Source organism: Budorcas taxicolor, chromosome X (assembly GCF_023091745.1).
Source record: "Budorcas taxicolor isolate Tak-1 chromosome X, Takin1.1, whole genome shotgun sequence".
Taxonomy (NCBI): domain Eukaryota; kingdom Metazoa; phylum Chordata; class Mammalia; order Artiodactyla; family Bovidae; genus Budorcas; species Budorcas taxicolor.
In genome coordinates, this window is record NC_068935.1 from 48852101 (window position 1) to 48924189 (window position 72089).

Here is a 72089-nt window from a genome sequence, read left to right on the forward strand (position 1 = left end):
AGTCTTTGTGAAATTTGTATTAATATATGTCATGGAAAATTAAGTGCTAAAATTTAAATACATTATAATAATTTTTGCATTAATGAAAATTTGTCCAATGCACTGTTGGAACATGGTGAGTAAAATCTGTGGTTCATTTATGAATTTAAATATTCCTTTAATAATTTTATATGCAATTTCAACTGCTGCTGCCTCACAAAGCTTCACCAAATTGAACTTATTTAAAAATCTATAAATACTACAATGACTTAAGAAGGGATATCTAATCTGGTATTGTCATGCAAAGAATATGCATTATGCAAAAACTTGATTATAATAATAATTTCACTCAAATAAAGGCAAGAAAAGAATTATAGAACAGATATATAGGAAACTGTAAATTATATATTTTATGTTATTAATCATGCCTATATTGTCATTCCACCAACAGAACATCCAGAAACATAGAATAATATATCAATTCAGTCATATTTGATAGTTTTTCCAACTTTTAGTAATACAAAAAGCATATATATTTATACATTTAAAAATTTCTCAAAATGAAGGTAAGATATAGAGGTAGACTATATCATATTTATCATTTGTGGGCTTCTATTAGGGGCTTCCCTGGTAGCTCAGTTGGTAAAGAATCCACCTGCAATGCAGGAGACTCCAGTTTGATTTCTGGGTCAGGCAGACCCACTGGAGAAGGGATAGGCTACCCACTCCAGTATTCTTGGGCTTCCCCTGTCGCTCAGCTGGTAAAGAATCTGCCCGCAAATGCAGGAGACCTGAGTTCGATCCCTGGGTTGGGAGGATCCCCAGGAGAAGGGAAAGGCTACCCACTCCAGTGGCGTTCCATCTACACTCTTTCCCTGAACCCCGCACATTTTAGGGGTGGACCTGTCTAATACTGCTTCCATCCAGCTCCAAGCTAACCTCACCTCTCATCTGAATTATTGCAGTTGTCTTCTCACTGGTTTCCCTGCTACAGGTCATTACACCGTCTATTCATAACACAGTAGACAGAATGAGTCTGCTGAAATGTAGTCAGATTGAATCATTCCTATATTCAAAACCCTTCAAAGATTCCTCCTGTCTTCAAAGCATATTTCCAAGGCATTACAAAGGCCTACAAATACCCACATCCTCTTGTTATCACTGGGCTTCATCTCCTACTACTCTTCTAGATTATTGTGTTCTCTTTTCCTTAGCTTTCATACAATTATACAAGGTACATTTCTGCCTCAGGGCTTTTTCACTGGCTCCAATGGCACTTATGAAAAGTGATTCCTCTGATAGTGTGTTAGCTCCCCTTCATAGGGGTTCCCATACCCCCCTGAGTTTTCAAGTCCAACATTTGTCATAATTTATTGTTCGGCTTTCAAGGTCTACGAGAACAGGTGCTCTGACAGCCAAATCCTCAGTGATTAACAGTGTCTGGCAATAATAAGCAGTGTTTTAGCATCTGTATGCTTTTCTAAGCACAGACTGTGTATTAAGTGATTAATCCTAACAACTCGAAGAGGTATAGTTACTCTCCAATTTAGAGGTGAAAAGAGCAAGGCACAAAGATTAAGTAAATTGCCCAAGGTCACAAGGCAATAATTGCCTCAATCAGGATTTGAACCTAGCCTGACTGCCCAGTTTCAGAGCTCTTGCTCCAAACCAAAACACTGTACTGATTCTGAAGCAAGGTAAGTGTTAACACTGCAACACAGGTTTTCTAAATGAATACACAAAGGATAGAGCACATGTAGGCTCAGTGGATGACACTTATGGAAGACAACCTGCCAAGAGAGGCTAGAAAGACCCCTGTGCTAGTAGGCAATGATGCTGTACCCATTGACAACACAAAGGTGACCCACAGACACCTGATCCTTCTCCATGATTGTCACAACAAGCTAAGTGTGCCGTGTTCTTTTCTGGAAGAGCTGCTTACATTACCAGCAGAGTATTCCTAAGGAAACCTTCCTGTACCTGACACAGTGTCTTTATCTGAAAGTAACAAAGCCATCACTCTAATTAAAAAAAAAATTGCATTGTTCATGAACCTTAAAAATAATGATGGGTTAAATAAGGATGAGAGATTGGAAAGGGTATTATTCTTCTCAGAACATTGCAAAAAATCATCACACTACTCTTAGTTGAATCAACAGAATGTGATTTATATATTATAATGTTATAAGTAGCCTGCTTACTAATTATTAATATCTTACCAATCTCTTGTCTTATTCACTGTTTATATGAAGCTCATTTACTCAAAAGAACCTTGTCCAAAGGCAGTAGAAAAATTTTCTTGAAATGTTTGGCAGGCCACAAGTGCAGAATACTTGAAAGAAAATGTCGTATTGTGCTCACCTGGGTATATTTTTATATATCTTTTTCCTTTCGAGTCGACCAGTGTTGACTCCACCTGTCTTCAGTAGCTGTTTGAAGAGACTAAAACAGTATACACCACTAGATCTCTGTGCCATCAGATAACCTAGGGAATTGGTTGAGAAAGGCAAACCTTAGTGTGTGCTGAAAGGTATTCACTAGAGGATAGATGGGTGTTTCAGAAAACAGACTGATCTCGACAAAGCCTGTCTCCTACAGAAATCATTCATTGTGGATTACTTAGGGAAGACAGTAAGTTTTCTACAAGGATGAGATTTTATTTTAGGTCTTAGAATAATTTAATGGGAGGGAGAACTCTTATACCATGTTAACTCACTGATGGATGGTGTTAATTGTCCATACAGGCAATTGATTTAGTGACACAATATGCCAAAATAGCTATGCAGTTTAGTTGAAAGCCTCCAAAATAGAGAGTATTGTTCCCAGAAGCAAACATATAACCTTTTTTCTGACTTAGGCTGTCTTGAGGATTTCATTATTTTGTTCATTTTAAACTTCAGTTTCTTTTCATGCAGTTGGGAAGATATGATTCATAGGGGCTTGATGTAGTTGGGGTGAGGCTATGGAATAGTATGTGCGTGCATGCATGCTAAGTCACATCAGTCATGTCCAACTCTTTGTGACCCTATGGACCATAGCCCAACAGGCTCCTTTGTCCATAGGATTCTCCAAGCAAGAATACAGGAGTGGGTTGCCATTTCCTCCTCCAGGGGATCTTCCCAACCCAGGGATCAAACCTGTGTCTCTTACGTCTACCTGTGTTCTTTACCACTAGCGCCACTTGGGAAGCCCATGGATTAGTACATTGTTTGTCAAATCAATTAGGCAGTTAATTAATGACTTACTGAGCACATAAACATTCGAAGATTTATTTAAAGTTTGGGGGAACTTGTGGTATATGTGTGCACAATACATTTCTATGAAGTACTTTTTCTACTCTCTGGAAACCTAGAGATCAAACTGTACCACTGAAAAATAAGCTGATTTTAAAAATTCACTCTTTTCCTGTGGTGGTAATCTCATTGGTCTCTCTACATCCACCTTTTCTCACGCTCAGTCCAGCCCCAGAGAAACTGAAGTGGTCATCTTGTAACACAAATAAATGATAATATTCCACAGTTTAAATCTCTTTAATGGCCTCAAGTTTATTGGTAGATAAATCCAAATTCTTTATTGTGGAATGAAATGAACATCATCTTTGTCACCTGTCATAGCTTCTTACGTCGATCCTCACAAAACCAAAATATAAACCACCCTGGACTATTCTCAGAAAACAGCTTACATTTTTAAATTTCATGCCGTTGAACATTCTGTTATCATTCTGTTGAATGCCTCTGACACAGATTCCATGAAGTCCTGACTCTAGTTGTAGCTGGGAGAAGCTGTCAGTCTACTGTGAAAGATAGACAAGCAAAAGAAACAATTATACTTCTGATTGCAGCAGAACAGTAAAGAGAAATGAAAATACTTCTGTAATGAACTCCTAATAAAGTTTAATAGAATATAACAGAGTTCTTTCATGTACATAATTGAGATCATAGTTCCAGGTGTCAGAAACGAAGATAAACCTGAATACCAGAGTGGAAAGTACATGACTTAATGCTGTAACTACAATTGAGCTAGGAATGGTAAGGGGTTATGACTGTCAATAATCTAAGGGTTAGTTTTTTTAAACATATATCTAAGGAGAGTAGATTAGACCTTAGACTCACACAAGGGAAACAATTTGGAGTTAAGATGTTGATCTAAAGCTAGGGCCATTGAAAAGCTTCAGTGGGCTAAACAATGAATTATGGGGAAGAAGATGCAAAAAAAATCAAGACTCCCAAAGCCCAGGGATATGATAAGGAATAATTTTTATCTCTATGTCTTTCGATAGAAACATTTCAAAATATCTCTCTTAACAATTCAAAATGTTGGGTCTGCACCACATGTGGATTTGGGTTAAAAGGTACACTCCACCTGTGTGATGCAAGAAACTCCAAGCCAAGAAATGAGTATAAGATTGTGGGGAGCTGCTACTGTCCCTCAGTTCAGTTCATTTCAGTTGCTCAATCGTGTCCGACTCTTTGCGACCCCATGAATAGCAGCACGCCAGGCCTCCCTGTCCATCACCAACCCCCGGAGTTCACTCAGACTCATGTCCATCGAGTCTGTGATGCCATCCAGCCATCTCATCCTCTGTCATCCCCTTCTCCTCCTGCCCCCAATCCCTCCCAGCATCACAGTCTTTTCCAATGAGTCAACTCTTCACATGAGGTGGCCAAAGTAATGGAGCTTCAGCTTTAGCATCATTCCTTCCAAAGAAATCCCAGGGTTGATCTCCTTCAGAATGGACTGGTTGGATGTCCTTGCAGTCCAAGGGACTCTCAAGAGTCTTCTCCAACACCACAGTTCAAAAGAATCAATTCTTCGGCGCTCAGCTTTCTTCACAGTCCAACTCTCACATCCATACATGACCACAGGAAAAACCATAGCCTTGACCAGACGGAACTTTGTTGGCAAAGTAATGTCTCTGCTTTTGAATATGCTATCTAGGTTGGTCATAACTTTCCTTCCAAGGAGTAAGCGTTGTTTAATTTCATGGCTGCAGTCACCATCTGCAGTGATTTTGGAGCCCCCCAAAAATAAAGTCTGACACTGTTTCCACTGTTTCCCCACCTATTTCCCAGGACATGATGGGACCAGATGCCATGATCTTTGTCTTCTGAATGTTGAGCTTTAAGCCAACTTATTCACTCTCCTCTTTCACTTTCATCAAGAGGCTTTTTAGTCCCTCTTCACTTTCTGCCACAAGGATGGTGTCATCTGCATATCTGAGGTTATTGATATTTCTCCTGGCAATCTTGATTCCAGCTTGTGATTCTTCCAGCTCAGCATTTCTCATGATGTACTCTGCATATAAGTGAAATAAGCAGGGTGACAATATACAGCCTTGACGTACTCCTTTTCCTATTTGGAACCAGTGTGTTGTTCCATGTCCAGTTCTAACTCTTGCTTCCTGACCTGTCCCTGGACATTGGCAAACATGAAATCATCCAGAACAGATATACCCCCAGGCCAGATGACCCACAATTCCTCCATACACAGTTGTACAAAAATAACTCACGGGCTTCCTGGTGGCTCAGTGGTAAAGAATCCACCTGCCAATGCAGGAGACATGGGTTTGATCTCTGATCTGGGAAGATCCCACATGTTGCAGAGCAACTAAGTCTGTGTGCCACGACTGAGTCTGTGCTCTAGAGTCTGTGCTGCACAACAAGAGAAGCCACCACACTGAGAAGCCTGTGCACCAGTACTGGAGAATAGCCCCTACTTGCCACAACTAAAGAAAGCCCACATGCAGCAACAAAGACTCAGTGTAGCCAAAAATAAATTCATTATAAAAAAGGAATAACTCACAATCCAGAATTTAAGAACACAGAAGGAAATGATCCATCATGAATGAGAACTGCAGACACAGAAAATGGACGCTTCATACCCTACCCACATTCTACTCAGTAGATCTTAAAATAACCTGATAGACCATAAAATAAATGTTTGTGATAATTAAAGGTCTAGTGGGAATAAAACCCATGAGATAACAAGACAAATGAAAAAGAAAAGGAATGAGTATATCTGAAAAAGAACCAACTAACACTTCCAAAAATGAATACTATGGTCTTTGAGCTTAAAATCGCAATATTGGGCACAGCTGTATGTAATCTATTTAGAACATGTGAACTAGAAAATAGATTTGAAAGTATTATCCAGAGTTCATTTCAGAGAGATAAAGAAATAGAAAATATGAATGATATATCAGGAGACATAGCAGATAGAATGAGACAGTCCAGAAAAAGAAATTAGTCTAGGAATGAGGCAATAGTCAAAGTTTTTTCTAGAATTTATAAATATGAATTCTCAGTCACTGGAAGGATAATGAACCACAAGAAGATAAATAAAACTGAGACTTTTTGTAGACATATAATAGTGTAACTGCAGACTAACAACAAAGGAAATGTCTTGTAACCAGAGAGGGAAGATTACTTGTAAAGAAATCACAGAATATTAGACAGGCTAAAGCTCCTCAAAAGCAGTGACGGAGGCCAGAACAAAATAAAATCATTAGTTCAGGTAATGGAAGAACACAATCATCAATCTAGAATTCTATAGCTACTTTGTAAGGTAAAGATGAATATATCTTTCAAATAAATAAAGAATGAGAGTTCACCAGTCATAGAAATTTGCTGAAATAACTATTAATGTAATTACTTCAAAATGATAGAATCTGAACTCAGAAGAAAGGAGTGAGATTTGGAGGGAGGTGGGAGGGGGGTTCATGTTTGGGAACACATGTAAGAATTAAAGATTTTAAAATTAAAAAAAAAAAAGCAATGGTAACTAACAAAGTGATAAATATGTGAGTCATTCAGGTATGGATGGCATAAAATGATAATTGTGGCTGATTTCAGAAGGGATAAGACCAAATGGAATTATAACATTAGATGTAAGATGAAAGAAAATGATCTCTGCAAAAATGTTTTAAGGTTTTGAATTATTCAAAAAGAGAGTAGAGATACTGCTAAATTTTAGATTTTAAGTCAATTATTTAAAATCTTAAGGCTAATAACTAAAATAATAGAAATAAAATTCCTGATGGCTCAGATGATAAACAATCTGCCTGCAATGCAGGAGACCCAGGTTTGATTCCCTGGGTCATGAAGATCCCCTGGAGAAGGAAATGGCAAACCACTCCAGTATACTCACCTGGAGAATTCTGTGGACAGATGCGCCTGATGGGCTTGCATGGGGTTGCAAAGAGTTGAGCACAACAGAGTGACTAACACTTTATACCAAAAGGAAGAAAGAGATTAAAAAAGAAGAGTGGATTAGTGAATAGAATGCGAGAGAGGAGAAAAAGGTAAATTAAAACAAAGAAGGGGTATAGAAAAGAACTAAAAGAAAATAATAGAAATATATTCAAATATATCATAACCACAATTGTCATTTAAAATCAAGGTTCTTATATTGCACATACAACAAAATTAGCCATATATGGTTTATAAGATATATGCCTAAAATGCAAAGACATAGAGAGACTAAAGATAAAGGAATGGAAGAAAACACATCAGGATTAATGTGCTATAAAAGTGAAAAATTGAAAGTGTTAGTCGCTCAGTTGTGTCCAACTCTTTGTGTAGCCCACCCGGCTCCTCTGTCCATGGAATTCTCCAGGCAAGAGTAACGGAGTGTGTTGCCATTTCCTTCTCCAGGGCATCTTCCTGACACAGGGATTGAATCCAGGTCTCCTGCTTGATAGGCAGATTCTTTACTGTCTAAGCCACCAAGGATAATGTGCTATGGATACATGAATATCAAAATAAATACATGTTAAGGCAAAAACAGATTATTAGGGATAAAGGTTATGCTAAAAGTTACTTTAAATATATATTATTGATGATTTATAATCACCTGACACATAGAATCAAGATACATAACACCAAAAATATCACAAAATGTACAAAGAAAAATCACAAATTTATGATCATGGTACAATATTTTCAAATTTATCTCTCAGAAACTAATGGATTAAACTGTAAAAATGTTGACTATAGGATATTTGTACAGGAAAAGTAGGAATCCTATTCTAATGGATGGGCTTAGCTGGTGGCTCAGACAGTAAAGAATCCCCCTCCAATGCAGGAGACTTGGATTTGATCTCTGGATTGGGAAGATCCCCTGGAGAATGGAATGGCTACCCACTCCAGTATTCTTACCTAGAGAATATCTGAGACAGAGAAGCCTGTGGGCTACAGTTCATAGTGTTGCAAAAAGTCAGACATGACTAGGTCACTAAGCACACACACAAGCACTCTAATGGACATATATAGAATTTCACACCTAGAGAAGGGGGCAACAGAGGGTGAGATGGTTGCATGGCATCACTGACTCAAAGGACATGAGTTTGAGAAAACTCTGGGTGATGGTGAAGGACAGGGAAGCCTGGCGTGTTGCAGTTTATGAAATCACAAGGAGTTGGACACGACTTAGCAACTGAACAACAAACAACTTTAATATTAGAGGATAAATTTTTTTCAGAAAACATAGAGTACATTAAATAAAATAGATATGTAACACATAAGATCCATTCTCTTAACAAATTTCAAATAAATATGTACAGTATTGTTAACTATAATCACCATGTCATTAGATTATGTATGCTAAAAAAATAAGTAAAAAAAAGAGACAAGTTTATGAGGTTGTGGATATGTTAACTGGCCTGATTGTAGAGATTATTTCACAATGTATATGTATATCAAATCATCACGTTGTACACCTTAAGTACATACAATGTTTGTCAACTATAACTCGGTAAAAATGGAAAAAAAAACATAGTGTATAAAAGTAAATACTGAGATTCTGTCAAGAAAAAAGAGAGAAAGTAGAAATAAGAAAGCCTTCTTAAGTGAACAATGCAAAGATATAGAGGAAAACATAGAATGGGAAAGACTAGAGATCTCTTCAAGAAAATTAAAGATACCAAGGGAATACTTCATGCAAAGATGGGCTCAATAAAAGAGAGAAATGATAAGGACCTAACAGAAGCAGAAGATATTAAGAAGAGGTGTCAGAAGAACTGTACAAAAAAAGGGGTTATTAACCCAGATAACCATGATGGTGTGATCACTCACCTAGAGCCAGACATCCTGGAATGCGAAGTCAAGTGGGCCTTAGGAAGAATCACTATGAACAAAGCTAGTGGAGATGATGGAATTCCAGCTGAGCTATTTCAAATCCTAAAGGATGATGCTGTTAAAGTGTTACACTCAATATGCCAGCCAATTTGGAAAATTCAGCAGTGGCCACAGGACTGGAAAAGGTCAGTTTCATTCCAATTCCAAATAAGGGTGATGACAAAGAATGTTTAAACTACCATACAATTGCACTCATTTCACATGCTAGCAAGGTAATGCTTAAAATCCTTCAAGCTAGGCTTCAACTTGCTTGGAATCAAGAACTTCCAGATGTACAAGCTGGATTTAGAAAAGGTCGAGGAACCAGAGATCAAATTGCCAACATCCGTTGGATCATAGAAAAAGAAAGGGAATTCCAGAAAAACTTTTGCTTCATTGACTATGCTAAAGACTTTGACTGTGCAGATCACAGCAAACTCTGGAAAATTCTTAAAGGGGTGAGAATACCAGATCTCTTTACCTGCCTCCTGAGACATCTGTATGCAGATCAAGTAGTAACAGTTAGAACTGGACATGAACAATGGACTGGTTCCAAATTGGGAAAGGGAGTACATCAAGGCTGTATATTGCCACCCTGCTTACTTAATTTATATGCTGAGTACATCATGAGAAATGCTGGGCTGGATGACTCACAAACTGGAATCAAGATTTCTGGGAGAAATATCAACCTCATACATGCAGATGATACCACACTAATGTCAGAAAGTGAAGAGGAACCAGAGAGTCTCTTGATGAATATGAAAGAGGAGAGTGAAAAAGCTGGCTTAAAATTCAACATTTTAAAAACTAAGATCATGGCATCCAGTTCCATCACTTCATGGCAAATAGATGGGGAAACAAAGGAAACAGAGACAAACTTTATGTTCTTGTGCTCCAAAATCATTGCAGACAGGGATTGCAGCCGTGAAATTAAAAGATGCTTGCTCCTTGGACGGAAATCTGTGACAAATCAAGACAGTGTATAAAAAAACAGAGATATCACTTTGCTGACAAATATCCATCTAGTCAAAGCTATGGTTTTTCCAATGGTCATGTATGGATGTGAGAGTTGGACCATAAAGAAGACTGAGCATCAAGAATTGATGCTTTTGAACTGTGATGCTGGAGTAGACTCTTGAGAGTCTAGTGGTCAGCAAAGAGATCAAACCAGTCAATCCTAAAGGAAATCAATCCTGAATATTCAAAGGAAGGACAGATACTGAAGCTGAATTTCCAATACTTTGGCCACCTAATATGAATAATTGACTTATTGGAAAAGACCCTGATGCTGTGAAAGATTGACGGCAAGAGAAGAAGGAGAAGACAGAGGACAAGATGACTGGATGGCATCACTGACTCAGTGGACATGAGTTTTAGCAAACTCTGGGAGATAGTAAAGGACAGGGAAGCCTGCAGTCTATGGGGTCACAAAGAGTCAGCCAGTACTTAGCAACTGAACAGCAACAACAGTTTAGTCCAGAACAAGTATCAAACAATATCATATAGATCAGACAATATTTTTTAATATGAAATGATACATCAGAAATAACAAAAAATAACTAAATCCCAATATATTTAGAAATATTAGAATATATTTCTCATAATGCCTGAAGTATATTCAGAACTGTAATAGAATCAAATCTTATTTTTAACTGAATTACAATGAAAGTATTTCATATCAAAGTTCAGTTCAGTTCAGTTCAGTCACTCAGTCGTGTCCAACTCTTTGTGACCCCATGAATCGCAGCACTCCAGGCCTCCCTGTCCATCACCAGCTCCAGGAGTTCACTCAGACTCACGTCCATCGAGTCCGTGATGCCATCCAGCCATCTCATCCTCTGTCATCCCCTTCTCCTCCTGCCCCCAATCCCTCCCAGCATCACAGTCTTTTCCAATGAGTCAACTCTTCGCATGAGGTGGCCAAAGTACTGGAGTTTCAGCTTGAGCATCATTCCTTCCAAAGAAATCCCAGGGCTGATCTCCTTCAGAATGGACTGGTTGGATCTCCTTGCAGTCCAAGAGACTCTCAAGAGTCTTCTCCAACACCACAGTTCAAAAGCATCAATTCTTTGGTGCTCAGCCTTCTTCACAGTCCAATTCTCACATCCATACATGACCACTGGAAAAACCATAGCCTTGACTAGACAGACCTTAGTCGGCAAAGTAATGTCTCTGCTTTTGAATATACTATCTAGGTTGGTCATAACTTTTCTTCCAAGGAGTAAGCGTTGTTTAATTTCATGGCTGCAGTCACCATCTGCAGTGATTTTGGAGCCCCCAAAAATAAAGTCTGACACTGTTTCCACTGTTTTCCCATCTATTTCCCTTGAAGTGATGGGACCAGATGCCATGATCTTCGTTTTCTGAATGTTGAGCTTTAAGCCAACTTTTTCACTCTCCTCTTTCACTTTCATCAAGAGGCTTTTTAGCTCCTTTTCACTTTCTGCCATAAGGATGGTGTCATCTGCATATCTGAGGTTATTGATCTTTCTCCCGGCAATCTTGATTCTAGCTTGTGTTTCTTCCAACCCAGAGTTTCTCATGATGTACTCTGCATATAAGTGAAATAAGCAGGGTGACAATATACAGCCTTGACGTACTCCTTTTCCTATTTGGAACCAGTGTGTTGTTCCAAGTCCAGTTCTAACTGTTGCTTCCTGACCTGCATACAGGTTTCTCAAGAGGCAGGTCAGGTGGTCTGGTATTCCCATCTCTTTCAGAATTTTCCACAGTTTATTGTGATCCACGCAGTCAAAGGCTTTGGCATAGTCAATAAAGCAGAAATATATGTTTTTCTGGAACTCTCTTGCTTTTTCCATGATCCAGCGGAAGTTGGCAATTTGATCTCTGGTTCCTCTAAAGTGCTGAGATATAGCCAAAGCAGTAATGAGAGAGAAATTTGTAGACTGAAAGAGATATACAAGAAAAGCTCAAAGGCTTAAAATTAGTAAGCAAAATGTACAACCCAAGAAATTAGAAAAATGACAGCAGAATAAAGCACAAAGAAGTTTAAAAAGGAGGAAATAAATATAAAAGCAGAAGTAAAGGAGCAAGAAAACAAAGAAGAGAAACAAAAATTCTGTTTGCAAGTAAAATGTAATAGATAAAAGTGGAAATATGGAACCAAAAGAAAAATAGGTGTTAAATAAACAATATTAAGTGTTAAAATCTGAACATAACTGCAGCTAGAAAAGATTTAAAAAACAAAAGGGAACACTGTGAATGACTTTATCATTTAAACATGTATGAAAGGGATAATTTCCTAGAAAAACAAGACTTCTCAAAAGTGTTTCACAAAAGCATTGCAAATCTGAATAAATCTATAACCACTAAAAGAGAAGGAAATGGCAAGACACTCCAGTATTCTTGCCTGGAGAATCCCATGGACTGAAAGAGCCTGGAGGGTTATGGTCCATGGGGTCACAGAGTCAGACATGACTGAGCACACAGCACATACATAACCACTAAAGAAATGTATTCTGTAAGGTAAAATGTGCCTGGGTAAACTACACACACACATAAACCCATATACACACATCCCATCCAGTTGTTTTATGGTCAAATTCTGCCAGCTCTTTAAGGACAAGATCATTCTTATATTATACAAACTATTCTTGAGACCTGGCATCAGTAAGATTGTAAAGCCTCTCAGAAGGTTACAGTATGCAGCAGCCAACATTAAGAACCACTTAGCTGGTCCCACTTCTTCATTTTGCAGCTAAGGAAAGTGGGACAGTTAGCCAAGTAAACTGACTTTTTCAGCTCACAGAGCCAGTTATGTACCCTGAAATGAGGCTAGTGTTTTTATTGGCACAGGAAGATTGCACAAAAATCTCTCTTGGATATTTTTCTATTCAGAACTGGAAATCCTACGTTTTTTCCCCCTTTTTCTTTGTAAATGGTTATCAGTAGTAGAAAGTTTTTGATGAGCTCATAATAGGAATAAATATATGACTGTTGAATAACATTTCATTTGTAGCAGATTTGTTATTAAAATTGAATTCTTCAGGAGTGAAAGGAGCAGAAAGTAAATTTCTCACCTGAAATGTGTCAACAAGTTTTCATAGCACAGAAAAATGGGAGGGAAGTAGTCTCTGCTTAATTTTTCTGAAAATCTAAAACTGCTCTAAAATATAAAATCTATTAATTTTACAAAGTGATAGACAATATCCTTTTTCCTCTTATGAGAGAATTTTCTCTCATGGTTTACACACACCAAAAAAATATAAGTACCATAGCCTAGAGCTTTCTTGGCATTTAGTCCCTCATTCTTGCTCAATATCAGAAGACTTGATGGAGTGGGGGTATCTATCATATGCTAACTAGTTGGGAGAGAGTCCAGTTAGATGGAAATATTTCAATAAATGTATCAGCCACAATTGCAAGCATAATGAACAGCAGTCAAAGTGTATTAGTGAGGATTATGATTCACTTTTGGAAAAGTTGATTTAGTTCCAGCTCAACTGGGTAGTTCAAAGTGTGTTTCTCTTGGGTAATAAGCATATCATTTACACCATGAATATTTCTAGAGTAGCCACAAATTATAATGAACACAGAGCATTACAATTTCTTATGGAAAGGAACTTCTGTTACAAAAAAATCAGATGGAAGGCCAATGTCCAAAACTGATATTGAAAAAAATATGAAGCCCCCAAACATCCAAACATTTGTGTCAGGAGTGGTCTGCACAAGAAACTACACAATGTATTTGGAAGAAACATTCTTAATAATAAACATCCACTGAATGCCTATCATCTATGAATTACTTTCAATTAATATCCATTTTCTGATTTGAGCTTCCCTGGTGGCTCAGTGGTAGAGTCCCCATGCAGTGTAAGAGAGGCAAGTTAGATTCCTGGGTCGGGAAGATCCCCTGCAGAATGAAACGGCAACCCACTCCAGTATTCTTGCCTGGGAAATCCCAAGGACAGAGGAGCCTGGTGGACTATAGTTCATGGGATTGCAAAGAGTAACTAAACAATTATATGTTTTAATATACATGATAATTTTTCAAATTTGGCAGTACATTTTTCTGAAGGGGAAGCCATAGTTGCGAGGTCAGGTCACTTACCTAAAATCACATGGCATAGCCAGTGCTCTTAATTCTGCCTATTATTATTCCCAGTGTTCTTATCATTACTGTATTGTTGCAAGTGAACTGCTCCTGAAACATTTTCTCCAAGCCCATGGGAGACGTTAGGCAGGTGCACTCCTCTCTTTCACTATGAGTTTTTGCCTTCTCCTTGGCATTTCTCTCTTACAATTTTTCTTATTAAACCTCATGTCAAGAGAAATCTATAGCCACTTCCTTTGTGGCTAAAGAAAAAACAACAACAATTTTAAAAAAATCTTTCTTTTTTGTTCCTTATTGCCAAGGTATGACAAACTGGGATTTTCAAAATAAAAATTTTTACTAAAACTAGAGGGAAAGAAAAACTAAAACAAACTGAGTCAGAAAAATAATCATATCTCAAGTAGTTTTCTGATCTGAATAGGTAAGGATAGGGTGAGAAGGTCCACATGTAAAATAAGAACCTTGCATAGAAAGTCCTCCATTTCATTCTGAAAATCCTTTCACACAGATCTTGAGCAGATTGGAAAAGGAGTGATCATAACGTTGATGGCCTAGCTCCAAGTGCATAAGGCAACCCTGTACTTTTCCTGATATGTGGCAGCAAGGACAGAAAGTATTGAAACTCAAAGCCATCCTCAAATCATCTTCACTTGGCCCTGTGTTTATCTCCTCAACTATCAACATCTCGTTACTCTGTTAGGAATTTTCATCCTCTGCATTTGTTAATGGAACAAGTTTAAAAACTCTAGACCTTGGACTGAGTGACCTCCAAGGTTCATTCTAGATCTAAAACTATAGACTTTCAGAGTTGTCTTCCTTTGTCTGACATTTCATTTGACATAATATCTCAGAGATCTATTTGTCTCAAATGGCAGGATTTCGTTCTTTCTCACCGTTGAAATATTTGTATATTTTTATCCATTCATCCATTGGTGGGCACTTAGATAGTGTGATCTCACTTATGTGTGGAATCTGAATAAGCTCAACTCATGAAAACAGAGAGTAGGGGCTTCCAGAATTAGAGGGATAGGGAAATAGGAGAGATTAAGTTTAAGGATACAAATTTGCAACTAGCTGAAAAATAAGTCCTGGGGCACAGTTTAGTGAATATAAACAACAATATTGTATTATAATCAACCAACTTACTAAGAGACTAAATGTTAATTATGCCCACTACAAAAAATGGTAATTATGTTATGGAGGTGCTAATGATAACTACAAAGGGTAATCATATTATAATATATAAATATATTAAATTAATATTTTGCATACCTGAAATTTATACAATGTTATGTGTCAAATATAATAACTACAGGCTTCCATGAGATAATGAGGCAATGCATTTCCAAACTATTTGAATGCCCAAGAGAGTTCTAATGAAAGACATAAGAACCCTGGTGAAACACAGGCTACCTTCAATTCCTTTGTCCTCAGTTCTCACAAGTGTTCTAGTTCAGTCACGAAGCTCCTTTGGCTGTTGAGCTGCTGTAAGGAGATAACAGGTCTCATCACAACAGAAGTAACACAGAGGTTTTGTCTTGAAACTGTCCATCAAAAATGGGCTTCCAGAGAGTGCTATTGTGTTTTCAGAGGTAGGTACAGAGTTGATTAATTAAAAGTTAATGGTAACGCAAACTTTAATTTTATCTTTAGTGCATCAATCTTATTTTCTTATAAGCCTAGGGACCTACTGTTGCAAAGCTATGATTTATCACTGTTTGCAGTAGTTTCTTTTGAAAGTCTGATAAAATTTGGTGCTATTTTGAGAAGTCAGTTTCTACTAGTTTCATATTTTATCACTTTGTAATGAACAGTTCTCTGAAGCATCACTTAAGGCAATTGTTCACTGAAACAATGTGTATACCTTGTTTAATTTGTTATTTGAACAAGTCGTGCTATATTATCAACATTGCAGTTTTGTTTCACTTTGGTCACAAAATGAGGCCAACTATCTCAAAGGTTTATTGGCCATTCTTTTTGGAAAAGTAAGACCAGGCTTTTTAATACAAAGGAACTAAGTGCCTTTGGGCTTGTTTTGGTCATATTTCTTTAAACTATGATTTTTCTATTATCTTTAGGCCAGGCAAAATCAGTCAGTTCAGTCGCTCAGTCGTGTCTGACTCTTTGTGACCCCATGGACTGCAGCACGCCAGGCTTTCTTGTCCGTTACCAACTGCCGGAGCTTGCTCAAACCCATATCCATTGAGTTGGTGATGCCATCCAACCATCTCATCCTCTGTCATCCCCTTCTCCTCCTGCCTTCAATCTTTCCCACCATTAGGGTCTTTTCCAGTGAGTCAGTTCTTCGCATCAGGTAGCCAAAGTATTGGAGTTTCAGCTTCAGACTCAGCCCCTCCAATGAATATTTAGGACTTATTTCCTTTAGGACTGACTGGTTGGATCTCCTTGCAGTCCAAGGGACTCTTAAGAGTCTTCTCCAGGCAAAACAGCAGAACTTAAATGAAAAGAGAAACCGTATCTCACAGGATATTAGCTTAAATCACAGGGAATTGTCTCTACTTTCTTCCATGTCCATGTCCAAGGTTTGTGTTGATTATAGGCTGCCAAAATAAATATATTCAAACCTAGCAGAGAAATTTTAGGTTTTCACTGGTGTGAAAGTCTATCAGTGTGGACATTAATATTCCACCACCTCTACCCTGACTCAGAACATAGCCTAGTGTCTTTTAATGAAAATCAATAAGTATCAAAAATTCCCACTTCAGATGAAAAAGCTCACAGATTGGGAGATCTTATAAGATAAAGCATAGGATAACTAGCATACAAAAATGATCTCCAATGATGTACACTTATATCAATAAAATAATGGTATTTTTTTCATATTGTTTACTTGTGATGGAGACTGGAAATGGCAAAATGTGGCTTTAAGGGAGCAGCTAAAGCACAGTCTGTTACTTTTGTCATAAGATAAAAGCTGAAATAATTCGTATCTGGGAGAAATGCTATGTAGTTTGGAAATGTGGGGAAGCAAAGTGGGCAATCATATTGTCCAAGCAGATAGATGGAGATAGTATGGAAACTAGACCTATATGGCCACTGCATCAGAACCACTACAAATGATAAAGAATACAATGTCTGTTATTGGAATTACTTGATCATGTGCTATTGTGGGAACTGTTAAAAGGATCTCTGTACAACTGTTGCTTCTGAGTTTGTGTTTGCTCTGAAGAGAGCAGGGCAGGAAGTTAGGAGATAAAGCATGTGTAAGATGGAGAAACCAGAAAAGTACTAGAATAAGCTAATATCCCCATCAGTCTCCCACCACCTCTTTGGTGATGCAGATGAACTTCAAGAGATGCCAATGTTTTTTTATTAGGAAGCAAACATGTCTCATCCATAAGTTAGAGGAATTGAAGCTGAAGCTGAAGGTCCAGCAGGACCAAGGAGCCTACAGCCCTGATTCTAATACCTGCATCAGTAAGACAAGGCAGTAGATCAGCAACAGAGTGCATGGAACACAATACTGCATAACCTTACACTACACTTCTTAGCGTAAGCATGAGTGCTTCTTCATATATATGCATACTTTATTGAGATGATTTGTGTATGTGTGTGTGTGTGTGTGTGTTCTCAGTCATGTCCTACTCTTTGTGACACTATGGACTGTAGCCCGCCAGGATTTCTCTGTGGAATCCTCCAGGCAAGAATACTGGAGTGGGTAACTATTCCCTTCTCCAGGGGATCTTCCCAACCCAGGAATCGAACCTGTGTCTTTTGAGTCTTCTGCATTGGCAGGCAGATTCTCTACCACTGTGCCACCTGGAAAGCCCCAGGTGTATACTTTATTAAATATATATTTATTGAGATGATTTGAATGTATACTTTATTGAGATTTTTTACATACAGTACAATTCAGCTTTTAAAAATGTGCAATTTTATCTGCAGAGTTCCTTTTCACTTGTAAGGTAACATTCACAGGTTCCAGGGATTGGACATCTTTCAGTGGCCATTATTCTCCCTACTACAACCATCAAAGGATTTTAAGCTTTTTGTTGTTGTTGTTGCTGTTGTTGTTTGTTTTGTTTTTGCATCACAGAAGAGAAGCTGGAGAATAATTTCTCCGAATCCCCTGTCCTAAATGGTCCCAGATTGAAGTCTGCCAATAAGAGGCACTTGCATGAGATTTAGAAGGTTGAACAGATCGGTCTATTACACTCCAGCAGCAGTTGCAGCCAGATGCATAGGCAGAAGTAAGATTCCCGGGAGATTCCCAGTAAGCTCTTAGGGACATCTGCTTTGTAACCACACACAGGGATAGACCTTCTGAGCTTCCTTGAGATCCTAGAAAATCATAACCGCTTCCCAGCACATAGGGGCCAAATGATAGCGAATAAGCATCTTTTCTACACCTTGGCAAATGATCATACTTGTTTCTAGATGTAGATCATCCCCCTTTCATTTTTAATACTGTGAAATTTCTTTATGGGTCCTTTAATGTGTTTTTGAACATGTTACTTCTGTGACTTTTTCATTCTCTCCATTATGACCACATCATGCTTAGTTTTATTTTCTTGTTTCGTTGCTATACCTTCATTTGTTGACCAGTACCATCTTTCTATTATCCATTTTTATAAAATGTCACGTGGCTTTTTCCCTGGGGGGAAAGTATATAACACATTTAGCATGTGTGCTTTGCAGTCTGTGTCTGAACTAAATATCAGCTGTTTAGTGACCAATCACTGACACACTGGGTAAAAAATGATATGATTGGTCATTTATCATGATGTGTATTTGTTATTTATACAGTAACACGTGGATTGAAGAGTTAGTTGAAAACATCTGTACCTTATGCCCTGAAGAAGGAAATGGCAACCCACTCCAGTATTCTTGTCTGAAAAATCCCATGGACAGAGGAGCCTAGTGGTCTGTAATCCATGGGGTTACAAAGAGTTGGACAAGACTGAATGACTAACACACTATGCAATTATTCAAGTGGTAATTATTCAAGTGGTAACTATTTTTGGGAAGTGGTGTGAGTTAACTTAACCATGGTGTACTAGTGTGCTAAGGCTGCCATAACAAAGTACCACAGATTTGTAGCTTAAATAACAGAAATTTATTTTCTCATAGTTCTGGAGGCTGGAAATCCAAAATCAAGATATCTGTAGGGTTGGTTCCTTCTGAGAACCATGAGGGAAAGATACGATCCAGGCTTCTGTCCTTGGCTTGTAGATGGCTCCCTCTTTCATGTGTCTTTACAACATCTTCTGTGGGGTCTCAAAGAGGAAGACATGACTGAGAGACTGAACTGAAGTGAACTGAACTGAACTGATATCATTGTCCATTTGTATACGTCTGTGACTAAATATCCTCATCATATAAAGACACTAGACATATTGGATTAAGGCTCATCTTAATTCATTTTAACTAATCACCTCTGTAAATTCCCTGTCTCTGAATACGGTCACACTCTGACATAATGATGATTGTGTGCACACACTTAGTCATGTCCAACTCTTTGCAACCCTATGGACTGTAGCCCGCCAAGCTTCTCTGTCCATGGAATTTTCCAGGCAAGAATACTGAAGTTGGTTGCCATTTCCTTCTCCAGGGGATCTTCCAGACCCAGAGTTAAACTTCAGATTAATTTTGGGGTGAGGACACAATTCAGGCGACAACACATGGTAACTGAAATTTGTACACATACACGTTATACAAAAAAAGTGCCTTCTGAATGGACCCAGAGAGATAGATAATAAAAATTTGGAAATTAGCAGTATCTTCCAGAATGAGTCATGGGTGTTATGCTTCATTAGTTTTTCCCAAATGCTAAAAGTACTCTGTATCTTTATTATCAAATGTCAGATTTGTTATATTGAGAATTTTGCATCAGCTTTTCTTTTGTTAAGGTCTTTGAAGATAATACTCCACAGTCCTTTTTTTTTTTTTTAAAAAAAATCAAGTATATTTATATAAATTAGAAGGCATGGATCTTAAGTTTTCAGTTGGATGAGCTTTAAGATTGAACAGTACCATGTAACCATCACTTCAGTTAAGATATAGAACCCTTTCATCACCCTCAAAATTTCTCTTGTCTCTCTTTGTAATCAATCCCCCTTGCACATACATCCAGCCTCAGGCAACCTTTGTTCTGATTTCTACTGCCAATATGTAATTGCGACTGTTATGGGATTACACACAAATTGAGCCATACAGGTATAGCTGGCTTCTTTCACTCAGAATGATGCTTTTGGGATTCATCTTTGAGTTGTGTGTATTAGTAATTTGCTGAATGGTACTGATTATATGGATGTGCCACAATTTGTTTTATTCATTCTTTTGCTGATAGATATTTGGGTTGTTTCCAATGCTTTATGAACATTCTAGGAGTGAACTTTCGTGAACATACGTTTTCATTCTAGGAGCAGTATCACTGGGTCATAGTGCTGATATATGTTTAACTGTATAAGAAATTGCCTGTTAGCTCTATAGAATGGCTACACCATTTTACTTCCTAACACCAGAGTATGAGTGTTCCAGCCATTTCACATTCTCAACATCATGTTAGTTCTTTAAAAAATTTGGCCATTCTAAATGAGAATAAAGTAGTTTCTTATTGTATTTCCTTTATACTAGTGATGTTTATCACCTTTTCATATACCTATTCGTCATTCCTATGTCTTATTTTGCAGACTAGTTTATTCAAGACTTTTGCCCATTAAAAAAATTGAGTCATTTGTCTTTTGTTTTTAATGCACAAGTTTTATTTTTAGAGCAGTTTTAGGTATACAGGAAAATTGAGCAGAAAGTACAGAGTGCCCATATTCTACCTCTTTCTCCCTCATAAATTCTTCCTATTATTCACATCTTTCCTTACTGAAAGATATATTTGGTATATTTTTCACAGTTGAAGAGCCAATAGTGATACATTATTATTAATTAAAGTCTGTAGTTAACATTAGAGTTCACTCTTTCAATTGTACATTCCGTGGGTATTGAGAAATGTATAATGGCATTATATTATTATACAGGATAGTTTCATTCCCAACAAAGCTTCTCTTCGCCTATTCATTCCTACCCCTCAACCTGCCACTGGAAACCACTAAACTTTTTACTGTCTGCATAGTCTTGCTTTTGCCAGAATGTCATATAGTTGGAATTACATAGTATGTAGTCTTTTCAGATTGGTTCTTTCACTTCAGTTCAGTTCAGTCACTCAGTCGTGGCCAACTCTTTGTGACCCCCATGGACACAGCATGCCATGCCTCCCTGTCCATCACCAATTCCTGGAGTTTACCCAAACTCATGTCAATTGGGTCGGTGATGCCATCCAACCATCTCATCCTCTGTTATCCCCTTCTCCTCTTGCCCTCAATCTTTCCCAGCATCCGGGTCTTTTCAAATGAGTCAGCTTTTTACATCAGGTGGCCAAAGTATTGGAGTTTCAGCTTCAGCATCAGTCCTTCCAATGAACACCCAGGACTGATCTTTAGGAAGGACTGGTTGGATCTCCTTGCAGTCCAAGGGACTCTCAAGAGTCTTCTCCAACACCACAGTTCAAAAGCATCAATTCGTTCACTTAGCAATGTACATTTAAAGTCTACAATGTCTTTTTTGTCCTGGTAGCTCATTTTTTTAAATTGCTGAGTTATTCCATTGTCTGGATATGCCACATTTTATTTATCTACTGACCTGTTGAAAGACATGTTGTTTGCTTCCAAGTTTTGGCGATTGTGAATAAAGCTGCTATAAACATTCATGTGCAGACTTTTGTTTGGATATAAATTTTCAACTTATTTCAGTAAATACAAAGCAATGCAACTGCTGGATTGTATGTTCAGCTTTGTAAAAAACTGAAAAGACTGTCTTCTAAGAGTTTTTTATATTTATTGTTCATTTTTAGGAGTGATTTATATATTCTTGAAACACATGTTCTATTTAAATATTCTAAAATCTATTTATCTATTTTGTATATTAGTTCTTGATGTGTATATTTGTGTATATATATTCAGTGGCTTGTCTCTTCATAATTGCTAGAGCATCTTTTGGTAAACAATATATTTTTCATTTTTATGAAGTGCAATTTATAGTGTTTTTCTTTTCTGGATAGAGGCTTCATAGTTTTAACTTTTGTCTACCCTAGAATGAAGTAGGGTATGAGGTTGAAGTGAAAAATCTGTAATACCAATAACAAGTTGTATTCCTAACCATGACATCTTTATTTCTGAAAACCATTCTCTACTGCAGGTAATGAAGTTCCCTCAGAGAAATGGCTATTTCCAGATTGGGGGCCAGAAAAGTACAAGATGACCCTGGAATAGTTTATTATCCATGAAAAAAAGAAAGTTCTCAAAGAGTAAGGTAAGTACATCCAAAGGACACAGGAGGTGTTTTAAAACAGTTCTCACTTGGGAAATTTTAAAAATTCGAGCTTTGACATGAGTATAGACAGTAATGGGTTACAACCTTTGAATAAAATAGGAATCCAAGGGGCTTTACTGATAAAAAACATGAATAATAGGATGGAAAAATCTCTTTTTTAGTAGAATGCAAGCCGCCGCTGCTGCTGCTGCTGCTAAATCGCTTCAGTCGTGTCCAACTCTGTGCGACCCCATAGACAGCAGCCCACCAGGCTCCCCTGTCCCTGGGATTCTCCAGGCAAGAACACTGGAGTGGGTTGCCATTTCCTTCTCCAATTCATGAAAGTGAAAAGTGAAAGTGAAGTCACTCAGTCATGTCTGACTCTTCGTGACCCCACGGACTGCAGCCCATCACGCTCCTCCGTCCATGGGACAAATACTTCTTAACGAGTACAAGATAATTGTCATAACTTTGGAGTGGGAAACTTGACAGAAACCATCTTAACCAACTGCTAAAAGTTACCATCACACATGATGGAATAAAAGGGTATTGTGTGCTTTCTGATATGATGCACTGAGAAAAACTCCCCAGAGGCATAGTATGAATCTAATAACAGAGAACTATCAGGAGTGGAAGAACAGTTTGTTACTAGAAAGCCTGCAATCTCCAAAGCTAAGGTCACATCAAGGAAAGACTTGAAGTGACATGACAGCTAAATGTAACACATGATCCAGGACTGAATTCTGGACCTAAACATTTCATTGGGGGGGACAATTGAAGAAAATCTTAATAAGATAAGTGGATTAAATAATAGCATTATATCCTTAATTTGGGGGTGTCCCAGGTGGCTCAGTGGTAAAGAACCCATCTACCAATGCAGGAGACACAGGCAGGAGACCCAGGTTTGGATCCCTGGATTGAGAAGATCGCCTAGAGAGTCCCATGGACAGAAGAGTCTGGTGGGCTATAGTCTATAGGATCGCAAAGAGTTGGATAGGGCTGAAGCAACTGAGAATGAGCATCCTTAATTTTGATAGTTAGGCTAAGGTTTTATAGGACAGTGTACTTGTTTATAGCAAATACACACTGAAATACCATGTAGAAATAAGCCTTCATGCTTGCAGCTCTCAAGTAGTTTAAGAAAAAAAATACAATACAGAAATGTACTGATAAGCATACAAATACTGACTATGAGAAAAAGCTACACCTAATATGCTAAAGGGGGAAGGACATGTAGGGATTTAAAAAAATCATACAGGTTTCTTGTATGTTTGAAATTATTTCAAAACAAATTTTAAAAGAATGAATATTCAGAATTAATGTGTAAACCACTTTACACTTTAAAACTTACTTTCATATCCATTTTCTCACTTGAGACTCACACTGGCTCCGGGAGGAGGCATTTTTTATTCATTTTTATAAATAGGGAAATTGGATCTGAGAGGTGCTCAAGGGCTTGTCTGAAAGAGAACACGACAGATGTAAAAGCTGTACCAGGTATTTGCACCCCTAGTCCAGTCTTCTTTGCACAATTCCACGCTGCCTTTAAAGATAATGTCCTATGTTTGCCCAAGGCATGTTACTCTTCTTCCATGGCCCTTCATGTCCCCATTTGAAATCTGAAGTACTTTCATTAGTGGAGCACTCTGCAGGTTCTTCTCTCATTTAACAACTTTGGAGCCCATAGAGTAAGAAATTGGCTCCCTCCCCTCCAACACTGTGACATCCATTGCCAATTTGCATAGCAACTGGTATACTTGAAGGAACCAGTATGGGGTTTGAGAAAGGTACTGAGGATACTCTTTTACATCACATGCTTCCTCTTTTCTAGGGAGGACTTTTTAACTCATTTTTAATGAACTCATTTTTCTGTGTAGAGAGAAATAGACCTGAGTGGATAAGGAGGAAACAAGGGACTTGAAGGGAAACCCTAGGGAGCCTGAGAGGAGAGGATCATGGGACTCAGCTGAAGGGTGACCAGTGATGCTGCAAGGACTGAGAGAAACCTTGCTTCCGGTCTCTCAGATGTCCCAAGTCTGCTGGCCTCTCCCAGGTGACCACCATGGTGGCGCAATGATGAAAGAAAGTTTCTGGAAGTACAATTGCCTCTTTACTCAGGGAAAGCATCATGTGTCCGCATCACAGATGTGGCACAGATTCTCCCAAGATGGAAGGAGGAAATAGAAAATGTTACAGGTTGGCCTTCAGAAGGTCATAATGGACACTGGTTTTCCCTAAAAACAAAACCAGAAACCTTACGTCTCGTATCTATGAGAGCAGCGTGTTTTGAACTGACAGAAAACAAGACCAAAATGAAACCTTATGTTATGCTTCCAACAACTTCTTATTCAAGAGTAAACATTTTTAAAAAGTTAAACATCATAGCTAGATTTATGGATACCATGATAAGAGAAGTGAATTACCTACACATTAAACTTAAAATACAAGTAGTAGAGTCACTGTAAGACTAATAAATCACAATTCTCTGGTGAAAAATAATATGCAATCTGCATGCAGTGCTTTATTTTTGACAAACACCTTTGTATTTTATCATTTGATCTTCACTGCAACCTTATGATTTGGATCCTATTACTAGGAATATTGGGCTTCCTTTGTAGCTCAGTTGGTAAAGAATCTGCCTGCAATGCAGAAGACTTGGGTTCAATTCCTGGGTTGGGAAGATGCCCTGGAGAAGGAAATGGCAACCCATTCCAGTATTCTTGGCTGGAGAATCCTATGGACAGAGGATCCTGGAAGGCTACAGTCCATGGGTTCCCAAGAGTCGGACATGGCTTAGCGACTAAACTACCATTAGGAATATTTATTGCAAAGGAGTCTGAGACTCAGAAAAATTAAGAGACTTGCTCAAGTCACAGTAAGTAAGAATACGAGAATTTTGAAATTTCAAAAATTCTTTTCTTTTCCTAATGCTTCTCTAAAATGTGCTTCACTGTTTTTATGTAGGCACACATATTCATTGGAAAACATGGTTAGCCCTGAGTCTACCTTTGTCATATGTGACACTGCCAGTTCTAACTATAAGTAGCACCATGATGGTACATGAGTGGTGGTAGATCATAGTGGTAGATGGTACATGGTGTTAGAGGGCAGCAGTATGTGTATATCCATGTGGATACAGACACAGAAAGAGACAGATGTGAACATACACATACACACTCCTGAGCAGTTCCTCACAGGAGATGGTTACTTTGGACTTGTCTCAATTGTACCAACAGAATTTTAATTTTAATTTATGGACTGAAAGAGGATATGGAGAGGTCAATGCCATTGACAAGAGGGAGCATGCCATGCCAAGCAGGGACATCTGGGAAACACCAGGTTTTAGTCAAAATGAAGAAAGGAGTGAGGGTGAAGACTTAGGCCAGAGAGACTTTACTGGAGTTTTCATGGGAAAGGCTAGGCAAGGCTAGGTAAACAGTTGAAGATTAGCTAGTTTAAATAATTCTAGTGAGCACTGAGGAATAGGGACTGTCCCTAATGTTTGGTACCTGGCCCTGAGTTGATTTAGGTCAGAGGAAATACTGACTTGGTGTCTGTGACTTAGATACAGGAGACAGTTTCAGAATCTGAGATCTGGACTGCAGGGGAGACATAAACAACTTTGGCTGTTAGTTTGGCCCTGTAATTAATGAATATCAAATAGACAAATATAAAATTAAGAAAATAGGACAGGACTCTAGATTCTTAGGGCTTCCCAGGTGGCACTAGTGGTAAAGAACCTGCCTGCCAATGCAGGAGATGTTAGAGATGCAGTTTTGATCCCTGGGTGGGGAAGATCCCTTGGAGGAGGGAATGGCAACCCACTCCAGTATTCCTGACTAGAGAATCCCAATGGACAGAGGAACCTGGTGGGCTACATACAGTCCATAGGGTCGCACAGAGTCAAACATGACTGAGGAGACTTAGCACGCATGCACGGATTCCTAGCATAATATCAATTCTTTGATATGAGGTTCATGCTTTTATTAATATCTGCAGCCTATCCTGAGTTTTTCCATGTTTCAGTTCTCTGCTGCCATGAAACAAACCATGCCAAAACTTCATGGTTTAAAACAACTGCCATTTTATTTGCTTATGATTCTGTCAACTTGGAGTTCATGTAGTTTTGGAATTCATGAGGCTCTCTTTGAGGTCAGCTGGTGTCATCCACTCAGCTACATTAAGGTGATGGCTCTGTTGAGCTGGAGTGTCCAAGGGGGAGCTTCATTCTCAAGTTTGTCTGCTGCCTTGTGGCTCCTCCACATGACCTCCTTTTCTCCATGGGGGTACAGTGAGCTTCTCTGTAGCATGACGGTCTCTGGGTAGTTAGACTTCTTATATGGTGGCTGGCTCCCGCCCAGTAGGGAGCATTCCAAGTGACAGGCAGATACCTCAGGTCTTTAAGACTTTGCCTCATAAGTTAAAAATTGCTTCTACCACAATTTATTTGTCAAATCAAGTCACAATGCCAGCCCAGATTAAAGGAGCAGATGAAATTGTTTCTACCTTTTGATGGGCCAAAGGTAAAGAACTGTGGCTTGTGGCTCAGCTGGTCATGAATCTGCCTGTAATGTGGGAGACCTGGGTTTGATCCCTGGGTTGGGAAGATCCCCTGGAGAAGGGAAAGGCTACACACTCCGGTATTCTGGCCTGGAGAATTCCATGGACTGTATAGTCCATGGGGTTGCAAAGAGTCAGACGTGACTGAGCGATTTCACATTTGATAGGTTAAATGGCAAAGAATTTATGGTTATTTTCAACTCACCACATCCATTATCCCTCATGAAAAATTTAGTCTAGATCAAAGTAACTAGCCAATTTGAAAGAGAGGTCTAAAGTATACTTAAATAAACACAAATTATGCCAAGTCACAGTCTTAACACTTACAAGAAAAAATTTATGATGATGCCAGATACTTTCTAAAATGTATGAAAATGTCAGAAACAAACCAACTATATAAACTCTTGCATGTTCAACATACTAACTATATTAAAATAAGTAAGAATGAAAAACCATGAGAAGAAAAATCTAGTGCAATATACTGTGGGCAATAAATGCTATATTACAGCCATCTAAAAACATACATGAAGAATACTGATTACTTAATAATAAGATATTAACTCATAGAAATCATAATTCGGTTATAGAAATCTGATTTTTCCAGTTCTACATCTTTGAAACTGTGAGTGTATTTGTTGCCATCCTTCTCCCACATCATCTGAGAAACTGAGCTATGTTGGATCTCTTTGGTTCTGAGGCAGGAATGTACCTAAGAAATTCAGAAGTACTATGCAGTTATGAAGAAGACAGCTCTGTGCATCATATCTCTGTGCCTCCTGATACGTGAGGGAGTTTGACATACATTTGTTAGCAGAACTATAGGTATTAGGATTCTGTAAACACTATGTATGTGTGTGTGTATACATATATATTATATCTATATACACATATCTTCCACACACATACACACACACACACACACACACACACACACACACACAATGGAAGGAGGCAAACCAAAGTTTGGATTTTCAATAATCCTCTTAAGTGAGATTTTGCAGGAAGAAGAAAAGGTATTGGGAATGTTTCCTTTTTATTTCAGCATGCCAGTATTAGTTAATTTCTTTTGACATAAGAATATGTTTCTTCAGTACTTGAATAAACACGTAAAAATGTTTCAGTGCACTTTAGTGAGCTGGAGAGGATGAAGACAGGAGGAAGAAAGCTGCACTGTCCTATTCCTCTCTTTAGGCTGAAGATCTCCACAGCCCCGCAGGTGTGGTTACTGTAAAAACACAGCCCCAGGTGGACCAGATTAAGAAAAGTGAGGGGGAGGTGTGTATGGGTAGAGGCCCATATCTTAGTAGCATCCATTTGACCCTCTGGCAAATATTCCCTTCAAAGCTGTTTTCTGCTCCTGTCTGCATATTTAAGTGTCAGCTTGAGTTTCTCAATCTGTACACATTCCTCTGGAAGATGAAAAATCTAGGAATGTTTTCATGTTTATTTCAAGGGAATCTTACAGTCTGACTGCTAGGTATATACCAGGGCAGTGTTTGGAGCTTGGAAGGAGGTAGAAATGATCAGCACCTGGGATCACTCACTCCCTTGGCCTTGGGCCCGTGCTCATGCCAAAGCATGGGGTTTGAACTCCCCTTGGAACGTTCTGGGCCAGAGCTGTTCTGATAAAGTTTCTGAGTCTGAGATAAGTCATATGGTGTACTTACTGCCGCCAGCATCTTCACATAGCCATAAAGGAAGTCACTTTAGAGGAAAAAGGGGAAGAAGGAAGGGGCCATGCAGTCATAAGCGGGATAAATGGGCAAGGAGGGTCTTGTAGGCCTTGACCTTGGTTGGGACAGCCTCACAGGCACCAGGAAGCTGGTTAACATGAGCATTACAATTCTATATAATTTATCTAGTGATACTACCCGCCTCTTCCCAACTGCTTCCCTGATGAACTGCCTGTCTCTTTTTTTCTCCTTCCAAGTTGGGAAGTGAAGTGAAGTTGCTCAGTTGTGTCTGACTCTTTGCAACCCCATGGACTATAGCCTACCAGGCTCCTTGGTCCATGGGATTTTCCAGGCAAGAGTACTGGAGTGGGTTGCCATTGCACCTCACAAAATCCCTGCTCAGCTCTGTGGTCAGTTCTGGCCTGGGCATTTCTTGTTCTCTAGGTACCCAGAGCCCTCTCAGAGGTAATACTAGTGGTTGATTCCTCTGGTTTCCTCCCTGACCTCCTCTGTCATGGGTTTGTAGGAATGGGAGTAGGACAGCAAGGGTCTAATCATCTCTGGGTCAACAGACCTTCCTAATCCACAGAATTCCAGTGCAGAAATAATTTTCAGTGGAAGCACATGGGCACAACAATCAGAGAAGCTGAGACAGTGGTATCTGTCGTACCACCAAAATACTGCTCTCCTGGGTTTAGGCAAGTCTATAACTCCTGGGTCTCAGGCTTCCAGAGGGCCCATCCCCACATATGGTCTTTGTGCAAAGGTCAACAAGACAACCCATGTCAATCGCCAGATCCAGTGCCTGCGGCAGGATGTGTGCTTCTGGGACTAAAGCCCTGGGCCTCTCCTCCAGGATTAGGGTCTAGAGCTGGAAAGTAGAGATGGATACTCACTGTGGCCCCAGGCAGGTTCACCTTCCACCCTGAGCTGTGAATGAACAGGAGGCCCAGAAACCTACCTCTAACACTTCTTGTCCCTTCATTCTAGCCACTGAACACTTACGGAGCAACTAGTTAATGCTTTCAGATGCAGAAGATGAAAGGATGAATGAGAGAGGGTCCCTGCTTGGTTTCAAGGGCCTTCTGATCCACTGGGGGAGCTCACATCCCAGGAGTGTTCAAGGGTTCATATTCCCACCTTCCTGTCCTTTTCCCTGCCCACGCTCACTGCAGTGGGATCCTCCTCCTCTCCCTTGGAACTTTGTCTTGTTTCACTCCTCTTTCTCAGCTTCTCACTTCCATGGATGTCCATCAAATCTATTGTAAAAGGACTGAATAGGGTTTAAAAATTTTATTTTGCCACTTTTATTACATCAGCCATAATTTCACAATGGAAACTATTCATGATCAGACAACTTGAGCATTTCTGAACACTCTGTGCTGCCACCACTTGTAAATTCTATCTTAACATCTGAACCCTGTGATTTTTTCATCCACCAAATATTTATGGAGTTTTGCTGTCGGCCAGGCACTTTTCTTGCATTATGGATAGAGCAACCAACAAAGCAAAGCCTCTGTCCACACAGACTTCCATATTAAAGTGGAGGCCGACAAATACACAAAGTGCTGTATGATATGATGGCTACTGGTGTGATAAATGCTGTGCAGAGAAATGAAGTGAGGCAAGGGGTTAGAGATTACTGGCAGAGAATGGGGTGCTCTGATAGGTGAAGTGGTTAGGAAAGTCCTCTTTGAAACCCGAGGGAGAAAGAGTCAGGCAATCAAATGAGGAGAGAGCCTTCCAAGGCAGGAAAAATAGAAAGTACAAAGGTCCTGGGGCCAGAGCTACTTGTGTGCAAGAATCAGCAGGGAGAACAATGTGGTTAGAGCACAGCAGGAACTGAGAGGAGGCACAGATGAGGTAGGGCCTGGTAGGCCATTACCAAGACTTTGGTTTTTCTTTTGACTGAGAAGGGAAAACTATTGGAGGGTTTACAGCAAGGAGGGGAAGTGATCTAACTTTTGTTCTAAAGGAGTCCTGTCCTTACTCTGGGGAATACATACACTATAGGAAGAGAAGAATGGAAGTTAAGTGGTTAGTTTCAACAGCCTGTGTGAGAAAGGAGGGCTGGGACCAGGGTGGTATTGATAGAAGTAACAAGAAGTGATTCGACTGGGAATATATTTTAAAGGCGTTCCAACAGAATGTGGTGGCCCAGAGGCTGTCTCCCCAACTCATTTGTCAACTATTTGAATAATCGCATTCAAAGTAGAAAAGCAAAGCCATTTTTAAAACACAAGTGTTTATTGTTAAGCAGGGGATAAATACCCAGTAGTCAAGGGACACTAACATTAGGACAGAAGTAGAGTCAAAGATAGGCAGGACTCCTGCAAATGGTGATTGGATGCTAAATTTTGCAGAACTTTTTACACTTTGCTATTTACAAAAATAATTTTAAACAAAGGGATAGAAGTACACAATACTATTTTCCAACCAAAGAAAAATCCCTTTTAAATATCGTTTTGTCATGAAAGACAGGACCCCTGAGGGTCTTTCATAACTCTTACAGGGTGTGACGCTGGCGTGCAGCCAGCACTGCTAACGGTTCTTTGGGTGAGGGAGATTTCATAAGCCAAGAAATGTGTTAAAACCACTCAGAGGGAACCCAGGGGCTACTGGCCCTCCAAGGAACACCGAGATGTATGAGTCGGCTTGGCTGAAGGGTGGTGAGTCCTTTAAACCTGAGCAGGTTGAACCTCTCTGAGAGATGGGTCTTTCGCGCTTGCACGGTCCAGGCTACGGCCCGACCCACATCCAAGGTTGGGTCTTCGCCTTTATCCAGCGGCCCCGGGATCTGCGAGCGCGGACCCCGAGCCCCCGTCCGGGCCACCCCGGCCCCGCCCCTTGCCTTCCCCGGCCCCGCCCCCTCCAGCCGGGCGGTGCCTGAGCGGGGCCGTCAGCTCGGCTGTGTGGGCGGAGCTTGCGCCGCCGCCGGGACCCCTGCGCGCACCGCCCCTCGCCCCTAGCCACCGCGCGTCTCCTCCGACACGCACTTCCTGCGAGGCCTCCGAGAGCACCTTAGCCTAGCCGAATCGAACTGCGCCCTGCCCTGCCTTTCCAAGCTGTTCGCAATGGTGGATGAGCTGGTCCTGCTGCTGCACGCACTTCTGATGCGGCACCGCGCCCTTAGCATCGAGAACAGCCAGCTCATGGAACAGCTTCGGCTGCTGGTGTGCGAGAGGGCCACCCTGCTGCGCCAGGTACGTCCGCCGAGCTGCCCTGTGCCCTTCCCCGAAACGTTTGACGGCGAGAGCTCCCGGCTCCCCGAGTTTATCGTGCAGACGGCGTCTTACATGCTCGTCAACGAGAACCGATTCTGCAACGACGCCATGAAGGTGGCATTCCTGATCAGCCTGCTCACCGGGGAAGCCGAGGAGTGGGTGGTGCCCTACATTGAGATGGATAGCCCCATCCTGGGCGATTACCGGGCCTTCCTCGATGAGATGAAACAGTGTTTTGGCTGGGATGACGACGAAGACGAAGACGAAGATGAAGAAGATGATTATTAGGCCCGGAGACCCTCGGTCCTAGAGGGGGAAGGGCACTGCCCGCCGCCACCCCCGCTGCCTCCCCGCCTCGCCCCGCCCGGAGCCACCGCGCTCCCCTAACGCTGTGATCCCCTGGCCTTTCCCTCCCCTCTGGTTGTCTTCCTCACCCTACACTCTCTGCCGTAGTGCATTGTCTTTGTTCCAGGCATAGTGCTCTCCAGTCACCTGCTGCTGAGGCTGGGGCGTCTCTGAAGTGCACTCTGCTGCCCACTCTGGCCAGCCCCAGGACCCTCACTGCTCATTAGAACTGTGTTCTGAGCCCCAGCTCTAGGGCAAGCCCCTCTTACAAACCGGTCAGCCTATACTCTGCCCTGCCGACTGTCAGGCCTGCACCTCTGCCCAGCGACCTGCGCTGCCACCCAAGCACCCTCCACCAGATTCCAGCGATAGACCCGGCCTTTGGAGATCAGGAGCAATCTAGAAGATGCCTTTGTGGGCTACACCTCCTGGGACACTGATTTGGACTGCTCACCAACAACTCCACCCCCCTCCCCAGGGGCTAATCTTTAAACTTGATTAATTGTTCCCTACTAACTCCAGGTCTTCCTCCTGGCCCACCAGATTGCTGCAGGGGCCCATTGTGCCTGGCAACCCAATTGTTGACATTTCTCCTATGCACCAGTTTTGCACACCCGTCATCTTCGTTTCAAAATTGCAGCAGTCCCATCGAGGTGTGCATTTGGACAAAAATACTAAAAACCAAACAATACAAACAAAAGCGAGTACTCAGCCCAGCTCCTCAATGCTACCTGGAAAAAGCATTTGCATTCTTTTCAATAAATTTCAAGCACTACCGAAAAAAAAAAAAAAAAACCAACAACAGCAAGTGTCTTTTCATGGTTAAGGGCTATCATTGGCCTTTGCCACTTTCACCCTGACTCTCATTATTCCCACTGGTATCAGGGAATCTAATTCAACTTTCAATCTCTGTACTCCCCACTGTCACGACTAAGCTCCAGAGGACAGTTACTACAGGGCTTTATGGGGAAACTGGTACTACCCCCACTGATGCCTTTCTTATAGCCCCGGTGAAGGGAGTGTTCTCTGGTGCTTCTGAGGTGGCATGGGTAAGGGGTGGCTGGGCAGGCAGGTGGCACACCATCCCAAACTGGGACAATTTTGAGAGAGCTTCAAGGGGACACTATTAATAATTAGACTGGAACAAGTACAAGTCAGGACACAATATTTCTATTTTCATGAACTTTGGGGTTCTTTCTCAACATGGTCAGAGATGTTCTGCCTGTTAACTCTTAGTGCCTGTGGGGTGCTATTGATTTTAGGCTTCAATACATAGTGTAGCACATTGTTTTAAAACCCCTTTTAGGTGCTTGAGCTAACATTAAATCCCAGATCCTGGATAAATGTGTGCATACTAAATGGAGCCCGATTTGAACATTTCATCTTCCTCAGGCAGATCCCCTTAGATTTCCCACCCATCCATGTGCCCCAGATTCCTACCTGAAGAAACTGACAAGATACCTAGATCTTGTACTGCTGCTATCTGAGCTATGCTGAGATCTCTTTGTGGGCCCGGAAGGCTCAGAGGCACTGAGGTAGTGGGGTGAGTGTTGAGAAGAAACTGCATACCTTTGTGAGGCAATTACCCAGTTAAGTCGCTGCAGTGTTAAGTCAGGGAACCTTGGTCCAGGGGTTTGTGGGGGCTGCCTATGCCAGCCAGGACCTGTCATGGAGGATTTGAGCTGTTCTGAGTTCTTATCTGTATCTGCCCCAATGTCTTCATTGTACCATATCCAGAGCCAGCCCTACCTTAGAGCTTCTAATTTAGGTAATGAATTTCCTTGTTGTTTAAGACCTTTCAATGCTAAGTGTTCTTTTATTTGTACTGGTAAACCTCACAGTGTGGGTTAAATGAGATCCTAATCATTCTCCTGGGTAGTTTATGGGTGTGGCTTCAGTGAGATCACACACATGAGATAGTTTGAACTGTCCCTGCTACAGGATGAGCACTCAGTAAACTTGGGCTCTTACTCTTAGGCCTGGGAACCGAAGCATCATTCCAGAAACACATCTCTTGCTATGACCTTGGCTTCAGTAGGAAAATGTCAGGAGTCCATAGGAGCAGGGTAGGCTCAGGGATAGTGGAAATGGGAGCAGCACGAGACTTTGTTTACTCTTTTGGATCTGGCATGAAGTCAGATGAAAAGTCAGTTTACAGTTACTTTGGTGAAGAGGCAAAGTCCAGAGCAGGAGTCATTTTTCCAGCCTAAGCAGGTTGTTTCTGGAGGGTGTGACAGGGGTAGATAACCATATAGCAGAGGAGGTTGAGGTCCATCCTGGGGGTGGATGTGGGAAAGTGCTGGTCAAGAGCTGAGAGCTGAATGAAACCCAGTGAAACCAAAAATCAGTCATCTGAAGTAATCAGTGGCCTGGGTAGATTTAGAAGAGAAAGAGATATGATGGTCAAAGAAATGTAGATCTTGGCCTTATGGTGAAATCAATTTGTTGGTTTTATGGTGCCTTGGGCCAAAATTAGGATGCTACCTTGATACAAGGTAAGGTCCAGAAAGAGAATCTAAACTGATTAGATATGAGGGTGACGTTTTCAGGGTGGAAGTTGAAGGCATGAATAGATGAGATCTCCCTACCACCAAACCAAGTGAGTCCTTTCTTCTCATGGGGAAGTAAAGGGTCTCTGGTCAGTGAAGATGCCAACACAGTGCCTGAGTAGCACTCATGACAGCTAGGCCAGGAGCTTCTGGAATCTGAAATGCACACATCCTGGGCATGTATGCATGGGTGTGAGCTGACTGTGTGTGTGTGTGTGTGTGTGTGTTAGTGTCCTTCATGTGTCATGGAGGAGCAGGTTATGCTGTGAGCTGCAGAGAGGGGCAGTGTTAAGAATCTGGCTCCTTAGGGGCAGATTCTGCAATAAAAGCATCAATACTAGCAAGGGCATGACTCCCATGGGAGGAATTCATGATAGTTTGATTGTAGCATAAGCACAGCAGAAAAGAATGGAGAAGCAGATAACCACATCTGAACAGAGTGTCACCACTCAGATAGAAACTATTAAAAGTAGGTGAAAATGTTGAAATAGCAAGTATGAACTTCAGACTCCTGAATTCCCATCACACTGGACTTGAAAAGGTCACTGAAATTATGCTGTTAATGAAATCAATCATATTGTAGATCATACTCATGGAATCATATTAAATCTTCCAAAGTATGATTGAATTTCTCTAATCACTTGAGTAGGTAAGCAGTGCCATCCATTAATCCTGTCTTATTGTGTTTTGCAGGATGGTATGTAAAGCTAAAGGTACATTATGTACATTGTGTTTGGTTATGTTCTGTTATTATAACAGTGATTTGGAAGTAGAGGGAGATGTCTTCTTGAAATTAGTGGAATATTTATTTTTTTAATAAATAAATTTAAATAATTTTTTAACTTCTTAAAGCAATTAAAATGAAGCTAATAAAGGGGTATCTGAATTTAGAACATTCCTGAGAATGTTTTCCTTGATGGATGATCAATGTGGGATAATTGTATGAAGTATATATATTATTTGCTTTGAAATATGAATTTTGCTGGGCTTTATGGTAAAGAACCTGCTTGCCGATGCAGGAGACTCAGGTTTGATCCCTGGGTCTGGAAGATCCTCTGGAGGAGGGCGTGGCAACCCACTCCAGTACTCTTGCCTGGGAAATCCCATGGACAGAGGATCCTGGTGGGCTACAGTCCATAGGGTTGTGAAGAGTTAGACATGACTGAAGCTACTTAGTGTGCATGCCTGGATGAATTTTGCTAAAGTAGCATTAGAAGTGTCTGGTAGTTTGCATTACTCAGTAGTTCAAGTATATTTCCTGCAGTCTTATGTCCACTTATTCCTAAAATTAAATACAAGGAAATATGACCTGTTTGGTGTCCTTCGACAGTGCTGGAACCCCTACTTCTGATCATTCCCCTTGCATTTTTTCCCTTCTTGTCTGAAATGCTTCTGTTATTATTTATCTTCAAATATTGTATTGTCCAGAGAGTTTACAAAAAACAACAACAACGCAGTTAGCCCGTGATGGATAATAGCTTGTTTGAAATAATTATGAACTGCATAGAAATATTTGTTAAAGGAGCAGAAGCCCTCCCCTGAATGAGTTAGGGGAGGTGGTGGTGAGATATTGCAAAGGAGGTTTCAGAATAGTTAGATAGCAGCATTTATGTACCTCCTGGTATGTCACTTATGATCGATAACAAATTAACTTTTCTTAATATCCATAATATTTGCATACCTTCTTCCCCCACCCTAAATGACAAAGGATTTCATGAGCAGAATTATAATAATGTAATTCTTCTATTTTAATCAAGTGTTAGTCACTCAGTCATGTCCAAATCTTTGTGATCCCATGGACTGTAGTCTGCCAGGCTCCTCTGTCCATGGAATTTTCTGGGCAAATACTGGAGTGGGTTGCCATTTCCTTCTCCAGATCTTCCCAACCCAGGGATCAAACCGAGGTCTCCCACATTGCAGGCAGATTCATTACCTGTGAGCCACCAGGGAAGCCCATTTTAGCCAAAGTCCCTACTTACATGACAAGTCAGTTCAGAATCAGTCAGCTCAAGATAAAAAACTGTCACAAGACTCTTATGTTCCTCACCTAAAATTGTTACTTTTAAAACAAATAACAGTAAAGGAAAGCAAAGGGTATTTCAGTGGTAACTGAAGTAATTGGGGTATTTGTTCTTTAGACACAGATAATTGCACTGCCATACAAGTCTTTTAGAACTGCTCATATGAATGAACACAATTAAATTTTTAACATGTTCACAAGTAGGGAGAATAATATAATGAGTCCCCATAGACCCATCTCCATATTCAAAACTTACCAACATTTTTGCTTCACCTATCCCTTTTCTTTCTTATAATTTTTATGGAATATTTAAAATAAAATCTCAGATATCACATTAATTCACTCTTTAATATTTCAGTATGTTTCTCTAACAGATAAGCCTTTAAAAAACAATCCATAATATCATCACCATCATGTACTAAAATACTATGACTCCTTAATATTTAATACTCCATATTCAAATATCCACAGTAACTTTAAAAAGTGTTTTAAATTATTGTTTGAATTAGGTTTCAAAAATGTCGACACAGTGCCTTTGGTTTATATATCTCTAAAATCATCTTTTAACTAATAACAATGGCCCTCCATCTTTTTTTCCCCTGAAAAATATTTATTGAGTAAACCAGGTCATTTGTCCTATGGAATTTCCTATATTCTAGACCTGCTTAACTTTTTCATATCCTTGCCCAAGTTTCTCTCGGATTGTTGGTGTTTCTCAATTTTTTAGAGGCTCTTTATTCATTAGGGATTGATGATACATGTTGCAAATATTTATTTTTATAGTGGTGTAAATTTTTGGCCATGCCATGTGACAGGTGGGATCTTAGTTCCCTGAGGAGGGATTGAACGTGTGCCCCATGCAGTGGAAGCACTGAGTCCTAACCAATGGGCCATAAGAGAAGTTCCTTATTCCCATGACCATAATCCTCCATATGTTTTAATCTTAATATATCAGATAACTGAATTAAATAGTAACTACTTAGTCTAATTTTCACTCAATGTCTTTTAGTTAGCTAGTTTCTTTTTCTTTTTCACACCCTTCATCATTCATTTTTTAATATAAATTTATTTATTTTAATTGGAGGTTAATTACTTTACAATATTGTATTGGTTTTGCCATACATCAACATGAATCTGCCACAGGTATACACATGTTCCCCATCCTGAACCCCCCTCCCACCTCCCTCCCCATACCATGCCTCTGGGTCGTCCCAGTGCGCCAGCCCCAAGCATCCAGTATCATGCATTGAACCTGGACTGGCGATTTGTTTCATATATGATATTATACATGTTTCAATGCCATTCTCCCAAATCATCCCACCCTCTCCCTCTCCCACAGAGTCCAAAAGACTGTTTCTTTTTCCATTTTTAGTTGTTTCTTCAAAAGGTAAAGAACCCTGTAAAACTCCTGGAAACTATGTAGTCTGAGGTTTTGATGGTGAATGACAGTTTTGTTTTAGGTAGTTTTTTTTCTTTCCTAGCTCCACTGTCTTTTAGCATTGAATGTTATTTTCTAGAAGTTTGAGGCCATCCTAATATTTTTCATTCACAAACTCAACAAAAATATCAAATCAATTGTGAATGAAAAATATTAGGATGGCCTCAGATTTCTAGAAAATAACATTCAATGCTAAAAGATAGCGGAGCTAGGAAAGAAAAAAAAAAACAGAAGCAGAAGATATCAGGAAGAGGTAGCAAGAATACACAGAAGAACTGTACAAAAATGAGCTTCATGACCCAGATAATCACAATGGTGTGATCACTCACCTAGAGCCAGACATCCTGAAATGTGAAGTCAAGTGGGCCTTAGAGAGCATCACTATGAACAAGCTAGTGGAGGTGATGGAATTCCAGTTGAGCTATTTCAAATCCTGAGAGATGATGCTGTGAAAGTGCTGCACTCAATATGTCATCAAATTTGGAAAACTCTGCAGGGGCCACAGGACTGGAAAAGGACAGTCTTCATTCTGATCCCAAAGAAAGGCAATGCCAAAGAATGCTCAAACTACTGCACAATTGCACTCATCTCACATGCTAGGAAAGTAGTCTAAATGACCACATATTTGCAACATGTAGTCAAAATTGTCCAAGCCAGGCTTAAGCAATACATGAACGGGGAACTTCCAGATGTTTAAGCTGGTTTTAGAAAAGGCAGAGGAACTAGAGATCAAGTTTCCAACATCCTCTGGATCATGGAAAAAGCAAGAGAATTCCAGAAAAACATCTGTTTCTGCTTTATTGACTATGCCAAAGCCTTTGACTGTGTGGATCACAATAAACTGTGGAAAATTCTGAAAGGGATGAAAATACCAGACCACCTGACCTGCCTCTTGAGAAACCTGTAGGCAGGTCAGAAAGTAACAGTTAGAACTGGACATGAAACAACAGACTGGTTCCAAATAGGAAAAGGAGTACGTCAAGGCTGTATATTGTCACCCTGCTTATTTAACTTATATGCAGAGTACATCATGAGAAACACTGGGCTGGAAGAAGCACAAGCTGGAATCAAGATTGCCAGGAGAAATATCAATCACCTCAGATATGCAGATGACACCACCCTTATGGCAGAAAGTGAAGAACTAAAAACCCTCTTGATGAAAGTGAAAGAGAGTGAAAAAGTTGGCTTAAAGCTCAACATTCAGAAAATGAAGTTCATGGCATCTGGTCCCATCACTTCATGGGAAATAGATGGGGAAACAGTGGAAACACTGTCAGACTTTATTTTTGGGGGCTCCAAAATCACTGCAGATGGTGACTGCAGCCATGAAATTAAACAACGCTTACTCCTTGGAAGAAAAGTTATGACCAACCTAGATAGCATATTGAAAAGCAGAGACATTACTTTGCCAACAAAGGTCCGTCTGGTCAAGGCTATGGTTTTTCCAGTGGTCATGTGTGGATGTGAGAGTTGGACTGTGAAGAAAGCCGAGTGGCAAAGAATTGATGCTTTTGAACTGTGGTGTTGGAGAAGACTCTTGAGAGTCCCTTGGACTGCAAGGAGATCCAACCAGTCCATCCTAAAGGAGATCAGTCCTGGGTGTTCTTTGGAAGGACTGATGCTAAAGCTGAAACTCCAATACTTTGGCCACCTCATGTGAAGAGTTGACTCATTGGAAAAGACCCTGATGCTGGGAGGGATTGGGGCAGGAGGAGAAGGGGACGACCCAGGATGAGATGGCTGGATGGCATCACTGACTCGATGGACATGAGTTTGAGTGAACTCCGGGAGTTGGTGATGGACAGGGAGGCCTGGAGTGCTGCGATTCATAGGGTCACAAAGAGTTTGACACGACTGAGTGACTGAACTGAATTGAAGTATTACTCATTTTTTTGGTCATGTTTTTGTGTAACTTGGTGTGAACATTTACTATGTGGATTTGAGATCTGCTTCCTTTCTGCAAAAATTTCATAATTATTTATTTAAATATGTATAATGCATGCTGATACTTATTTATGTTGACTCTCTTTTATCTGCCCTCTATATCTTAAATTTTCTCAGATTTTTTACAAATTTTTTCTTCATTTTCATTTTATTCTCTTTACTTCAGTCAGTCCTGTCCTCTCTGTCCTTTACAGTGATTTCAGAAGTATCTTTCATTCTTTGTGTTGCTTCCCGTTTGACTTCATATGTGACAGTTTTGTTTTATCCAACTTCTTTGCCAAGTGTCGCGAGCTCATGCTTGTTTCTGTTGACTCGTGCATATTCCTGAATCACATATTTTTCATTTCTTCTCTTGTTGTGTAGCTATGAATTCTTTATATCTTTTAAATTGATGGTGATGTGCTGTGTTATGATATGATGGGTGATATAAATCAAATATCTTTTCTCGGCAGTTTTCTTGTTGGGAGTGTTATTTGCCATTTTTTTCCTTGTTTCTTCCCTCCTGTGGGAGTGCATCTAGGAACCTTTCAGTATCTTGCCTCCTTTCCGATAACGCTGTTCATGCTCAGTAAAGAAGCTATAAGTCAGCCTTTCTTGTCTCTTTTAGTCTAGTCCCAACAGCATTTTCTCTGGCAGAAATAACTCAGTGTTAGTGACCTGTGTATTGCATACTTCCCATTTTTCTGAAATGAGACAAATCTGACTCTCCATTCCCTTTTCAAAACATTTCCATAGCACTTTCATGTTTTCACTGTACCTGAATGTACCTAGATGGTTTCCGACATTATTTTCAGAATCAACATTCTGTACTTTCTATTCTTGTCTCTGCTGCTCAGTAGTTCTTATCTCTTAATCACCCAAGATAATCTCTACCCCTGAGAAACATGAGCTAACCATTGAGAGGGATTGAATAAGATTCAGCTCTGGGGGTGGGAGAACCTGAAAAGTAAAAAGTGAATTAATGACTTAGAATGTTTTCTCACTACAGCTGCGTGTGTGTTTGTGTGTGTGTTTCAAAAATAGGATCAATTTTAGTCTCAATTTTTGGAACAACTTTTTATCCCCTGTGTAACAAGAAGAAAAATGGAAGGGTTTTAGCCATCTGTGAAGAGGCACTGCATATGTAGCAGATCCCATCAACATGTATATGGGGGAAAAAAACAAATCTGTTGTCCATTGGAATAAGAAATGAAGAAGGTAAAATTAGCACCAGAAATTGGACAATAGAAAAGATTTTTAAAAAAGCATACATGGAAAGTTTTATTTGCTACAAGTTGAGAATGGATTGTTCCTCACACAAAGTTTGAGTTCAATGAAAATATATTGGGAATCAGAAAGGCTGATCCCTGTTTAGCTTTGCCTTAGATTTACTCTCCCAAACTGAAACAGCTTACTGAACTCTCTGGTTTTAAACTTCTGTGCCTATGTCATGGGAATAATTATATCTTAGGGCTAGTATAAGGAAAAACTGCCTAGTATCTTATCTGGTAGTCAATTAATATTAACATCATTCTTTTCTTCAATAGGTATTATTTAGTAAAATAGGAGTATAAGATTGGCTGTTATGCTAGTTGTGTGCTTTGGTAGAAAGCCACTGTATTGGGGGATTTGGAGTGTTAACAGAAAATGTGGCCAGCACATCAAAGTGTTGGATATTAATGAGTGTTAAGAATTAATTGATATGTGAACAACATTTGACACTTTAAAATTACTTTCACACATCAACATGAATCTGCCACGGGCATACATGTGTTCTTCAGCTTGAACCCCCCTCCCACCTCCCTCCCCGTACCATCCCTCCAGGTCATCCCAGTGCACCAGCCCCAAGGATCCTGTATCGAACCTGGACTGGTGATTCATTTCTTATATGATATTATACATGTTTCCATGCCATTCCCCCAAGTCATCCCACCCTCTCCCTCCCCCACAGAGTCCAAAAGACTGTTCTATACATCTATGTCTCTTTTGCTGTCTCGCATACAGGGTTATCATTACCATCTTTCTAAATTCCATATATATGCATTAGTATACTGTATTGGTGTTTTTCTTTCTGGCTTACTTCACTCTGTATAATCGGCTCCAATTTCATCCACCTCATTAGAACTGATTCAAATGTATTCTTTTTAATGGTTGAGTAATACTCCATTGTGTATATGTACCACAGCTTTCTTATCCATTCATCTGCTGATGGACATCTAGGTTGTTTCCATGTTCTAGCTATTATAAACAGTGCTGCAATGAACATTGGGTACATATGTCTCTTTCAATTCTGGTTTCCTCGGTGTGTATGCCCAGCAGTGGGATTGCTGGGTCATAAGGCAGTTCTATTTCCAGTTTCTTAAGGAATCTCCACACTGTTCTCCAGAGTGGCTCTACTAGTTTGCATTCCCACCAACAGTGTAAGAGGGTTCCCTTTTCTCCACATCCTCTCCAGCATTTATTGTTTGTAGACTTTTGGATAGCAGCATTCTGACTGGCATGAAATGGTACCTCATTGTGGTTTTGATTTGCATTTCTCTGATAATGAGTGATGTTGAGCATCTTTTCATGTGTTTGTTAGCCATCTGTATGCCTTCTTTGGAGAAATGTCTATTTAGTTCTTTGGTGCATTTTTTGATTGGGTCTTTTATTTTTCTGGAATTGAGCTGCAGGAGTTGCTTGTATATTTTTGAGATTAGTTGTTTGTCAGTTGCTTCATTTGCTATTATTTTCACCCATTCTGCAGGCTGTCTTTTCACCTTGCTTATAGTTTCCTTTGTTGTGCAGAAGCTTTTAATTTTAATTAGGTCTCATTTGTTTATTTTTCCTTTTATTTCCAATATTCTGGGAGGTGGGTCATAGAGGATCCTGCTGTGATTTATGTTGGAGAGTGTTTTGCCTATGTTCTCCTCTAACAGTTTTATAGTTTCTGGTCTTACATTTAGATCTTTAATCCATTTTGAGTTTCTTTTCCTGTATGGTGTTAGAAAGTATTATATTTTCATTCTTTTACAAGTGGTTGACCAGTTTTCCCAGCACCACTTGTTAAAGAGATTGTCTTTTTTCTCCATTGTATATTCTTGCCTCCTTTGTCAAAGATAAAGTGTCCATAGTTGTGTGGATTTATCTCTGGGCTTTCTATTTTGTTCCATTGATCTATGTTTCTGTCTTTGTGCCAGTACCATACTGTCTTGATGACGTGGCTTTGTAGTAGAGACTGAAATCAGGCAGGTTGATCCCTCCAGTTCCATTCTTCTTTCTCAAGACTGCTTTACCTATTCGGGGTTTTTTGTATTTCCATACAAATTGTGAAATTATTTGTTCTAGCTCTGTGAAAATATTGTTGGTAGCTTGATAGGGATTGCACTGAATCTATAGATTGCTTTTGGTAGTATACTCATTTTCACTATATTGATTCTTCCAATCCATGAACATGGTATATTTCTCCATCTATTAGTGTCCTCTTTGATTTCTTTCAGTAGTGTTTTATAGTTTTCTATATATAGGTATTTAGTTTCTTTAGGTAGATATATTCCTAAGTATTTTATTCTTTTTATTGCAATGGTGAATGGAATTGTTTCCTTAATTTCTCTTTCTATTTTTTCATTATTACTGTATAGTAATGCAAGGGATTTCTGTGTGTTGATTTTATATCTTGCAACTTTACTATATTCATTGATTAGCTCTAGTAATTTTCTGGTGGAGTCTTTATGGTTTTCTATGTAGAGGATCATGTCATCTGCAAACAGTGAGAGTTTTACTTCTTCTTTTCCAATTTGGATCCCTTTTCTTTTTCTGCTTTGGTTGCTCTGGCCAAAGCTTCCAAAACTATGTTGAATAGTAGCTGTGAAAGTGGTCACCCTTGTCTTGTTCCTGACTTTAGGCGAAATGCTTTCAATTTTTCACCATTGAGGATAATGTTTGCTGTGGGTTTGTCATATATAGCTTTTATTATGTTGAGGTATGTTCCTTCTATTCCTGCTTTCTGGAGGGTTTTTATTATAAATATATGTTGAATTTTGTCAAAAGCTTTCTCTACATCTATTGAGATAATCATATGGCTTTTATTTTTCAATTTGTTAATGTGGTGTATTATGTTGATTGATTTGCAGATATTGAAGAATGCTTGCATCCCTGGGATAAAGCCCACTTGGTCATGGTATATGATCTTTTTAATGTGCTGTTGGATTCTGATTGCTAGAATTTTGTTAAGGATTTTTGCATCTATGTTCATCAGTGTTATTGGCCTGTAGTTTTCTTTTTTTGTGGCATCTTTGTCTGGTTTTGGTATTGGGGTGATGGTGGCCTCATAGAATGAGTTTGGAAGTTTACCTTCCTCTACAATTTTCTGGAAGAGTTTGAGTAGGATGTGTGTAACCAATACAATATTGTACAGTAATTAGCCTCCAATTACAATAAATAAATTTAAATTAAAAAATAAAAATAAACAAACAAAAATAAATAAAAGTCACTTTCATATTCAATTTCTTATGTGAGACTCATGCCAACTCAGTGAAGAGATATTTTTATTTACATTTGGAATATTAAGTCTCTGAGATGCCCTAGGACTTGTTCATGATAAAAAATGTTAGAATGTGAGCTAGAGTTCCCACTTGAGTTCTGTACTCTTTTTACAGTTTCACACAGCCTTTTGAAAGTAATACCTTTTTTCAGGTTGTCTGTCTCCCATGGACCTTCATTTCCTTGTTTATAATCTGAAGTATTTTCATTAGTGGGCCACTCTGCAGGTTCTTCTCTAATTTAATAACAAAGTAGCCCTCCAAATGAGCAACTGTCACTGTCTACTCCAACTCTGAACCCCTGTAATTTTATCTCCATTTTCCGCAGTTGCTGGAATACTTATAGAAAACAGTACAGGATTTGACAAAGATGCTGAGGTGACTCATTTTTTAAAAGCAAGGCCCCCAAACACCCCCCAAACCTAAATGTCCATCAAAGGAGATAGACAAATAATAATAAATTACATCCCCGTGAACTACTTTGTTGTTGTACTTAGTCACTCAGTCATGTCCAATGCTTTGCGATCCTATGGACTGTAGCCCACCAGGCTCCTCTGCCCATGGAATTTCCCAGGCAAGAATACTGGAGTGGGGTGCCATTTCCTAATCCAGGGGATCTTCCCGACCCGGGGATTGAACCTTCATCTCTTATGTCTCTAGGATTGACAGGCAGATTCTTTACCACAAGCGCCACCTGGGAAGCCCATGAGCTACCTTGCAAGGGTAAAAATAATGAATTCTTTGTATTTTTGAGGGGATATTCCAATAGGAATTGTTAAGCATAAAAGTACTTCATAAATACATGTAAAGTATGATGATATTTATGAATATTTTATATCCTAAATATTTAAAAACCTAATATTTTAAAATGTGTATGTATATGAAAAAAAGAACAGGAAGATAAAAGCCAAAAATTTATTAATATTTACCCTAGATGGGATTAGTATGAAATAGAATGTTTGCCCATTAATCTATAGTGCTCAGATTTAATACACTGAGTACTAATATAATGTAAAACATAGAATTAGTACTTATTCTGGATAAGTTTTAATGAAAATTAAAAAAACAACTTGGTAACATTATAAAATAGTTCTCTTTTGGAAACAATAATTCATATTTTAGGAACCATAAACTTATTCACAGTTTGTTGTAAAATAAACACAATTGATTTTATAAATCCTGGTATGTTACTTTAATTCTACTAAATAATCAATAAAAAACTTTTTTAATCAATAAAAACAGCCTATACTCAATTATTTCAGTAGCAAGTCTGGTCAGTGCCGTTAGAAATAGGTCATTCTATAATACCTTTTAAATTTGTCCCTTTCTTTTCAGCTGTGATTTCCTTAGGATAAAAATCCTCATTGCTTGCCAGGTTTATTTGTGTAGACTCCTAGATGACTTTTCTTCTTTCAGTCTCTCTTCCTTCTAATCTGTTCTTTTCATTGCTGTTAGTGTTGTCTTTCTAAAATGTAAATCTTAACACTTTACTCATTCAAAATCTTTTTGTGATTCCCATTTCTTCAGAAAGTACTTAAATTTAATGACATAACATTTATGTCTGTATTACTATTTTTAAAAAATATCTTTCTATTGAGTTATAATTAACCTATCATAAAATTTACCTTTCTATATGTACAGTTCAGAACTTTTATGATATTCACAAAATTGTGTAGCCATCACCACTATGTAGTTCTAGAAACTTTTCATTATCTCACAAAGAAATCCCATACCTATTAGCAGTTACTCCTCATTGCCCCATCCCCCCACCTCACCCCTATCCTTGGGAACTACTAATTTCTGTCCCTATGGATTGCCTATTCAGGACATTTTTTACAAATAGAATCATGTGATATATGGTCTATTGTGATTGATTTCTTGTTCTTAGCATACAATTGTTGTAGCATGTATCAGTATTTCATTTCTTTCATGGCTGAATAATATTCTATTGTGTGGATATACCACATTTATACCACATTTTGGTTTTCTATTATTCAATTAAAGTAAATTTAGGTTGTCTTCAATTTGTGGCTACTATAAATGATGCTGCTGTGAAAATTCATGTACAAGCTTTTGTTTCAATATCTATTTTAAATTATTTTGGGTTTCTATCTAGGAGTAGAATTGCTGGGACATATGTAATTCTGTGCTTAACTTTTTGTAGAACTGCCAGATTGTTTTCCAAAGTGGCTATACCATTTTATACTCCCACTAGTATTATGTTAATTTTACAATTTCTCTACATTCTCAGAAACACCTGTTATTGTCCACATTTTTAATTATAGTCATCCTAATTGGTGTTGTCTATCATTGTGATTTTGATTTGTTTTTCTCTAATGGTTAATGATGGCAAGCATTTTCTCTTGTGCTTATTGATCATTTGTGTATATATACATATATATATATATATATTTTTTTTGGAGAAATGCCCATTTTTAAATTGGGCCATCTTTTTATATAAGAGTTCCATATGTGTTCTGGATACTATGCTTAATTATTATGGATGTATATTTACAGATATTTTTACCTATTTGATGGATTGCCTTTTCATTTTTTGATGCATAAATGTGTTTAATTTTCATGAAATCCAATTTATATATTTTCTCTTTGATTAGTTGTGCTTTTTGTGTCATACTTATGAAACAATTTCCTAACACAGAGTCACAACAATGAACACCTTTTTTTTTTATAATTTTTATAATTTCTATGTTCAACTTGATAGATATGAGTGTGAGCAAGTTCCAGGAGTTGATGATGGATAGCCTGGCATGCTGTGGTCATGTGGACATGACTGAGTGACTGAACTAAACTGAACTGAATGTTTTATATATATGCTTTCATAGTTCTCAAAGTTTTAAATTTTACATATTTCATTTTGGCCTTTGGTTCGTTTTGAGTTAACTTTTATATATGATGTGAGGCAGGGGTTTAAATTCATTTTTCTGCATGTGGCTATCCAATGTCTCAGGCTTCTCTGGTGGCTCAGTGGTAAAGAATCTGTCTGCCAATGCAGGAAATGTGGGTTTGATCCTTAGGTTGGGAAGATCACCTGGAGAAGGAGATGGCAACCCACTCCAGTATTCTTGCCTGGGAAATCCCATGGACAGAAGAGTCTGGTGGGCTATAGTCCATTTGGTTGCAAAGAGTCAACACAACTTAGTGACTAAACAATAATGACAACAACAATCCAATGTCCCAACACCATTTGTTAAAAGGAATATTATTTTAACACCATAAATTGTCTTAGCACTCATCAAAAAATCAATTGGTCATGTATGTATAGGTTTATTTCTGCTGTTTCTCTTCCTTGGACAATTTTCCCCACCTCTCTTTATCTAGGTATCTCCATCTATCTCTGATCTTACTTGAAATGTAATTTTCTCAGAGTGACCTTACTTGGCTAATACCTCCCCTTCCTAAACAACACCAATTTACTGTTATAAACTCTCACTATGCTTTACTTCTCTGTAGGTGCATTTGTAAAAGAATCACTTATGTGATTTTTTATTGTCTCCTATTAGAATGCAAGCTCTTTGAGGTTCGGGTTCTTGCTTGTCTAATTCCCCACTGTACCATAGTGTCCAAAACAATCTTGACCACCTGGTATGCACTAGTAAATATTTGTTGTATAAATGGTTGAATGAATGAATGAGTGACTTTAAACAAGCATTGTGAAAAAGGTTTGTGCGTGAGATAACTGAAGTTTGGGGGATATCAGAAAAATTCAGACCTCATTACCTTACTAAATAAAGCAGAGAGAGACTTCAATGAGCATGCCCTAAGAAGAAAAGTACACCTTTCTGCAAAAGAAGGATGGCATGGAACTCTTTTTGTAAAGTGTTTTTGGCACTTTTTGAGCCATTATTATCTCCTTCGCGTGCATGTGATTCACGGGGTCACAAAGAGTTGGACATGACTGAGCGACTGAACTGAACTGATTATCTCCTTATTTAATTTACCAAAAAATGTAGTAATCAAGGACAACTGAAAGTAGAATCTTTCTGAGGTTTACTAACAATGTACACAGAGTCTGCTTTCCACATTATTTTGTTTTCAAAGGTGACCTTAAAGTCTTATGCTCTGCTAGAGATAGGAGTATTTGAAAAAAATTTCATTATCATTGAAAACACTGGATTCATGTTGCCACCCTAGGGAAGTTAGGAAATGCCAGAGATCTAAGTTCGAGGTTAAAGGATGCTTTTGGAGAATAAAAGATAATGGGGTTTGAAAAAATATCATCACAGAAGCCATGCTTATCTGCATGCAGTAGTTGTCTGTTGTGAATTTATTTTTCTTCTTACAAACCTCCTTACTTCCAAGTCCTTTTCTTTTTCTATACTTCTCCTTTTCAGTTTCCCTCTGGTGGCTCAGATGGTAAAGAATCTGCCTGCAGTGCAGGAGAGCCGGGTTCCATCCTTGGGTCAGGAGGATCTGTTGGAGAAGGGACTGGCAATCCACTCCAATATTCTTGCCTGGAGAATTTCATGGACAAAGGAGCCTGATGAGCTACAGTCCATGGAGTTGGAGAGTCAGACACAACAGAGTGACTAACACTTTCACCTTTTCCACCTTTTCAGTCACCCATGGGATAATTAAAGCAGTGTATATAAGTAAACTCAGTTTATATATCTTTAGGTCAAAAATTGCTAATGATGAAATAAAAAGAATTCTGGACACCATGTTCCACTCTGCGGTAAGCTTGGTATAACTGTCTCTGTGACGGTAGCTACCCTCATACATATGAATGGATCAATGGAATTTGAGAGACTACTTTAAATATTCTTGTCGTATAAGCATTGTGTATTAATTTTTGGTCATTTCCAAACTTTATTTTGGAAGAATTGCACATGGAGAATATAAGCAACATTGGTAGTAATTTTTGAAATTGTGATGGAAACATTTATTCAATATCTAGTACTTACATAACATTTTTCTTTGTGGTAGTTGGTGCTTTGGTTCAGATGTTTACTTCTTCAGTGAAGTAGGTCTGTCTCAGCTTACTTCCCTTGACTCAAATATACATGCATCAGACTCAATCTTACTCTTTTCTTATACTCCTTTAACACTTACACTGGATTATTCCACAAAAACTGAGGGAAATGTTTTGATCAGTTGTAGGGCAGTCAGCACATTTTTAGGAGTTAAAGAGCAAAAAGAGAAGACATTATCTATTTACTGGGCTTTACTTTGCTCTTTGCTAATAATATCAACATCAGAGCCCTGACCCTGAGAGAGACTGTTTCACGGACATGTAGTTCTGAAGCTAACATAAAGCTGGAAACTTTCCTCCATGGTAGTCATCTCAAAATAATATCTTGATGTCTTTTTATATCAAGATGTTGCTAGATAGAATTTGAAAAATGCTCATAGAGTGTAAATAAAATCATCAAAATCATTGAATAGTAGGCTATTTTTAATTAAATTTAATTAATTAATTTAAAAATATCTACAACTGTACTTGGAAGACATAACAAAATACTGAAACCTCCTTTGGCTTCTGACTATACATCTGACTGTACACTATGTGAAACTTCTCTTGCAGAGGTATCTCAGCAAAGAGAACATAAAACATATGGCCTTCGTTTTCCTGACACAATGATTTGACTGCTGCTTTTAAATCCCTGGCACTCATGATTCTGTTTTGCAAAAAGAAACTGTTTAAATGGAGGTCCAGTGTCAATGATGTTAATGGCCCTATGGTGATACAGTTCACATCAAGGATGAAAATGTTTATGGGCTTTTATAGGTCTTTGTCTGTCTTCAGTTGAGTTCAGTTCAGTTCAGTCGTTCAGTCGTGTCCGACTCTTTCCGACCCCACGAACTGCAGCACACCAGGCCTCCCTGTCCATCACCAACTCCCAGAGTTCACTCAAACTCATGTCCATTGAGTTGGTGATGCATCCAGCCATCTCATCCTCTGTCTTCCCCTTCTCCTCCTGCCCCTAATCCCTCCCAGCATCAGGGTCTTTTCCAATGAGTCAGCTCTTCACATCAGGTGGCCAAAGCATTGGAGTTTCAGCTTCAGCATCAGTCCCTCCAATGAACACCCAGGACTGATCTCCTTTAGGATGGACTGGTCTGAGGAGCCATATTAAGTCTTTTTGTAAACACTGAAATTGAGGTAGAAATGGAAGTACCCAGGATTACCCTCACAAGCCTGCGTGAAAATTAAGATTAGATTTTAGAATTCCTGGATTCTGCTTTGTTGAGACATATTGATAAAGAAAACTGTACATGGAAGCAGTTTGCAAGAAGGGGGGATGTGTCCTGGGTCTTCAGTGGATTTGCTTATGTAGATATGACTATCAATCTCTTGGACATTTTAATGTTAGGCATCATTAATGTGTTCTCATGGAATGTGGAATATAATAACATTTCTGAATATGTACATTATGCCAACTCTCTGATAAGCATAACATATCATGATCTCTAACATTTATTATGATTTATTACAAGTTTTCAAAATATTATATTCTTCTGTTTAACAGGAAATTGATGTCCAGTGAGATATAAAACTTTCCCAAATTTTATGAGCTGAGATTCAAATTCAGGTCTATGTGATCCCAAAGGTACCAGTACACCATGATTCTGTTTGAATAATCAAATGCATCAAATAAACATATAATAGAGGAGTGAATATACATGAGAAGAGTAATATTTGAAGGGTGAATCTCTGACATTTCTTGTGGCTATTGAAACAAATTACTACAAACTTGGTGACTTAAAATAGTATAAATTTGTGCCTTCACAGTTTTTGAGTCCAGAAGTCTGAAATTAAGGTGTATGGAGGTCTGTACTCCCATTGGAGGCTCAAGAAGGGAGTCTTTTTCTTTATCTTTTCAGCTTATGGTGGCCAGTATCACTCTAATCGCTCCTCTGACAGTCATTTTGCCTCCTCCTCTTCTGTCAAATCTCCTTCAGTCTCACTCTTAAAAGGACACTTGTCATTGAATTTAGGGATCATGCTTGTAAGCAAGAATGATAGCCTCATCTCAAGATCCTTAACTTGTTAATTACATCTGCAAATACCCCTTTAAAAAAACTTTTAAATTAATTTAGTTTAATTGGAGGATAATTTATAATATTGTGGTGGCAAACCACACGTCAACATGAATAAGTCACGGGTACACATGTGTCCTCCCCATCCTGAACCCCGCTCCCCACCCCATCCCTCTGGGTTGTCTCAGTGCACCAGCTTTGAGTGCCCTGTTTCATGCATCAAACTTGCACTGGTCATCTGTTTTCTCTTAAATCATCCCACTCTCACCTTCGCCCACATAGTCCAAAAGTCTGTTCTTTACATCCGTGTGTCTTTTGCTGCCTTTTAAAAATAAGGTTCACAGTTTCCAGGAGATAGAGTGTAGTCATGTATTTGTGTGAGAGGGGGTATTGTTCAGCCTGTGGGTAATGGATTTTTATGGTTAGACTGAGTTGGACCAGGGTGTTTTCCCTGCTTTTCCCAACTGTGGATCCCTGGGGGAGATGGAATTGTCAGACCATTCTCAAAAGCTTAAAGAGATGGATAGGCTTAATAAGTTGAAGAGACAAGGAGTGCATTGAACCAATGTAACAGGTTATCCCTATGAGCAGAAATCAGCCAATATAAAAATCACTGATAGAAAAGTTAAAAGATTCTATAGGAAAAACTAGTTTTGGAGTGAATATTCACCTGGTAGACTCTGTCTTCAAGGGAATTACATTCTAAGCAGCATGACAGTTTATTGAGTAAAACAAGGGCCTATTATAACAGTTTATCAGATACTGGATGATTTTTTTCATAAAAATCCACAACAAAAGAATAAATTTTAAGGGATGAAATCTCCCATACTGGGGGAGATACTATGAAGAGCAGAATAAAACTGAACAGCCCTGCTCTAAAGACAAAACTACCCACCCTTCCTCTCTACTTAGCAACAGTCAGAGTCCCTTGACCACTATTTTGATTTGGAGTCATTAGGACTAATCTCATCTTATTCTTTTATCTTTTATATCTCAGGTCCATAGGTATCTCAGCTCTCCTTGTCTCCATAGTCATCTTGTACATCTTAAAAAAAAAAAGAAAACTATTTATCAACTCTTAAAAACCATCTACTTTGCATTCTAGATATCAGAGACAGTGTTTAGTAAAATCTTTATTTTCAGTAACTTCTCTTAATATTTCTTTACCTCCTTATCCTAAATGAAACTTGGGTCTACACTAATGACTCTCACTGTAGCCTTTTTAAATGATTGGTTTCTTTTTCTCTAACACACCCCGATTACTATTGATCCTGAAGTTAGGATAGGTATTTTTATTGCACCTCCTTGCTGATGACAGACTATTCTCTCTTCCTCCTCCTCCCAGCTTGGAATCTTATGTTATTTTATTGTATATCTCCTGTTATCTCTTGTGATGGTTAATTTTATGTGTTAATCTGACCAGGCCACAAGATATCCAGATATTTGGGCAAAAATTATTCTGGCTGTGTCTGCGAAGGTGCTTTTAGATGAATTTAACATTAAAATTCATAGACTGAGTAAAGCAGATTGCTCTCCCTTATGTGGGTGGGTCTCATCTAATCAGTCAAACGCCTGAATAGAAGCAAAAAAGCTGACTTTCCTCAATATGCAGAGGGAACTGCACAACTGCCTTTGAGCTAGGACATTGTTTTTTTTCTTGCCTTTGGACTTGAACTGAAAATTATACCATAAGCTCTCCTGGTTCTCAGGCCTTTGGACTTGGACTGGGACTCTATCACTGGCTCTCCTGTGTCTCTACCTTGCTAACTCCAAGTCTTGGGACTTCTCAGCCTCCATAATTGTGTGAGCCAACTCCTTATAACAAATATCTTTAAATTCTATTGGTTATGTTTCTCTGGAGAACCCTGGCTAACACATGCTTCTATATTTTACCCATCTCCTGACTTCCAGTTTACTCCTCTACAGGCATTAAAGACATTTTAACTTCTGACACACTATCACTCTCATCAATATCATTCCTGTTTCAATCCTTGGGGATTTCAATATTCATGTATTCCAACACCCTGGCCTCTCAGTTTCATGACCTGTTCTTTAGTTTTATTTTCTTTCCCAACTTTCCTACTTGTTCACATGGCCATATCTTATCCTGTTATTGTCAACAACTCCAACCCCTCCACAATATCAGTGTCAAGCATCACACTTGACCACCAACTCACTCCCTCTCCTACCCCGGTAACAACTATTTTATCTCACTGGGACCCCTAGTATAGTGACTCTGCTAATTTTTGTCTATCAACTCTCTCCCCACCCCTGCCCCACTGCTGCCATGAACATATCCTCACTTCCATCTACATTGTCTTAGTGTCCATAGTCCATTATTACCTTCAAATTTGTTGCATCTCACTTCTTCATCATACACATTTGACAAATCCCAAGCGTGACTGAAGCGACTTAGTAGCAGCAGCAGCAGCAGCAAGCCTGGTTAAATCAAACATGGTTGGAGAAACTCATGCAATCATGCCAACTGGTCTCACTTTAAATCCAAGATCACCACCAGCCTCAAATGGATCCTTAAATCTGTATAGCTATTATGCTATAATAGCCATTTCCATTAACACCCTCGATGACTATTTCATGCCTCTCCTTTTACAAAAATGAAGCACCTACTCCCTCCATTTGCTTCCTGTTTAAGTGAGAGAGTAGAGATAATCAGAAGAAATTTTCCTCAAACCGCTATTAATATCACCGCATCTTCCCACCAGCCAGCTTCTGTGCTCATACACTCAACCTTTGTTCCTGGTACTATGAAGTCTGTACTCCCAGCTGAAACCTTTGCACTTAATCCTAACCCTGCTCACCAACTCCAAAATATCCATCTTACAATTCTCTTCTTCCTTTTCTATATCTTCCCCCCCACCCTGCCCCAGATCTTTCTCATAAACATAGTTTACTAATGTTTCTCCCATTCTAAAACAGCAAACTAAATAGCTCTCTTGATTTTGTTTCCCTCTTTGGCTGCTGCCCCACTTCTCCTTCCCCTTGATAGCAAAAGCCCTTGAAGGAGTAATCTATACTTGCTATCTTTGGTTCTTCTCCAACTTTTTCTTGAGGCTTTCAGTACTACCATTCTGTATGCAACTGATTTTATAAAGGTTGCTACTGTGAACTGAATTGTGTCTCCCCAGATTCATATGTTTAAGTCCTAAACTCCAGTACCTCAGAGATAATTGAATTAAAATGAGGTCACTGGTTGAGCCTGAATCCAATAGAACTGGGGTCCTTATAAGAAGAGGAGATTAGGACACATGCCTCAGAGGAGAGGCCATGTGAGGGCACAACAAGAGTCTGCAAGCCAAGGAGAAAGGCCTCAGAAGAAATCAAACCTATGAGTACATTTATCATGGGCAGTAGCCTCCAAAACTGTGAACAAATAAATCTCTCCTGCTTAAGCCACCCAGTCTATGGTATTTTGTTATAGCAGCCCTCGTAGCCTAATACAGTTACCAGTCATATCCATGTTGCTAAATCTTAAAGCCCATTCTCAGTCTTCACATAGCTTGGTTTTTAATCAAATTCTGATATAGGTTATCATTTCTTCCTCTTTGATACAATATCTCCACTTTGTTTTAAGGATATTACCATCTCTATATTTCCTCATACCTCACTGGTTTCTCCTTCTCAGTGTCTTTGGTGAACCCCTCCTCCACTTTCCCAATTCTAAACTTTGAACAACTCTAGGGCTCAGTCTTTAGACCCCCTATGCGTTCATTATCCATCACTCCCATTACTACCTCTCTTGTCCAAGGTATGATTCCTAGCCTGGATTATAACAATTATCTTCTTAACTTGACTCACTGCTTCTACATTTGATTGTCTGTACTCTGTCCTCCACACTGTAGCCACAGTGATATTTCTAAAGTAGTTTATTATTTCTCTGCTTAAAACTGGTGATTCTTCCCTCTACCAAGGTAAAAACTTTACAATAAGGTCCTTATGATTTTACTCCTGCCCATCTCCGAACTTCTCCTCTGGCTCTCCCCTTAGCCACTGTACTCACTCATATTGATATTTCTGATCTTTTAAAAATTTGCCAGACATGCTCCCATCTGGATATATTTACATTTGCTTCATTTTGCCTGGAATGGCCCTTGCCCAGATATCTGCATGTCTCTCTCCTTAACCTCTTTCAAGAATCTGCTCAAACATCACTTCTTAGTTATGTCCTCCCTGACCATCCTTTTATGCTATCTGCATGTGCCCTACTTCCCCCGAGAGCACACAAACTGCACTTTACTTACTGTACCTCCTTACCACACACACTTGAATGGAAACTCCTTGAGGGCCTGTATTTCTGTCTGATTTGTTTGCCTAACGTCTAACATGGGACTTGGTATGTATCTGGGGTTCCATGAGTATTTGTTAAGTAAGTTAATGAATGACCAAATTACATTAATAACACAAAACTGTATCATTTTTCTCTAAACAGCACTGCACAGAGGAGAAAGTTATGATAAATTTAAAAAAAACTCTCAAAGTTATTTAGAATTCAAAGGAAGAAAATCTAGAGAATCATGGATAAAAGTCAAGTTCTATAATTGCTGATTTCTGGCTGTGATGCCTTACAGTTTTTATGTTTAAAAAATCCACTTGTTTTAATGGTTTTCATTTGGGTATGAATTGAATAGTTTCTTGAATTTTCCTTACCTAAAAAAGGACATTGAGCACCATGTGTGTGGAAGATTGCACTCTCCAATGAGTGAGGAAATAAGAGGGGGCATTCTAAAAGCTAGGATATTATGATATCACCCGCTGAAACAAGACATTTTTAAAACTGCTTTTTATCAACATGATTTTTCTGCATCCTGTAGAGTTTGAAAGCATTTATTTTGAAGTACACATGGTATTATAATTGCCCAGTGTCCAAATAAAGCCTCCCAAAGCTTAATTGTTTCTTAGTAAAGTCCATGAAACCTGCTGTGAAATGTAAATATGAAAGCTGTTTCTCACTTTTTCGTTATGTTACCAGTAAAATCAAAGTGTTAAAAAGATTTTCTGTGTTCTTCTGCACTGTTCACTTTATCCTATTATTTTTTCTGCTTTATATGATTTAGGGTTTTTTCTTCCTCTGTATTTGTAAGGTTTATTTCCTTTTCCAGCCTTCATGAAGACTTATCAAATGGTTCTTTGGCTTAGTCCTAGCATAGTATCTGGTACAGTATAGGCTCTCAGTAAATTTTGAATGAATAAAGAAGTATTCATTAAACAAAATTAAATCTCTTTCACTCATGTTTCTCAAAGGGTAATTTGCAAAGCACCGGCATCAGAATCGCTGGGATGCTTTTTAAAAAAAAATACACATTGCTGTTATCCACCCATGACATACTGAATAGAATGGAAACACTGAAACCTGAGAAAAGTTATTTTAATCTGCTATTGTTTGTCACGCTGTGTGTTATAGGTGCTATGATAAATAACTGAGATGTTTTCTATCCTGTGAAACAGTTCAACATACAAAGAGGAACAGGGCATGGATAACAGATGACTAAACAAATGCTTAAATGTAGGATGTGGTTAATGCTATGAAAGAATAGATATGGTGCTTTGATAAATAATAACAGGATGATCTGCTTTCTATTGGGTATTCAGGAAAGTTCTTTCTGGGGGGTAACGTTTGAGACATGAAGATATTTAAAACCATAGGACTCCCTTACATTTAGAGGTTGGAAAGAGGAGGGTACCCTAATGAGGGTATTTGAAGAGTGAACAGAGGCAGGACAAGAGTATGATGAGCTGTTTCATCTGGACCCTGACAACCTTACATGTTTTCCTGTAGACCACATAGGCCAACCTAAAGGTTCATGTATAAATGTGGATGAAAATATTACCTATTTCATAGTCAAGAATGCTCAATAACTGTTAAATATTGTCTATTATTTTAACTTAGATTGCTTGGAAAATAGAGACTTTTTAGTCTTTATTTTTCCATTATTATTTATTTTTGGAAGAATTTCTTATTCGTGTTCTTTGACAATGTTATAATGCTCCATCCACCTTTTTCTTATTGGTTTTCAAAATCTTGACCTTAAAATCTCTATCTGCAAAGTAAAGTTGTATCAGCTGATCTTTAAAAGGCTGTTCTAGCTTGTATTCTTCATATTTCTAAGTGTCTTGAAGCCAGAAGCATTACATTGAGAAGGATCTGGACCCCTACGAGTTTTCAAAAGCATTTGGAAATTGTACCTTATGAAAATGACAGCCTGCATTTGCAAGTCTGTTTTTTTCTTGTTAAAAATATAATATTCTACATATTTATCTCTAAATTGCTTAGTTTTCACTGGTTAGAAGAAAGTGTTTTATGAACAACACCTTAAGTTAGCCTAGTCATTTATTCAAAGCCATAATCTCTTGCTTTGAGATTCAATTGTTTGTCTTTGCAAAGGAGTAATATCAGATGATGCACTTAAACTTGATAAAAGTAAACTTTCCACCCAGACGGTCCTGGGTAATTTCTTTGCTTCAGAATTTTCTCCTTGTAATTAGTAATGGTAATAGTTGCAGTAACCTACATGATTGAGATCAGCAACATAAGATCAAGACTAGAAATAATCCATTTTCTCTGCATTTAGGTCATAACCCATCTGTAGGCCAACAACAAAAACTACATATGCTTGTTGCTTCTTTTACCCACAGATTCTCTATGGGATACATCCTGGCTGTAGCAAACCTTCCTGGAATTTTAATTAAGACCTCAGTCACCTATGGTCACCAACTAAACTCACTTACAGAGTTGTATGAAAAATATAAATTTAGATGTATGGGGACCCCTGGAGAAGATATGATCTCTACACACATGGCCAAGTTAGGACATGCTATTTACTGAGAGACACATTGCTATACCTCAAATTGGTGCCAGGGTACTAAGGTTGTAGTAATTTAACCTGAGTGTCAATTCTCTCATCTGACAAATAGGAATAATAATGCTGTGAAGTGGGCATTGTTATTATTTTGACATACTTTTTTTTTCACATTTATATAGCCAAACCTTTCAGGTTTTTTCCCCTTACAATGTTTTTTATTTCATGTGTTGTAGGACAATGCCTGATTAGATAAATAAATACTTACCCAACTTGTCTTTTATAGTACTTTTATCATTTTCCTTTTTACATTTATCTCTTAAATCTTCTTGAAATTTATTTTACTCTTTGGTGTGAGGCAAGAACCTAATCCCTCTGTCTTTTCAAACACTTAGCCATTTGCAATACCATTTATTTGAGTAATCCATCATTCTGCCACTGTTTGTTGTGCCAGTTTCTTTTTCTTTTTTTTTTTTTGGTGCCAGTTTCATATGTACTATTGTGTGTAAACATAGAAATGCAGCAATGTCTCTTGATTTCTCCATTCTGTTCCAGTTGTTTGTCTACCTAATCCTTTATCAGCATGAAACTTTTTAATTACTGTTGCTTTATAATACATATTAATATATGAGTCCCTTTTCTGCTTTGCTTAGCTAACTTTGTCAATCTATTATTGTATGTAAAACTCAGAATCATTTTTGTTAGCTTCTGAAAACTGCATTAACAAATATGTTAGAGGTGGGCTTTCACTCCTCCATTATTTTAACTCCCTATCTATAAGTATAATCAATCTGATTTTGGGATTGACTATCTGGTGATGTCCATGTGTAGAGTCTTCTCTTGTGTTTTTGGAAAAGGGTGTTTGCTATGAACAGTGCATTCTCTTGGCAAAACTCTGTTAGTTTTTGCCCTGCGTCATTCCGTATTTCCAGGCCAAATTGGCCTGTTACCCCAGGTGTTTCTTGACTTCCTACTTTTGCATTCCAGTCCCCTATTATGAAAAGGACATCTATTTTGGATGTTCATTCTAGAAGGTCTTGTAGGTCTTCATAGAACCGTTCAACTTCAGCTTCTTCAGCGTTACTGGTTGGGGCATAGATTTAGATTACTGTGATATTGAATGGCTTGCCTTGGAAATGAACAGAGATCATTCTGTCGTTTAAGAGGAGAGTGAAAAAGTTGGCTTAAAGCTCAACATTCAGAAAACTAAGATCATGACATCTGGTCCCATCACTTCATGGGAAATAGATGGGGAAACAGTGGAAACACTGTCAGACTTTATTTTTTGGGTTCCAAAATCACTGTAGATGGTGATTGCAGCCATGAAATTAAAAGATACTCCTTGGAAGGAAAGTTATGACCAACCTAGATAGTATATTCAAAAGCAGAGACATTACTTTACCAACAAAAGTCCATCTAGTCAAGGCTATGGTTTTTCCAGTGGTCATATATGGATGTGAGAGTTGGACTGTGAAAAAAGCTGAGTGCCAAAGAATTGATGCTTTTGAACTGTGGTGTTAGAGAAGACTCGTGAGAGTCCCTTGGACTGCAAGGAGACCCAACCAGTCCATTCTAAAGGAGATCAGTCCTGGTGTTCTTTGGAAGGACTGATGCTAAAGCTGAAACTCCAGTACTTTGGCCACCTCATGCAAAGAGTTGACTCATTGGAAAAGACTGATGCTGGGAGGGATTGTGGGCAGGAGAAGAAAGGGACAACAGAGGATGAGATGGCTGGATGGCATCACCGACTCAATGGATATGAGTTTGAGTGATCTCCAGGAGTTGGTGATGGACAGAGAGTCCTGGCGTGCTGTGATACATGGGTTTGCAAAGGGTCGGACACGACTGAGCGACTGAACTGACTGACCTATAAGTAAGTGTATTTATGTATGCAGTGTTTTGTGGTTTTTGGAAAAGAAGTAGATAATTATCTTCTTTAGGTATGTACTGTGATCATACAATTTAAAGTCCAATGTGTGTGCTAAGTCACTTCAGTTGTGTCCAACTCTTTGTGATCCTGTGGATGGTAGCCCACCAGGCTTCTCTGTCCCTGGGATTCTCCAGGCAAGAATCCAGGGCACTTTTAAGACTGAAAGAGGGTAGGATAAATATGTAGGGCAGCAGCTCCATGTTGGGATTCTGACAACCTTGCATGGCTCCACATAGACAAGACTCAAACACAGACTGGCCTAAGTCTTGGTGAAAATGCCCTGCTAACCTCCTAGGAACAGGGCAAAAATGGAAGCCTTGTGAATAGCTGTCACAAGTAATTTCTCATTGGACTCCTGACCTTGCAAGAGGCTGCTGAGAGGCAGTTTATCTGCCTCCTTGGTTCCTATGAGGTGTAGAATTTTCTACCTCATTCTTAAAACACAGTTGCAGACTATAAAACTACTTAAATGAAGTCTGGATGGGCTTCTCAGCAACCAAACAACCTACTGTTTATGTTGTCTTCCACCTGGTTGTCACTGATTTGTTATCTTATAAATCAAATGATTGATTCATGAAGATGGCACCATGGTCTTACTTTTGCTGGCTGGGTAATAGCAAACTTTTTCAATCTACATGGCTCCATTTTCCCTTACCAGCAGAATCTGTCGCCCAACTTGACAAAATGCTAAGCCTTTTAACATTCAGGAACAATAAGAGTAAAGTGCAACTAAAATATCAAACCAATTTTGTTCTCAGCATTGTTTCCATGATACAAAAGCAGTTCAGAGGTGGTTTGCCCATAAAAGTTTTACGCCATCAGCAACATTGATAAAATACTTTCTCAGTCATATCTCCTGGTAGGCTCTTGGGCTCTCCATTATTGTGGTGGTGGCCCTGGGGGAGGGGTTCCCAGGTGGCGCTCATGGTAAATACCTGCCTGCCAATGCAGGAGATGGAACAGACATGGGTTTGATCCCAGGGTGGGGAAGATCCCCTAGAAGAAGGCATGGTAACCCACTCCAATATTCTTGCCTGGAGAATTCCATGGACAGAGGAGCCTGGCAGGCTGCAGCCCATAGGGTCACAAATAATTGGACATGACTGAAGTGACTTAGCACTCATGGATAGCCCTAGAGGAAGATATTTAATCAGATGTTCTTTAGCCATAATCACATGCTGACTCTAGAACATTGTGGAAAGTACAAAAAACTAAAAAGACAACTCCTATAAATATTCTCTGTATATATCCTTCCAGTCTTTATATTATGTATTAGTCTTGCATGATTATAATAATGTACAACCTTTATATTATGTATTATTCTTGCATGATTATAATAATGTACTATATATGTTTGTATGTGCCTTTTTCTTTTCTTAATGCTCTTAAGTGCTTTTTAAACATTTTAATGACTACATATGTTTCCATCAAGTGGATTTGTCAGTTTTTGTAAATACCATCAATCCAGGAGAACCTATTTTGTGAAGTGATTTCTTTTCTTTCTTCGGTTTTTAAAAAATCATAGCCAGTAATTTGATGATAAACTTATCCAGCCCTTAGGACAGATTCCCAGCAGAGAAAGCTATTTTTTTTTTTTCAGGTTCTTGATGCATACTGTCAAAATGTTGTTTAAAGGGTTTGTCAATTTACATTCCCATGGGCATCTGTGGTATCCATCTTCTAGCTCTGAAAGTGCAAAACAAATCCCAGAACCTCATAATCATTTATATTAACTTTCTGGGAAGGTGAGGATCATAATGTTTCTGAGTCCCAGCTCATTCTGCTCGCTGCACCACAAGCCAATGTATCCAAAAGACAAGGTGTTGAGGCAAGGAAGAGACTTTAATCAAAGAGCTGGCAGACTGAGAAGATGGCAAGCTAGTGCCTCAAAATAACCATCTTATTGGGGTCTGGATGCCAGGTTATTTTATAGATCAGAGATGGGGGGGTGGGTGAAGAAGCAAAGTAAAAAGGCCATTAATCTTGAAAACATCTCTTAGAAGGGCAAGCCTCAGTCAAGGAAAGTGTTAATATTTTTTCCCTGCCATCCACAGGTGGACAGGGTTCTGAACAAAGGCTCTTTAGTTTAACAGTCAGGCAGAGGTGCAGGATTCTCTGACGGTTTCAAAGTGGAATCAGAATTGGCTTCCTGTCTGCAAAATAATGCTTATAGGGACCAAGCAAGTTAGTGAAACACTAGATCCTTTTTTTCATAATAAAAAAAAAAAAAGTATTGCATTTTTAGTGAACATTTTTGACAGATAATTTTTCCTGGCTGATGTATTTTTATTTCTGTTATATGCATGGTAAATATCTGTAATGGCAGAGTAATTAATGTCTCATACGGATTTGAAGCTCTCAGATATTCCGTAGAGTTCTGACAAAGGTAGAATGCACATAGCAAGAGGATGCATCCTGTTGTTGACTAAAGATCTTCACGTTGTCCTGACTGTGCTATTTAAGACACAGAATAGACCAGTGGTTCTTAACTATCATGAGAGTAATGGAATTCTTTGAAGATCTGAAGACATGTAAGGACTTTGTCTCTAAGTAAAATCAACATATGGACAGAAACATCAAATTTGCAGAAATTTTCAAGTTATTGATGATCCTCTTGAAGTATATTTGTAGATTCTGAAACTGAGTAGGATCTCATAGAACTCTCTTGAGCACAAAAGCTTTTTCTGGTTCTCTCATTTTTTATTTGCAGGATGAAAAGACTTCAGCTGCCTGAACATTCCCAGAGTATCAAAGGGCTGATTGAAACAGTTACTAGTCAGGGAAGTAACGGAATGAAGAATCAAAGGAAGAGCAGTCAAGAAACAATAATGCAGCCATTAAGACAGCATCCTGGTTCCCCTTCAAGGGATATACTTAACAATATGTTGAGTTCTTCCACAGGAACTAAACCTGCAATCCCCTCCCCTGCTAAGGGGAAGGATTCCTTCAGGCTGCCTGTCTGTGTTCATGTTAAGTCTCCTCAATCCTGTCATCCCGACTCTTTGCAACCCTGTGGACTGTAGCCCACCAGGCTCCTCTATCTATGGGGTTCTCTGGGCAAGAATACTGGAGTGGGTTGCCATGCCCTCCTCCAGAAGGATCTTCCTGACCTAGCGATTGAACCTGCATCTACTGCATTGCCTCCCGCAGCAGTTGGGTTCTTTACCACTAGTGCCACCTGGAAGCCCAACTTCAGGCTGAGCCCAAGATTAGTGGTGTACCACTCTGTTAACTTACCTTCAACCCAATCAGAAGAAAGTCACATTCCCCACAGCCTTCACCCCAAATTTTGCCTGTAAACTTCATCCCCAAACCATCTGGAAATTATGGGGTTTTGAATATGAGGCACCCATTCTTTTTGCTTGGCTCTGCTATAAACATGTTCTCTGCTCCAAACTCCAACATCTGAGTTTATTTGGCCTCACTGCATGAACTTGTGTTTGGTAACAATTTCAGATGAAGAACTTCTGGCTTAGGCTGTGATAGCCCTACCCTAATGTGGCCCTGTTATGTGCTGGTCTCAGCCTATGGATAACCACTGTTAGTGCTGGACTGGATATTGTAGCTCTGTTTTTTGTTGTTGTTTGTTTGTTTGTTTGTTTTTGTTGTTCAATTAATTTATTTATTTTAGTTGGAGGATAATTACTTTATAGTATTGTGATGGTTTTTGCCATACAGCAATATGATCAGCCACAGGTATACATGAGTCCCCTCATCCTGAATCCCCCTGCCCAGCTCCCTCCCCACTATCTCTCTGGGTTTTGCCAGAGCACTGGGTTTGGGTGCTCTGCCTCATGCGTTGAACTTGCACTGGTCATCCATTTTACGTATGGTAATATACATGTTTCAATGCTATTCTCTCAAATCACTCCGCCCTCACCTTCTCCTACTGATGTTCTTACTATCATTGCAAGATGTCTTCAACAGTAACCATCAGGAAACTGGTTAAAAAATAAAAAAAAAAAAGACTTATTACTGGCTTACTACTTACAGGTTCTGGAAATTGCATGGCATATCTGGGGCCACACAGTGAAGTCAAGATTAGAGAGATAAAAAGTGTGGACCTAGGGTTCTGCTTTTATTGGGGTTGAGGGTGAGGGCCTGTGGTTCCTTGTGCTCATTCTTTATCAGTGAATTTAATACATACGAGTGGGAAATTAGTGTATAGGAATGCAAGGGATTTCTGTCTGTTGATTTTATATCCTGCAACTTTACTATATTCATTGATTAGCTCTAGTAATTTTCTGGTGGAGTCTTTAGGGTGTTCTATGTAGAGGATCATGTCATCTGCAAACAGTGAGAGTTTTACTTCTTTTCTAATTTGGATTTCTTTTATTTCTTTTTCTGCTCTGATTGCTATGGCCAAAACTTCCAGAATTATGTTGAATAGTAGCAGTGAAAGTGGGCACCCTTGTCTTGTCCCTGACTTTAGGGGAAATGCTTTCAATTTTTCACCATTGAGGATAATATTTGCTGTGGGTTTGTCATATATAGCTTTTATTATGTTGAGGTATGTTCCTTCTATTCCTGGTTTCTGGAGAGTTTTTAAAAAATGGATGTTGAATTTTGTCAAAGGCTTTCTCTGCATCTATTGAGATAATCATATGGATTTTATTTTTCAATTTGTTAATGTGGTGAATTATATTGATTGACTTGTGGATATTGAAGAATCCTTGCATCCCTGGGATAAAGCCCACTTGGTCGTGGTGTATGATCTTTTTAATGTGTTGTTGGATTCTGATTGCTAGAATTTTGTTAAGGATTTTTGCATCTATGTTCACCAGTGATATTGGCCTGTAGTTTTCTTTTTTTGTGGCTTCTTTATCAGGTTTTGGTATTATGGTGATGGTGGCCTTATAGAATGAGTTTGGAAGTTTACCTTCCTCTGCAATTTTCTGGAAGAGTTTCAGATTCAATGCAATCCCTATCAAGCTACCAGCAGTATTTTTCACAGAGCTAGAACAAATAATTTCACATTTTGTATGGAAATACAAAAAACCTCGAATAGCCAAAGCAATCTTGAGAAAGAAGAATGGAACTGGAGGAATCAATCTGCCTGACTTCAGGCTCTACTACAAAGCCACAGTCATCAAGACAGTATGGTAATGGCACAAAGACAGAAGTATAGATCAGTGGAACAAAATAGAAAGCTCAGAGATAAATCCACATAACTATGGACACCTTATCTTCAACAAAGGAGGCAAGAATATACAATGAATTAAAGACAATCTCTTTAACAAGTGGTGCTGGGAAATCTGGTCAACCACTTGTAAAAGAATGAAACTAGATCACTTTCTAACATCATACACAAAAATAAACTCAAAATGGATTAAAGATCTAAACATAAGACCAGAAACTATAAAACTCCTAGAGGAGAACATAGGCAAAACACTCTCTGACATAAATCACAGCAGGATCCTCTATGATCCACCTCCCAGAATACTGGCAATAAAAGCAAAAATAAACAAATGGGATCTAATTAAAATTAAAAGCTTCTGCACAACAAAGGAAACTATAAGCAAAGTGAAAAGACAGCCTTCTGAATGGGAGAAAATAATAGCAAATGAAGCAACTGACAAACAACTAATCTCAAAAATATACAAGCAACTTATGCAGCTCAATTCCAGAAAAATAAAGGACCCAATCAAAAAATGGGCCAAAGAACTAAATAGACATTTCTCCAAAGAAGACATATGGATGGCTAACAAACACATGAAAAGATGCTCAACATCACTCATTATCAGAGAAATGCAAATCAAGACCACAATGAGGTACCATTTCACACCAGTCAGAATGGCTGCGATCCAAAAGTCTACAAGCAATAAATGCTGGAGAGGGTGTGGAGAAAAGGGAACCCTCTTACACTGTTGGTGGGAATGCAAACTAGTACAGCCACTATGGAGAACAGTGTGGAGGTTCCTTAAGAAATTGCAAATAGAACTGCCTTATGACCCAGCAATCCCACTGCTGGGCATACATACCGAGGAAACCAGAATTGAAAGAGACATGTGTACCCCAATGTTCATCGCAGCACTGTTTATAATAGCCAGGACATGGAAATAACCTAGATGTCCATCAACAGATGAATGGATAAGAAAGCTGTGGTACATATACACAATAGAGTATTACTCAGCCATTAAAAAGAATACATTTGAATCAGTTCTAATGAGGTGGATGAAACTGGAGCCTATTATACAGAGTGAAGTAAGTCAGAAAGAAAAACACCAATACAGTATACTAACACATATATATGGAATTTAGAAAGATGGTAATGAAAACCCTATACGCAAGATAGCAAAAGAGACACAGATGTGTATAACGGAATTTTGGACTCTGTGGGAGAGGGAGAGGGTGGGATGATTTGGGAGAATGGCATTGAAACATGTATAGTATCATGTAAGTAACGAATCGCCAGTCTATGTTTGATACAGGATACAGGATGCTTGGGGCTGGTGCACGGGGATGATCCAGAGAGATGATATGGGGTGGGAGGTGGGAGGGGGGTTCAAGATTGGGAACTCATGTACACCCGTGGCGGATTCATGTCAATGTATGGCAAAACCAATACAGTATTGTAAAGCAAAATAAAGTAAAAATAAAAATTAAAAAAAAAAGTCGGAAATTAAAGCAGAAGAGAAAAGACAAGGGGCAAAAATGGTTGGTTATCTAAATTAAATGAGATCTCTAAAGCAAAACAGCCTCTTGGGTGGGAGAGGGGAGGTGTGTGGGGCTGAGGAAATGCTGAGGTGGTAGGGAAAGAGAGCAGCCTGGCTCTTTATCTAGTCATATGGGTTGCCCTGGGCAATGTGTCCATTTGAGATAGCTATCTTTGAAAGAGCTACCTCTGAACTAAAGGGATGCCTCAGCAATCAGAGCTGAGCTAAGCACTTACATTACAAATGAAAAGCCAACTGCCTGGGTTTGCGCCATAGGCCCACACCAATGTGTGTGGTAGACCACGCTGAGCACAGTGCACTGTACGTCCTGGTCTCTGGACACCACATTGCCACATTTCTTTCCCGAACCACAGGGAAAACTGGCATGTGAAGCTCCCAGCTCCTTGCTTGCAGGAATGACTTCCAAGCTACTCTCCCCCTTTTCTCTGAGTATTTCCTCCATAAAATCTAGTATGTTACATTTAAAATTGTTAGCCATTATCTTTGTGAGATAGGTATGTATTTGGAGCAGTGATCCTCAAATTTCAGTATGCATTAAACTCACCTAGGTAGCATCACTGACTCAATGGGCATGAATCTGAGCAAACTCCAGGAGATAATGGAGGACAGAGGATCCTGGCATGCTTCAGTCCATGGGATCAGACACCACTTAACAACTGCACAGCAACAGCATTCACCTAGGAGCAATTTTTAACATGCAGATTCCCACTCTGAACACTCTGATTAGGTTTTCTGGGCTAGATCTTAGATATCTTTTTATATAAGTGTGTAATTTTAGGATCATTTTGGATAAACATAAAACCTGTGAAGGTATAACCGAGTTCTTATAGTTCAAGCAGTCAGTTTAATTTCCTGTTATTAACATTTGATATTAGCCTTGTAACCTGAAAAAAATGCACAACCTAAAAGTTGAGAATTAAGTTTCATTTGGTGAACTTATGGAGGACTTAAGTCCAGGAAACAGCCTCTCAGATGGTTCTGAAGGGCTGCTTCGAAAAGGTAAGGGAAGAACTAGGATATATGGTAGCAGAAAAACAGAACAAAACAAAACCTATAGTCGAGGATCAAAAGATTACTAAGGCCCATACTTCGTTCAGATTATTTTTGTTGTTACTTAGTGTTCTTTTTCTTGTACGAGGCCATCCTGTATCCTGCATTACATTTACTAAAATTTTTCATTTTGGTAAACATGCTTGGTGGTTTCACAATTATCAACCAGTATCCTCATGGAAAATGACTTTGCCAAATAAGTACAACACTTTATATACAGTTCCTTTTGCCTTTACTCATACAATAGCCACTCATTTCCAAAGTTACTTAGATCAGTATCTTCTCTTCCATCCTATTCAGTGAAGTTGTTTCATACTCTTGTAATACAGTTAGGTGAATTTTTTTTTTTTTTTTTTGTCAGTCAGTGTCTGTATCATTCTATCCTAGAATCTCTCAATTTTATAAATGATTTTTAAAATTTTTCATAATTTAATGTTGGCTCCTTATGCTGTAAGATTACATGGATTTTCACATATGCATAGTGTCGTGTATCAATAAATTTAGTATACAGAACAGATTCACCACCCTTAAAATAATCCAGCGCCTTGGCCATTAAAACTTCTACCCTTTTGCCCCCCACAAACCTCTGGCAAACACACATTTTTTTTTTTTTTACTGTCCCTATTATTTTGCCTTTCCCAGAATGTCATGTAATTTATACCATACAGTATGTAGCCCTTCCTGACTGGCTTCTATCATTTAGCAATATGCCTCCTAGGTTTTTTGTGTTTTTTCATGACTTGGTACCTAATTTATTTTTATTACAAAATAGCATTTCATTGCTTACATATTAACTATAGTTATTTTTTCTTTCAATTTGCCTATTAAAAACATCATATTTGTTTTCAGTTTGGTGCATATTAATACAGCTGCTGTGAACGTTCCCATTTGAATTTTTATGTGAACATCGGTTTTCAAATCAATTGAGTAAGCATGCAGGACCACAATCACTGGATCATATGGTAAAATTAGCTTTTGATCATATGGTGAGATTATCTTTAGATTGCCAAACTGTCTTTCAGAAAAAGTAACAGTACCATTTTCCATTCACATCAGCAATGAAAGAGAGATCTTACTGCTCCATATCCTCTCCAGCAATTTATATTGTAAATGTTCAGGTTTTATCCATTTGAATAGCTGTGCAGTGGAATCTCATTGTTTTTATTGTATTTTGTATTTTTTAATGAAAAATTGCATTCAAAATCTTTTCATATACTTATTTTCTTTGGTATGATATCTGTTGTCAGTTCAGTTCAGTTCAGTCGCTCAGTTGTGTCCAACTCTTTGCAACCCCATGGACTGCACCACTCCAGGCTTCCCTGTTCATCATTAACTCCTGAAGCTTTCTCAAACTCATGTCCATTAAGTCAGTGATGCAATCCAACCATCTCATCCTCTGTCGTCCCCTTTTCCTCCCACTTTCAATCTTTCATAGCATCAGGGTCTTTTCCAATGAGTCCGTTTTTTACATCAGGTGGCCAAAGTATTGGAGTTTCAGCTTCAGCATCAGTCCTTCCAATGAATATTCAGCACTGATTTTCTTTAGGATGGGCTAGTTGGATCTTCTTGCAGACCAAGGGACTCTCGAGAGTCTTCTCCAACACCACAGTTCAAAAGCATCAATTCTTTGGCGCTCAGCTTTCTTTAAAGTCCAACTCTTACTTCCATGTGTGACTATTGGAAAAACCATAGCTTTGACTAGACCTACATTTGTTGACAAAGTAATGTCTCTGCTTTTTAATATGCTGTCTAGGTTTGCCATAGCTTTTCTTCTAAGGAGCAAGAGTCCTAATTTTATGGCTGAAATCACCATCTGTAGTAATTTTTGTGTCCCCTAAAATAAAGTCTGTCACTCTTTCCATTGTATCTCCATCTATTTGACATGATGTGATGGGACTGGATGCCAAGAAATTAGTTTTCTTAATGTTGAGTTTTAAGCCAACTTTTTCACTCTCTCACTTTCATAAAGATGCTCTTTAGTTCTTCTTGGATTTCTACCATAAGGGTGGTGTCATCTGCATATCTGAGGTTACTGATATTTCTCCTGGCAATCTTGATTCCAGCTTAGTTTCATCCAGCCAGGCATTTCGCATGATGTATTCATTATAGAAGTTAAACAAGCAGGGTGGCAATATACAGCCTTGACGTACTCCTTTCCCAATTTTGAAACAGTCTGTTGTTCTATGTCCAGTTCTAACTGTTGCTTCTTGACCTGTGTACATATTTCTCAGGAAGCAGGTAAAGTGGTCTGGTATTCCAGACCAGAATGTTCCACAGTTTGTTGTGATCCACACAGTCAAAGGCTTTAGCATAGTCAATAAAGCAGAAGTAGATATTTTTCTGGAACTCTCTAGCTGTTTTGATGATCCTGCTGCTAAGTCACTTCAGTGGTGTCCGACTCTGTGCGACTCCATAGACGGCAGCCCACCAGGCTCCCCCGTCCCTGGGATTCTCCAGGCAAGAACACTGGAGTGGGAATGGATGTTAAAAATTTGATCTCTGGTTCTTTTGCCTTTTGTAAATCCAGCTTGAACATCTGGAAGTTCACGGTTCATGTACTATTGAAGCCTGACTTGGAGAATTTTGAACATTACTTTGCTAGCATGTGAGTTGAATGCAAAAACAACACACAGTTGCAGATGTGACTGGAGATGGAAGTAAAGTCCAATGTAGTGAACAGCAATATTGCATAGAAATCTGGAATGTTAGGTCCATGAATCAAGGCAAATTGGAAGTGGTCAAACAGGAGATGGCAAGAGTGAACATCAACATTTTAGGAATCAGTGAACTAAAATGAACCAGAATTGGTGAATTTAACTTAGATGTCCATTATGCATACTAGTGTGGGCAAGAATCTCTTAGAAGAAATGGAGTAGCAATCATAGTCAACAAAAGAGTCTGAAATGCAGTACTTGGATGCAGTCTCAAAAACGACAGAATGATCTGTTCATTTCCAAGGCAAACCATTCAGTATCACAGTAATCCAAGTCTATGCTCTTCAGCTTCAGTAAAGCTGAAGAAGCTGAAGTTAAACAGTTCTATGAAGACCTACAAGACCTTCTAGAATGAACACCCAAAAAAGATGTCCTTTTCATTATAGGGGACTAGAATGCAAAAGTAAGAAGTCAAGAGATGTCTGGAGTAATAGGCAAATCTGGTCGTGGAGTTCAAAACGAAGCAGGTCAAAGGCTAAGAGAGTTTTGTCAAAAGAACACACTGGTCATAGCAAACATCCTTTTCCAATACTACAAGAGAAGACTCTACACATGGACATCACCAGATGATCAATGCTGAAATCAGATTGATTATATTCTTTGCAGCCAAAGATGGAGAAGCTCTATACAGTCAGCAGAAACAAGACCGGGAGCTGACTGTGGCTCAGATCATGAACTCCTTATTGCAAAATTCAGACTTAAATTGAAGAAAGTAGAGAAAATCACTAGATCATTCAGGCATGACCTAAATCAAATTCCTTATGATTATACAGTGGAAATGACAAATAGATTCAAGGGATTGGATCTGATAGACAGAGTGCCTAAAGAACTATGGATGGAGGTTCGTGACATTGTACAGGAAGCAGGGATCAAGACCATCCTCAAGGAAAAAAAATGCAAAAAGGCAAAATGGTTGTCTGAGAAGGCCTTACATATAGCTGCGAAAAAAAGAGAAGCTAAAGGCAAAGGAGAAAAGGAAATACATACCCGTTTGAATGCAGAGTTCCAAAGAATAGCAAGGAGAAATAAAAAAGCCTTCCTCAGTGATCAATGCAAAGAAATAGAGGAAAACAACAGAATGGGAAAGACTAGTGATCTCTTCAAGAAAATTAGAGACACCAATGGAATGTTTTCATGAAAAGATGGGCACAATAAAGTACCAAA

At 38.9% G+C, this 72089-nt stretch overlaps 1 protein-coding gene across 1 annotated transcript; it reads left to right on the forward strand.

Moving 5' to 3' along the window:
• The first annotated feature begins 31795 nt into the window (after positions 1-31795).
• Positions 31796-32233, forward strand: LDOC1 (LDOC1 regulator of NFKB signaling). Its single transcript, XM_052663722.1, has one exon. It carries the CDS (start codon positions 31796-31798, stop codon positions 32231-32233), a length of 438 nt encoding a protein of 145 aa, XP_052519682.1.
• Positions 32234-72089: the final 39856 nt, after the last annotated feature.

Bases quoted from the DNA above. Each gene is read 5' to 3' on its own strand.
- LDOC1 (XM_052663722.1), top strand. From the start codon at position 31,796: ATGGTGGATGAGCTGGTCCTGCTGCTGCACGCACTTCTGATGCGGCAC.